The sequence below is a fragment of the Camelus ferus genome, chromosome 8, assembly GCF_009834535.1.
Source record: "Camelus ferus isolate YT-003-E chromosome 8, BCGSAC_Cfer_1.0, whole genome shotgun sequence".
NCBI lineage: Eukaryota > Metazoa > Chordata > Mammalia > Artiodactyla > Camelidae > Camelus > Camelus ferus.
In genome coordinates, this window is record NC_045703.1 from 66,791,783 (window position 1) to 66,863,871 (window position 72,089).

Sequence of the window (72,089 nt, forward strand, 5' to 3'; positions counted from 1 at the left end):
CTGGAGGATAAAGCAGCAATCCCTCAGGCTGACAGCTAAGCCCGTTCATGACGTGGTCACACGGTGCCCTTCCACCTGGCACCACACTCTGCGCCTTATCGGGCCAGTGTTCCTAAGACCTTTCTAGGGAACAGACTCATGGACAAATGAGAGTCCAAGACAGTCTTCCAGGCTCCTCTGGTCGTTGCTTTCCTCCCATCCCAGGCTCCTCCTGTAGGCTTCCTACAGGTACGCATTTTACAGACTCCCTGATAAGCGCCTTATCACAATTACCAGGTGGGGGTTACTACTCTCTTTCTCCTTAAAAGCTCATGGAACTTTTGTAGGCTTCTCCTTCAGGCACCAGGGTTTATTTTCATAACAAAAATGACACCTTTTCACTCTCAGAGTCCCTAGTAAAGTCGAGGTGCAGGAGATGCTTATTTTCTGGGTCACCCTGGTTTCTGTGGATACTTTTGACTGAGCCCTAATGTTTGTAAAGGAATTGGAGCAAAGCAACTCTGGGCTGGGCCAAGCTGGAATCACTCTGTGGGAATGAGGTGGGTATTCCTTGCTCAACATTTCTGTCACGTGGTTGAACTCAGTGCTGGGTCGTGGCACTGGCAGTGGTCGTGACAGAGGGAACTTAACGGAACAGCGAGGAAGAGACAGTCAGATGCCAAATCCAGCCCACCCCTCCTCTGACATGGTGCTCTTCTGTATGGGACGGTGCTTTTGTGCCTCTGAGCCTTCCTCCTCTTGTCCCTTTCTTGCAATGCCCTTCCCCCTCCTCTCTAAGCTTCCACCTGCCTCTCCCTGCAAGGCCCAGCTCAGACGCTGCCAGCTCCCCTACCCCAAATCCGGTTTCTCCCAACTTGGTTAACTGCCTGTAGTGGGTTGAACTGTGCCCCCCCCCACCCCAAATATGTCCAAGTCCTAGCCCCCGTTACCTGTGAAGGTGCCCTCATTTGGAAATAGTCTTTGCAAACGTATTTGACGTAAGGATTTTGAAATGAGATCACCCCAGATTGGAGGGGGAGCCTGAGTCCAGTGAAGGGTATCCTCGTCAGAGGTGTGAGCCACACAGAGACATGGAAGGGAGGCCATGTGAGGATGGAGGCAGAGGCTGAAGCGATGCCTCCACAGCCAGGAGCACCAAGGACGGCCAGGGTCATCAGCAGTCAGCAGAGCAGCTGTAACAGGCCCTCCTCTGAGCCTGTAGAGGTGAATCAACCCTGCGACCCGCAGTCCTGGACTTCTGGCCTCCAGAACGCTGATAGGATAAATGCCAGCTGTTTCAAGACACCAAGTTTGTGGCGATTTGTTACTACAGCCTCAGGGAAGCAAGATCCTGCCTTTCTCTGGACCCACCTGACATCCCAGCTGATTTCCTGAGACGCATCGATTCTGACTCCATTTTTCACTTCTCACCTCCACGTCTGCCATCTCCTACCAGATCTGGCCTCACTCCCCTCCCGGTGTCTGGGGACGCCTTCCGCAGAGCTGGCGCCGTGAGTGGGGCGGGAGCACAGAGCAGTTCACGCTCCTGAGAGCCGGGCACGACTCGGAGGAAGGCCTGGCCGCGGTGGCCGCCCTCCCCTCCATGGAGAGGACCAGCCCAGTCCCGCACAGCCCTGAGGTCTCTCTGTTGCCTCAGGACTTTGGGGGGTCCCCACCCAACCTCTCTGGTCCATGCCAGGCAGCGCTGGGGGAGGGGCTCCCTCTGTGCCCCCTCCTTTATCGCTGGCACACTTGGCCCACCGCTTCAATGATCTCTACCCAAGCTCTGTCTTCACCAGACCTGTGGCTCCTTAAGGTCAGAGGCCACACCTTATCTGCCTTTGAATTTCCTTGGCCCAGGACTGATGACATACTGATGTTCAGGGACTACCATTTAACGCCCTTGAGGACCTGCCCCCCGCTAGCTCCTCAGGACCATCTTGTCTTTTCTGTTTTCTGGCCTCCCCTCCCCCCGCCAGCTCTCCCATTCCAATCCAGTGACCAGCCTCTTGGTTACAGGTTGAATTGCTCCCCCTCCCCCACCCCCCTCAAACTTGTATGTTGGTGTCCTCATCCCCAGGACCTCAGATTGTGGCCTTTGTTGAAGACAGTATATTTACAGGGATAATCAAGTTAAAATGAGGTCATTCGGATGGACCCTAATCCAATATGCCTGGTGATCTCATAAACAAGGGGAAATCTAGACACAGAGATGTGCACAGAGGGAAGGGGCTGTGAGGACACTGGGGGAAGAGGGCCATCTACAGACCGAGGAGAGAGACCTGGAACAGCTCTTCCCTCAGTCCTCAGAAGGAACCACCTTGCCGACACCTCGATCTTGGACTTCAAGCCTCTAGATGTGCGAGAGAATAAATCTCTGTTGTTTGAACCCCCCAGACTGTGGTACTTTGTTATGCAGCCTGAGCTGATCAATATACTCTTGGAGTTCTCAGTTCACCCAGCCTTTCGCTCAAGCCTTTGCATATGCTGTTTCCTTTGGCTGGAATGTCCTTCCATTTTACTGGTGTGAAAAATCTGACTTTTGTTGAGCACCATGTGCAGCAGGCTCCATGCTAGGAGGTTTACACACATTTCTTCATTTAATTCTCGTAATGACATGGTACTCCGAAGTTCCTTTTTATGAAAAGAAGCACTGTTTATGCTGGTTGGCCCATACGGATAATGTAGATGGAATTCATCTGGGCGAATCAAAAAGAACAGAATAAGATTTTATGACATCCCAGTGAGGACACTGCAGGAACTAGTCAAGGGCACAGCCATCCACAGGCACCACAGCCTAGTCCAGTGTGACACAAGGCATCTCTTGGTCACCTGATAGTGGACAGGGTGGGGCTTCCAATATTAGTAAAAGAAACAATTTTTTGTATGACTTAGAGGAAGCTCTAAAAATCCGATTGTGACACTCAGTTCGAATGAAAGACGCTTACCTCACGTGAGACTAGGGCATCTGTGACAGAAGGGAAGTGGATGATTGATTGTGTGTGAAGCGCTTAGAGTAGCGTGGGGCACGTGGGACGCACCACGGAACTGCTGGCTGCTACTGTCAGTGTTACTCTGAGATTCCTCCCAGGGGAGTGTGTCACAAACGTTAATTTTGGCTCCTACCTTATATATGTGAGTTGATCCTATAAAGTTCAGAGGACCACAGTTGTCTACTGCAAGGATAAACTAGAAACTGATTTTCTAGAACACTGTAGCAAGCAAAGGAAGGCGACATGATACCCGCCATTCCTGCCCAGGTCCCAAGTCGGCAGCTACAAACCTGGCAGGACCCAGTTTCCTTGCAGTGATGCCCAGTGACATCTCAGCCCTTACGTGTGCCTCCAAACTCCTCAGGTGTAGACTGAACCCTCCCCTTGGCCCCTCTGCAGGCGTGTGTATCTGCTCTACACCACAAGACTGTTTTCCACACTTTGCCACGAAGTGGTCTGCCAGAACAAGCCGAAGCAAGTGGAGAGGTTGCTGGAAAGTTCCCAAAGTCACCCTGAGGGACTGAGATCAGAAACTCTGAGGGACAATTCTAATCTTGTCAGTCACCTTGGCGATGAAGCCCAGCTTTGCTGACCTGGATTCTCCCCACCAAGAAAAAAACAACTGGCAACCGGCATTTGTACCACGCACCTGCTAAGTGCTCGGAATTTCACGTAAGCTGCCTTGTTTCTCAATCCACAGGTCTATGTGTGCCAGCAACTCCTTTATCCCTCCTCAACATTTTGTGCAGCCGATACAGCCATTTCCCTGCCAGGTGAGGAAACAGAGGCAGGGAGGTGTGGGGGAACTGGCCCATGGGAAACAGACAAGGAAAGGCAGGTCTGGGTGTCTGATGTAGGTCTCCTTGGCTTCAGATTCTAGGCCATGCCCAAGTCCCCTCAGGGCTTCTCAGCGGGGAGAGCCTGAGTCAGTGTGGACCGTCGGACAGGAAGGACTAGGCTGATGACACGCACCGAGAGGGTCCCAGACACAAGTTGTCTCCCGGGGTATCTGGAATTCCTTAGTCAGAATCTCTGTTACCGGCTACGGCGTACACACAGGGTGACCCTCAGACCTCAAGTACCCGATGTGGGAGGCAATGCAGGAGCGCTGCTCACGAGGGTCTCTAAGCCACATGGCTCCTGCCGGCCGGCCCTCCGAGAGCACAGGTGAGTGCGGGTGGCGAGGGCAGGTGAAGAAGGCATCAGAGGACCTGCCAGGAAAGAGCAGGGAGATTCAGTTTGCTTCGACACACATCTTTTGAGGGCTCTTATACCCAGGCTCTGGGCCAACAGCGAGTTGCGGGTTGGAGCTAGCTGGCTCTGCATGAGGTGTGGATGGAAGGACACCCCGCACTGCGTGTGGGCTGGGTAGGTCAACGGGGCAAAGAATGTGGAAGACACAGTGGACGTGACCTTCCTGCCCACGTGGAAGGAACAAGGCGTGCCCTTTCTGAGGCTTCCGTCCCTTTGACAGAGCTCACAAGGACAACCACTCCCAAAGCAAAGAAGGAGTAAGTGTAAGTGTAAGTGCTCCAGTTGGTGTCAGCATCCCACAGCACGTTTACACAGATTAGAATCTGTGATCCGTAAAGCGCCCTCCAGGGCGCGATGCGTAACAAAGAAATCAACACCCCCATCAGCCCTGCTGTTCCCAGGAGCCTGCGCGTGCTCGGAATCCTCTCAGGAGAGCCTCGCTCCTGAGCCAGACTTCCTCAGTGATACACCAGCTCCCGGGGTTACAAGCTCACAAATGTGCTTTCAAGAAAAGAAGTAACATTGCTTGTGCAATAAACCCTTTACAGGGAAATAAAACTAGCAAACAGGTAGCCCCGGTCCTGGGATCGGTAGTGAATTACCCCAAATTCAGCTGTTTCTCTTCCTCTCTTATCTTTGTTCACAACCTACTTCTTGTATTTCTTTAAAAATAACTAATCTGGATGAAATGCGGGAAATGACTCTGAGGTAGCCTTCTGCTAGTCATAATGCAGGACCCCCCCCCTTGTTGATTCTGGGGGAGACATTTTCACATTCTGTTTGTTGTAAGAGCAGTGAGTTAATGAAAGGACCCTCCTGAGGATCTTAGTCTTGCAAACCCGCATTGGACTTGGCGGCACTCACGGAAACTCGGTGACATAAGGGTCGGAGGCCACGATGAAGAGGACGGCGCTTCCTCGACTGACGGCAAGATCACCATCCTCGTCCTTGTCCCGCGCCTCCTCGGGGTCACAGGAGACTACCCCTAAGTCAGAGACAGGCAGCTTCTGCTTGACTCTGTAGCTCTCGGAAGACCTGGATAAAAGAGAAGGAGAATTTGGTTTGACTCTCCAGCGCTACAGTGGAAATGCTCCCAGAGAAGCCAGCCACCTCGTGAGACCCCGGGCAGCCCCCACTTGGAGGCCTGGCCCCCTGCCTTCTTTTCTATCCGTAGCTGTCACTTGCTTAGCTTTCTATCCAGTGTCCAGATGGTATCCAGGAAGAAAGAATGAGCACCAGCAAACTTTTCTAGATCTGTAGGTGCGAGGCATGTGAGGAAGCAGCCATCAGTGGATCTGACTGGGTACCATCACCTGCGCCAGCACAGATGCCTTGAGATTTCCCCCAAGTCCCTGGTTCCAAGAGGGGAATGGACGTGCATCTGAGGTTTGGCACAGCACCAGGGACGCAGCGTCTTTCGTAGAGACGAGTGGGAACCACCCAGCCCCCTGCTTATGCGATGACGTTCCCAGTGGCCAAATGTTTTGATAATAAAATCAATAATAACAGGTGAGGGGTTTTGTCTCCTCCATTACTTCTTGTTGAAAGTATCCAAAGTCAGCAAAAGGACGTTTCCTCCCGCCTCATTTTAGGAGCAGCCCAGTTTTGCTGTAGGTATAAATGAAAGGCACCCTATGATAGATCAAGAAGAGAAGCGTAAGGCTGGGCAGATAGCAGGCACTTAATGATGAAAAGAATTACGGAAGAATCGGAATTTAGTGGGCACTTTGAAGGATGAATAAAGTCTCATGAGTACATACATGTGTTGAAACATTCCTTCTGGACAAGAACAAACTTGAAAGTCTCCCTTTCAATCTTAGCGGCCACCACGGTGTACCATAACTTAATTGTTGTAAGGCAGGGGACAAACAAATTCTGAACACACAGGAAACATTCACCCTAAAAGCAAGCTATTTCTAGACTTTCTTGACTCTCATCAAGCTCTTTTTTTTCTATGAAGCTCCTAACTTCAATTTACCAGGAGAATTGTGGGCAGAAAACAACCGTGGCTTTGGCAGGGAGTGATGAAGTTGAGAGCCAAGGGTAGGGGGGTGGTCCCCATTGTCCCCTGATTTAGGAGAAGGGTCACTTTATCTTGATGAGTAGATCTGAACTGAATAAGAAGAATGGAATAAACAGCGAGTGCAAAACAAGGGACCCATAAATATCATTAACCTCAGGATGTTTTCCAAACATTTCAACCATCCCTGAAGCACATGGCAGCTCTAACACATAACAGCAAACTGTGAGGATGCCAGGGCATCAGGAGGACCCCTAGTTGGTGGGGAGGGAGAGGTTGATGGCAGAAGAGGGGGAAGGGACCAATCAGTGTAATAATTCTCTCATTTTTCCAAAGATTAACAAAAGGCATTGTGCTGGCCATCTGGACAAAGTCCAGTTACTCTGCAGGGCAGGCTGACCTGCCAGTCCAAAATATGTATATTTGCAGCAACAATTTTCTGCTTGAAATAATAAACAAGAACTCTGGTTGCATTTAGTTCTCCTCTCTCACATCTTCAGCAGGGCCCCTCAGGTTATTGGGACACCGAGATTTAGGGCAGGAGGCTGGTGGTATCCTCAGTGTAGGCACCAATGAAGATGCTGCCATGCATTTTTGATACTTCTTATCATTGTGTAAATTCATTCTCCTTAAAGATGTCCCCCTCACCGTGAGTTCAAAGACTGACCTTTGGAAGTAAACAGACACCTAAGTCTTCTTCCAAAACCTCTTTTTGTGAGAACTGGAGCACATTAAGGACCAGACCTGACCTGCTATAACCACTGTCTTCAGCGCCTTCTCCCCAGCAAGTTTTTGTTGTTTTGGCCCGATCTTTGCAAGAAACACATCTCTCCCTCACTGCATGGCCGTCAAGAGCAATAAGAGACACTGCGTGTTTCTCAACGCAAACTCCAGGGACAGCCTTATCCTTTGACAATTAGAAATTTTAGAAGACAGGCTGTCAATACTCAATGGTTGCTCTCCCTTCGCCCCTCCAGCCCCTGCCGATACCAGCGCGTTTTCTCACTCCCTTCATGACCTTCTCAAGGGGGCCGCAGTCTGGGTCACTTTGCGTTATTTTGGCTTGCCTCTAGGTGGCTGTGCAAACTATAAGCCAAATAAGTGATTTCTCCCTTTTCTTCAAACTCAGGTAATAGCAGGACAAAAGGATACTTCAACCCAGCAAGATGTTATGTTTTTTGTTCAGGCAAAGGGAAAAGAAAATCAAGAAATGGTTAATGGTTTTTCTCCTGGGAGATGAGGTGGGTGTTTATCCACTTGAATCAGCTCTTGGCTTTTGTTTTGTTTTTATTTTTGCCAAGACAGAGATGAAAACATAAGCTGTGAAATGTGATTACAAAGTAGTGACGTGGGAGGGGGACGGCACAACTCAGTGGCAGGGTGCATGCCTAGCATGTATGAGGTCCTGGGTTCAATCCCCAGTACCTCCATTAAAAATAAATAAATAAATCTAATTACCACTCCCCCCCCCCAAAAAAAACCCCTGAAAAACAAAACCAAAAATAAACCAAGTAGTGACGTGGGAGCCAGAAGTGACATGGGAAACTGTCTTCTTGTTTGTAGCTACATGTCAGACGTGCTCATTCGTCCATGGAGCAAATGGGAGAAGCACGAGGGGCTAGAGCAGCGGGAGGTGCGGAGTCGGGCCTGTGACATGCGCGTGATGTGCGGTGTGGTGGAGCTCTCTGAGGTGCCCGACGTCTTGCTTCACTCCGCGAGGGTTATGAAATCACGGAGACTTGACTCAATATGATGCATCTTCAATGACAAGCAGCTCAGAGCATCAGGAGGGCTGCTTTCACAGACTCCTGGAAAGTACTGGATCGCTGTTCTTTATCCCCAGGAGTAGGGGCCTGTCCAGTGGGGGTGTCTTCTCTCTGCCAAGACAAGATGGCAGCTGGATGGCTGTGCTGTCTTGGGAAAGGTTAAGAAATTCAGAGAGGCCAAGGCTAGCAGTCCCTCAGACTAGAGAGGTATAATTTAAAAGGTGGATTATTTGGAAGCTTTCACTAGGCGAGGCTGATTTTAAATGACTCAGGGAATGCCTATGGAGCCGGCGAGGAAAATAGGTAAAAATGAACTGGATTCACCTTCCCCAGTGAATGGCTGTGACGGTGCTAGTCCACTGGCTTTCATCAAGTACTGCTGGTCCTGTCTTAGCTGGTGCTCATGGCTCAGGCATCTCACCGTTACATTTGATAACACACATCTAGAATTTTTGCTTCTTCCTGTTGTCTCAAATTTAAGGTCTTCTAGGAGCTTTTGTCTTACAAGGAAGGAATGCTTCCCCAGGGGACCCAACAGTGGTTCCATTGAATTGGCAGTTGAGGCTGCCATCTGACTAGCTGGGGCTCCATGTGCCCCAGAACCAAAAGAAAAAGAAGGGGGATTACCTGTGAAACAGTAGAAAATACACATCTTGGTCTCTGTCCCCCATTCCAGACAAAGAGCTCCTGAAATCTTTGTAATGTCCTAAGTGATAAGAGAACTTAGGAGAATATTTTATTTTAATTTTTGGTCTTTGATCCTGGCTCCTGACACAGAGTTCCTGGAATTTCCTGGGTGATAGGAGTGCCTTTTGTTCTAATGAGGCAACTCTTGGCGGACTCCTGGATAGCTTCAGGATGGAGGCTGGTCCCTGGGAAGACCAAGCCATGATTAGAAACATGGACCTTTCAGGCTCACCCCTCACCCTCTGGGATGGGGAGGGGTAGAGAGACTGAGTTAATGATTGATCATGCTATGTGATGAAGACGCCACAAAAATCTCAAAAATATGGGGTCTGGATAGTTTACAGGTTGGGGACCATACTTACAAGCTGGGAGGATGGTGCACTCCAGTTCCACAGAGACAGAGCTTCTGTGCTCAGGCCTCTCCTGGACGTCACCATATGTACCTCTTGATCTGGCTGCTCATCTGTATCCTTTCTCATTTCCTTTTCTAAGTAATAAGCTGGTGAATGTAAGTGTTTCCCTGAGTACTGTGAGCTGAAAGGGGGTTGTCGGAATCCGATTTATAGCACAGGTGACAACCTGGGCCTTGTGATTGGCATCTGAAGTGGGGGCAGCCTTGTAGGACTGAGCCCTTAATCTGTGGAGTCGGCACTAACTCCAGTTAGTGTCAGAATTGGACTGAATTGTAGGTACCCAGCCGGTGTCACAGAGTTGTCTGGTGTGTGGGAAAAATACCCACACGTCTGAAGCCAGAAGTATTGTGTGGAGCAGTGTGAGAGGAAAGGAGAGGGGTGCTTTTCCCTGCCATTCCTTCTGCCGTTGGGGGTGGATCATCCAGTCACCAGGAGGAAAGCTGGTTGTCCAACACAACGGGGGCCAGGCGGGCTACCTCTGGAACCCAGCGGATTCTCTGAGTTGTCCCTTAGTACTTCCACGTCCAGTGGAAAACTAGAGCAACTTGGAAAAAAAGGGAGGGCCACTGAAGATTCAGACCTCTTGAGAATGAAGGGTTGAGTGACTGCATCAGAAAGAGAACTTCAACAAGCTGAAACCTCGGCTGGGGACAAAGGAAGCACAGAATGAGTCTTGGAGGAAGGAAGTCACACAGATCAGCCGGTTAGAGAGCAGAGGACCGTGGAAGCTCTGTATATTTTTGCCCATACTCTGTGTGTGCGTATGAGTGTGTGCATGTGTTAACCTATTTCTTTTTCCCTTTCCTCCTCCACTTTAAGACTTTGAACAGTATTGTTGGAAATCAACTTACAATTTAGTTTTTAGGCAACATGATATTTGGGTGGACTGTGACTGGATGAGAGGAGCAATCACCTGTCTCTTGTCTGCATCTTTTAGCTTTGTTTCTTTTTCCCCTCCCTTCTGGGCTCATGTTGAATCGATCAATTTTTCTTTTACCTCCTCATTTCCTTGTCTACTTGTTTGGAAAGCATGCCCTCTGCTTTAATCATTTTAGAAGTCATCCATTAGTATTTTTGAAATTAAAGTTAACATGCATAACTTGACCTTACATTTTCCTAACAAAATCGAGAGGTGGTTTATATTACTAGTCTCTTCTTGAACAAGTTAAGAATGGTTGAACTTCTGAACTTCTCTTCCATCTTTTATGGTATTGTCAACTATTAGATCAGCTCCATCCTGATTTTAGTTCCATGTACTCGGTTAGCTATTAGCATTATCTGTACCAGTCATAACTGTTTAGACTCAGCAGCACATTTTACTGATTTCTCTGGCCACCACTGTCTTTTGGCTCTTCATCTTTCCTTTTGGATTCACTATCCTTCTTGCTGAAGTGTGCCTTTCAGTAATTTTTGTCAGCAAGACTCTGTGGGTGCTCAACTCTTAGTTGTATGTCTGAAATTGTCTTTATTTATCTTTTAATTCTGAATGATAATTTAGCTAAAATTTAGGTTTCTGTGATGACAGCTGCTTTCCCCTGAGTATTTAAAAGATACTATTCGTAGTCCCTGGCATCTATTATCAGAAGTTCATTGTCAGTTTAATTATTACTCCCTGTAGCTCATCTGTTTTGTTTTCCTTTAAGATAATGTTCAGAGTTTTCTCTTTCTCTTTACCTTTGATACTCTGTAGTTTTACTACTATGGGTCTAGTGTTTAATAACATTGCCCTAAATTCAGTCCACTTATACAATTTGAAGACTCGTGTTTTTCCTTTCTTCTGGAAAGAATCTCAGACATTATCTCTTGACCACTGCCTCTCCATCTTTCTCCTTTATCTTCCTGAGAGCCCTGATTAGATGGGTTAGGTGCTCTCCTTGTGCCCTTATGTCCCTTGCACTTCACAGTTCATCTTTCTGAACCCCGTTCTAAGGGATTTCCTTAGTCCCATATTCTAATTCACTGGTCTTCTCTTCAACTGCATGCAAATTTCTATTAAGCCCACCTTTCGAGACTACACTGCCATGCTTTTTGCTTAATCTGTATAATTTCTGTTTGAGTTTTTGGGGAGAGGTTATTCTATCTTTTCCCTCCACACTCTTCCCTTATATTTTAAATATATTTAGATGCTCTTCAGATTGTTTTATTGTCTCCAGTTCTTGACATGAAAATATTCCTATTTATATTTGCTAACTGACCCTTTTGGTAGTTTGTTCCCTAATGTGATTTGGATTCTGAATTCAGATTTAGAAAGGGTTGTTTTCCATGACATGACTTTGCTTATGGGAATACTCCTATGGAGCAGTTTGGTATTTCCCAGAAACTTCTGGTAAAGCATCTAGAGACATCTTTAACCAAATGCCTCACCTGGCGTCTCATTAACCAGAATGGAGTCACATGTCTATGTGTCTGTTCCAGGGCCAGTCAATCGCAAAAAGGAGAGAATATCTTTAGATCAATCAAGTCCACCCCAATCAAAGTGAGGGTGGTCCAGCTTCCTCTTCGAAGTGTGGGCTGAGTGGGAGGAGTAGAAACCTGGACAAAACCAGGGTTCTGGTAGAAAGAAGACATGTGATATGGACACTTAAAACCGTAACACTCTCAGAGATTTCAAATTTGCAAAGACTCACTTAAAACTTAAGAATCCAGTAGAGAAATTCCTCAAGGGTTGTGGAAGGTGAAGAGAGAATAGTTAAAAACAAAAACAAACAGGGTAAGGGCAAATTTTGGTCAGATATATTTTGGTGGAGTATCCTTTATTATCTTCTCCATAAATGCCTCACATTTTCATGAAAGGCAAATTTGGGTTTGTTGCCAGGTATGGAGTAGCTCTAACATCCCACTGCCTGCTTTTCCTTTGTCTTTTTGCCCTTCAATTTACAGGAGGAAAAATGGGAATAAAAACAATTTAACGAAGAAAATGTAAATAAAATTTCAGATGACAAAAAAATTTAGTATTAACAATAATTCTGATTAATCTGTGAGTACACTGTGATCTTTGGAAGAGTTCAAAGTCATCCGAAGAAAGGAAAAGCTGTATTCACATTATTGATGCAGGGCTCTGCTTGGCCCCTGGTCACACACACCGCAGTTAAGTAACATGATAGGGAACACAGTGTCTGGCTCCTGGTTCTAACACTCGCACCAGCCACGCAACTTCGGCATCAGCTCTTCTGTGATTTGTCAAAGACGGGACAGCAGTAACAGGAGCAACCAGGTCGGGCCAAAGCTCTGCGAAGTTTTGCTAAGGTCTACTTTCCTCTGTTCAGTCGATTTTTGATACGTGCCTGTTATGCGTCAGGAAATAGAGTAAATATTGACATGTTAGGGAATACACAAAATCTTTACCTTCATTGGAGCTTACTGGAGATAAAAACATTGTATCAGACTTTATATATTTTTAAAATCTATGAGTATTTGAATTCTTCATTATTCGTGAGATATTTGCCACTTTGTTGACAAGCAAAAGCAATACTGATCACAGTAGTAGGTGCTAAAGTTTCTGAAATTCAGCATTCCAGATACCAGGCTCTCCATCTGCTTGTGCAACTTCTTCCTGCCAAACCATCGGGTGTTCCCTGTCCCCATCTTCTGCTTGGGAAGGCTGGCTTTCTCCCTGGCCTTTCTCTTACTTGTGCCCTCTTTTGACTACTTCTCCCTCACATTCTTTCCTCCCTTTGCCCACATCTTTTCTATCTTCTTATCATTTCAGCCTTGAACTTTAAGTCTGCCTGGAATTTAGTTGTTTTCTGGCTAGAATGTTATTGTTCAAACCTTGAGATCTATGGAGTCTGTGAACATGCTTGAAATCACTGCTGGTTTTCCTGTAAACCAACTTTGAAACATGATACCATAAACTCCTAACAATCTCGTATATAAACGCTATGAAAGAATCAGCCTTTGTCCAAAGTGAGTTTGTAAGGTGGGCTTTGCACATATTATCTCATTTAATGCCAGCCCCAACCTGTCCGTCGAGGAGACATTCTCATGAAGAAACCAAGGATGCAAGGACTTTGCTAAAATCTAAGAGCTAATACATAGTTGCGCTGAGGCAGACACCCAGGACTTCTGACTCCAAATCACTCCTTTGCCTTTTGCACAGATAATACCATTGCCCTGGATAAACACCACAGTTTTAATTTTAATAACTACAGGATAGCTTACGTAAAGCTTACACTGAGTAGGACTCAGGGTCCTAGTTGATTTTTGAGACTGGAACTCTTTATTTACTTAGATCAATTACCCTTCCAGGTGCTGTGGACAGAACAGATATAACAACTCAATTTTATCTCCCATCCAGTAGAATTAGGGCCATTTCTATTTGTTCAGCTTTTGGTTCAGTTGCTTCTCTGGACTTTCTAAATCAGGAATTGACAAACTTTTTCTGTAAAGGGCCAGATAGTAAATGTTTTTGGTTTTGTGCCACTGCTCAACCCTGCCACTGTAGCATGAAAGCAGCCATAGACAAGGTCCAAATAAATGAGTGGGACTATTCCAATAAACATTTATTCCTCATAGCAGTTAGGGTTGGTTTCAACAATGAGTAACAGAGATCTCAGATAACAGTGATCAAAACAAGAAGAATGTTTCTTTCTCTTTCATAAAATGCCCAGAGAGGGTCCTTGGCTGGTATGGCAGCTCTGTTCTGGGAAGTCCTCTGGGGTCCAGAGGCCTCGAAGCTCACCACTCACCATCCCTAGGGTTTGGCCTCATTCTTAGGTCTGAGATGGCAGCAGCCACTTCCAGACAGCAAGTAGAAGACAGGGGAGATGGGAGAAGGGCACACAATGACTAACCCTTAAGGAAAGTTCCCAGAAGCTATCACATGACACTTCCTCTTTCATGCTATTGGCCAGACTTAGTCACATGGCCACTGGTTTAGCTACAAGAAAGTCTGGGGAATGAGACTTTTTTCTGGATGGTCATGTGCCTGGCTCAAAGTTTTATGACAACGGAAGAAGGGGAAAATGGGTATTAGGAAAGTTCATCCTTGCCGCATACTTTGTTTTGTAGCTGGATTTCATTTGCGTTATTACTAACGACATTGAACAGTGGTTACCCTTACCTTGTTTGACTTTAATAGGAATGCTGCTAATGTTTCACTTTCAAGTGTGATTATAGTAGATTTCTGGTAGAGATCCCTTATCAACTTAAGGGAGTTTTCTTCTATTTTTAGCTTGCTGATTTTTTTAACTTTTTTTATTGAGTTATAGTCATTTTACAATGTTGTGTCAAATTCCAGTGTAGAGCACAATTTTTCAGTTATACATGAACATACATATATTCATTGTCACATTTTTTTTCACTGTGAGCTACCACAAGATCTTGTATATATTTCCCTGTGCTATACAGTATAATCTTGTTTATCTACTCTGCATATGCCTGTCAATGTCTACAAATTTTGAAATCCCATTCTGTCCCTTCCCATGCCCCTCCCCCTTGGCAACCACAAGTTTGTATTCTATGTCTATGAGTCTGTTTCTCTTTTATATTTATGTTCTTCTTCTTCTTTTTAAGATTCCACATATGAGCGATCTCATATAGTATTTTTCTTTCTTTTTCTGGCTTACTTCACTTAGAATGATGATCTCCAAGTCCATCCATGTTGCTGCAAATGGCATTATGTTGTCGGTTTTTATGGCTGAGTAGTGTTCCATTGTATAAATATACCACATCTTCTTTATCCAGTCACCTGTTGATGGACATTTAGGCTGTTTGCATGTCTTGGCTATTGTAAATAGTGCTGCTGTGAACATTGGGGTGTCATTTTGAAGTAGGGTTCCTTCTGGATATATGCCCTGCAGCAGGATTCCTGGGTCATATGGTAAGTCTATTCCTAGTCTTTTGAGGAATCTCCATACTGTTTTCCACAGTGGCTGCACCAAACTGCATTCCCACCAGCAGTGTAGGAGGGTTCCCTTTTCTCCACAGCCTCTCCAGTATTTGTTATTTGTTATTTGTGTTATTTGTTGTTTTGAATGATGGCCATTCTGACTGGTGTGAGGTGATGCCTCATTGTAGTTTTGATTTGCATTTCTCTGATAATTACTGATTTGCTGATTATGTTTTAATCAGGATTGAATAAACCTTAGATCTTCTGATAAGACAGGCCAGGCTGTCATACCTCTTCGTAGAGTTCACAACGGTAACCTTAAGGCCATCTGAACTGTAAAGTACAGGGTTCCCTGTGTATATGAGCTGGGACTTCTTGACCCTCCAGGGAAGCTAGCCATGTGGTCATCGAGTCCACCCCAGTGATTTCCCCCAGGGGAAGCCAAAGCTGCCTCTATATGGAATCCCCTTTGTGGGTCTCTGCAGACAGAGCCCCTGCTCTGTCAGACTTGTCTGGGGCTGGGGTACGATGACAATTTCCATCCTCTGGTATGATAACCTCGAAACTATCCCACTGAGAACACTGGGTGTTCCCGCTCCCTGTCTGTACAGGCTTCTCTCAGCAGATGAGGGGATAATTTATTGCTTGTATAAGCATAAAACCTGACTTCATACTCCTTGTTGAAATCAGAGTCCCCCAGTCCCTATGCATAAGGACTCCCAAATTCCCAGTGGAGAGTCTTTTGGAAATCGCCTTTGGGAATGGCCCCTTCCTCTCTGACTTAGCCAACCTCCCTGCCTCTGGATTTGACCTGGACCCATTTCACCTGCCTTCTCCTCCCTACATTGATGACATCTGGATTCATTTATTTTCAGGGACAAAAGTACCTACTCGCCCCTTAAAAAAAAAACAAAAAAACTGCTGCCCTTGATCTTGTCTTGATGCTGGTGTCTGGCATTCCAGGCCAGCTCTGTCCTGTGGGCCGCTCACATCCAGGTGAAATATCCCCTCTGCTCCTGGGTTGCCATGAAGCACAGATTACTGTTAACTCAAGCTATGAGCCACACCACACATGCGTGCACCATGTCTCTTCACCCTTAACATAATGCACCGCAGTGTCCGTAACAGAGCCTGCCCCGTGAGCCTGTGTCCTGGGGTGAAGATCTGATGCTGAGTCGTGGCTGAGCAGCACGAGCAAGGACTCATGGTCTCAAGTCACTGAGACGTTTGAGCCATTTGTTACCCACAGCATAACCTAGCCTGCGCTGACTGATACAGAAAGTTAAACAAATTCTTTATTGCAAGACTTTCCAGGCCCTCTAAAAGACTGCTGTGCTGTGTGAGTCTCCACAATGGGAACGAGGTTACTGCTTTTCCCAGTCTTGATGCCAATGCTCTCCAACTGAAGCGTCTGCTGGGACTTGGACTGCTGTCCCCAAGAGGACAAATGGGTAAATGGTTGTTCATGTTTTCCCAATTAGATTGAAAGCCCCTCAGTGTACACCCGGGACCAGCATAGCATCTGGCACCAGGTTAAGTTTAACAAAAGCTTGTTGATAATAAAAAACAGGAATCCATTCCCACCACCTCCATGCCTGGCCACGAGAAAGATTTATGTATGTATTTGCAATAGCAGTTTCTTGTTTTGGGAACCAAGTTGAGTATTTTATGTTTCAGCTTAAGTCAAAAAAGATCCTGTCCAGCCGGTGGAACTGTCACTGACCTCTGCGGGCGCTCCTTTCTGGGGCCGCTGGGAAGGCAGAGAGCAGCGGGACGAGCTGATCTCCAAGGGAGTGGAGGAAGGAAATGAGCACGATTCTAACGCCGAAGCTGGTCGGGAATCACTGCACAGCAGAGGTGCAGTCTGAAGGCCTGTGCTAAAAGGAAACATTTCCCAGATCTATGGCTCTTAGAATGCTCTCCGAAGCTCTTCAAAGTAAGAATGATGATAGCTTCTTAAAAGATGCAGTTGTTGGGGGATATGATCCTGCCACGGGATCTTTTTCTCAAAAGCACTTGTAGACTCGATCCCTGGGTTCAGAGGAGGAGGGAGTGGGTAACGGGAACCCTCTGGGCCTCCAGTGAATGCTAATGCCAGGGCCCCAGGGGACCTGGCGGAGGTGCTGAGGCCTGCGAGGGAAGTGGCCCCTGAGCACCAGCAGCGCGGCCCACTCTGCAGCGAGTGGGAGGGCAGGAAAAGTCAAACCGCAGAGTGGGCTCCTCAGCTGCGGGCGCAGCGGCCTCTGTCCTTTCACTTCGGGGGGCTCGGGCGGCTGGGGGAGGAAGGGAAGGCTGAGTGTTAACCCGAAGGTCCTGTCATGGTTTCCGTGGTAAACCATGGGCTTTCCAGGCCTCTAGCACCCAGGGCCCACCCCGTCGTGGCCGCCCACCCTCCAACCCCCCTGACCGAACACAGGCCTCTCTAGCACTGGCCGATTTCACTGAGGAAGTGGGCACCTGGCCCCTTCCCACTGAAAAGGGAAAGCACTTCTCCAGCGGGATTTTGATTTGCGAGAGGCCAAGGGAATATAAAGAGATAAAACGAGAGCTTCACGGATGCAGACGTCTTCCACATCGTGCCTGGCACTGGGTCACCATCTTCCCGTCTGTACCTCCCCGACCTTCCCCCCAACACGATGCGGCAGCTCCGTCACTCCATGTTCCACAGAGGAGAAGATCACAGCCCCCAGGGCAGAGAAGGGGCTGAGCTCAGGCCCAGCCTCTGCCCTTGACCAGGTGCTGCCCGGGCCGCCATCGTAAAATGTTCTGGCTGAAATGGGTTTCGTGGGAACGAAATACTCCTACGGGGTCAGCATTTCTCCATTTCTCCAGGGAAGTTTTGTCAAGCTCCTGCTTTGCGGGAGTCGGGGATGATTAAGGCTCACCCTATCCAGGAGGTCCTGTGACCTATAGCAATCATAGGAGGGCAAGGGGATTCCTGGAGGAGGAGTCAGCCAGGATAAAGGCCCTGAAATGGGAGTCGCAGCGTGTCTGGAAACTGTAAGCACTCCCGGGCACACCGGGGTGGGCGATGGGCAGGAGATGTACCTCAGAGCAGAGAGCAGAGTGTTCTCAATGCCATACAAAGCTGCTGGGCTTCCTGCAGGAGGGTGTGATGTGACTGACAGTTCAACTGAGCTGATGTTTCACCCTGAGGACTGGAAGTGATGGGAGAGAGGTGAGGTGGGGTGGCTTGAGGGGGTCAGAGTCTTCAAACGAAGGGGCCAGGCAGGTAGCGAGACCAGGCAGGGGTTAGTTACATGGTTTTGATCACAATGGACCTGGAGGGGAAGGCGGGGAAGGAGGACATTCTGGCTTATGACTGAGCCACACTGTTCAGTCCCTCACCAAAGAGGACTCTGTGTCTTGAATTTATATGTACACATCCCTGAAGTGAGTTTTCAGGAGAGGCATGATCTAAATGGAGGACAAAGGGGTGTAAGTTCCTCTGTTTGTCTCGTTTGCTCATTTCTGTTATTCGTCTCTCTAGAACAAATTTGCAAGTGGGACTGGCCCTGTGAACACGGTGGTAGAGGAAGTCGAAGGCACAGGGAAGACGATGGGACTCAGCTGGCAGAGGTGGCGTCGCCTCCTTTCTGTCTTTCCCCTGTTCCCGGCCTCCCTCTGCGTCTGCCCTGGGTTACGGAGCAGAGCACTCCGGGGCTCAGAGCTGGGCAGAAAAGACTCGGCACCTAGTAAAAATAAACGGCGACCCACAACGAGGAAATGCGAACCGAGGGCAAGTCAAAGGTAAAATCTCTCCTAGGATGTTTGAATTGCCAAATATTAAATGATATAATGAGAGAACAAGTGGGCTCTGAAATGAGGAGGAGAGGGAAGGGGAATTCAAATGACCGCTCTAGTCAGGTTCCCTGGGTCAAACTGGGTTACAGCCTCCTGTAACCAATCGTTTATTTTATAATTTTCCCTTAAATTTGGTTTTGCATTTTTTCCCTTACTATAGCAACAAACTCTGGTCTAAATTAACTAATAACACACCTGGGCCCAGACCTTCAAGGCCCCCATGGAATAGTCTAAAAAAGGCTTGGATGTGGGGCAAATCCCAGTTCAAATCCTGGCTTCACTGCTTACCTGTGCTGTGAGCCCAGGCAAGGACGTGACCCAAGCATTGGTTTCCCCATCCTCAAAGTGAGAATACACACACCAGGGATGGGTTGCTGCATGGATCAAATTATGCAAATAATACAAAAACGTTGGCACAGGGCCTGGCACATAATCAAAGCAGAATAAAATGTTAGCTCTTACTGTATCATTCAATCCAAACTCATGTATCCTGGCATCTAGACACCAGTAGGCACATACATTTCATGGCCCAGCAGAGATTCATCTCCGCAAAAAGAGTTTCTCTGTTTTAGTTTTTCTCTGGAGACAGAGGTGGGCTGTGGATGTTCATTGTGTGAATGAAACAGAGACTGGACCACGGCTGATGCAGCACAGAGCTGGACACCCGGCAGGTCCATTCAGGTTATGCCTTAACAGGACACCTGAGCGACACCAAGCCTTTAAGAAACATGGGAAGACATATTCAATATCTTGTAGTAACTTAAGGTGAAAAAGAATATGAAAACGAATATATGGATGTTCCTGTATGACTGAAGAATTGTGCTGTACACCAGAAATTGACACTACATTGTAAACTTACTGTACTTCAATAAAAACATACTAAAAAAACCCTTAGTATAATCTATAGACACCCCCCCCCCAACCTCCCCTGTCTCAACTCTGGGCCTGTCCCACCCGGGGCGCCGGCAGGAGGTAGTCCCTGTGTTGACGCTGGGCTACGCGACTGGCCACATCCGCTGGGGGAAAGGTGGCCTTGGGGGCCAGGTCACGGGGGAGCCCCCCTGCACAGAGGGCTGTGGGCTCACACACTGAAAAAGGAACACTCTCTCTTCCCTTCTCTCCTTGCTCAAGAGTTAGTCTAATAATCTCCATCAAAAAAAAGACATAGTCTCAAGGGTATTGCCTTTCTTTCTTCTTTTAAACACAACCCTCAGTCCTGTCGCTGCTCCCTGGGTGCATTGCCCACAGCACCCCAGAGACTCGAGGAAGAGAGAGAGAAGGGGGGGCAGCCTCAGCGCTGACCCAGCCCCTGGCCCCTCGCCTGGTCCACGCTCTGTGATTGGGGTGTCCATCCTCTGATCAACTTTCCCTCATGTTTACATCCAGAAGTTCCTGTGAAAAACAGGCCTGGAACAAGGGAATCCATGACTTAAAAAAAAAGGAAAAAAGAACTTACAAGAATTCAGAAGTACTTAAGCCTTCCACATACTGTTCTAAAAATTCATTTCATTTGTTTAAAATCAATATTTAAGGAAAATAACGTCTGTTAGCACCAAGGACTTGACACGTTAGCATTACATCTTTAGTAAGAGTCTACCAGGGAGCTTGACTCCCTCCCCTTGCAGGTGAGGGAACACATACGTGCCCAGGAGTACAGAGCCCAGAAATGACCAGAGAGGGATTGAAACTGACCGACTCCAAAGCTCACAGTGACTTCCAAACTCCATGCTGCCCAGCACTGAACTAACAGCCTCAACCAAGGGAGACGTCCAGCACTGCTTGGTCAGCACCCATCCCCCGAGGAAAGAAGATACAGAGAATGACTCTGGGTAATGACCCCGCTGTATCCCAGCGCCAGGCCGGAAGAAGACGGGGCTCCTGTAGGTGTCAGGACAATGAAGAAAGCCACAGCAAAGTGGCAGAAAACACCCTACTTTTACTGTACTAGTTGCATGCAAAACAAAAAGGGGTTTGACATTCCAATTAACATTTAAAAACAAAATTTGTAAAGGATAGGATTTGTAATAAAACAGATTTCATTTGGATTTATTGTAACTGGCACAATTCAGCAAAAGTTTATTTTTGTGAAAATGGTAAAATTGGAATCTACTGATAGCAAATGTATGCATATCTATCTATGGCTGGCATTCTGGTCTGTGATGATGCAAAACACTGCTAGGTAACTTGTAGAAATGTAACCTTTGTGACTAGGTCTCTTGCAAATTCTCTACTGCAAATTCAGCTTGCTGAATCATACCACAATGTGGTCCACCTGTCAGCTCTGCCACAGTGCTGATGTTTCTAGGTCTGGAAATCACTTGAAGCGCCCCCAGTTCCTCTTCCACCTCTGCTTTGTTCCTGCAGTCACTGGATATGTTTATTCTAGATATGTTCTTTTCCACAATGCCACTATCCAAAGCCATCTGTTCTAATTTCAACCACTTTATATTTTGTTCTGGTAGATGGTAGAGCCTGTCTTCTCTCTTTTTCTTGACAGACTTCTCTTGGCTGTTTTTGCACATCTCAGAATTTAAGAGTCAGCTCTAGTAAAAAAATCCTCTGGGGATTTCGATTAGTGCAACAATTACACAGTAATTTAGGGGAGAAATAACTTCAAAATTGAGCCTTCCCATCAATAAATATAGTACAGCGCTCCAACATTCAAGTCTTCTTTTACTTCAAATTGCAAACAATTTGAAATGGCAGAAGAATATAAAGAAAATAAACTTTTGGATCACTAGTGGAATTTTGGAAAGATTTTGGTAGTAACATCTATTTGGGAGTATAAACTTGCCAATTTAATTAAAGCTTTCTCTATAAGGATCTTGAGCATTTTTCTTACATTTATTCTTATATTTTAATGATTTTGTTTGCTACTGCAAACTAGATATTTTCATATTTTTATATTTATATTTAAAAACTTTTGTTTATTTTATACTTAATTTTTTAAAATTTTACTACTCATTTGAATGTATTTAAATTTTGCTTTTCTAAACAGTCTCTTCAGCAAGTCGTGTTGGGAAAGCTGGACAGTCACATGTGAATCAACGAAGTTAGAACACTCCCTCACACCATACACAGAAATAAACTCAAAATGGCTTAGAGACTTAAATATAAGACATGGTACCATAAAACTCCTAGAAGAGAACATAGGCAAAATATTCTCTAACATAATTTGTAGCTATGTTTTCTTAGATTAGTCTCCCAAAGCAATAGAAATAAAAGCAAAAATAAACAAATAGGACCTAATCAAGCTTATAAGCTTTTACAAAGCAAAGGACACCATAAACAAAATGAAAAGACAACTTACAGGTTGGGAGGAAGTATTTGCAAACCATGTGACCAACCAAAGCTTAATTTCCAAAATATATAAACAGCTCATACAACTCAGTAACAAAAATCCAAACAACCCAATCAAAAAATGGACAGAGAACCTAAATAGACATTCCTCCAAAGAAGACGTACAGATGGTCAAAAAGCACAGGAACAGATGTTCAACACTGCTAATTATTAGAGAAATATAAATCACACAGGTCAGAATGGCCATCATCAAAAAGTCTACAAATAATAAATGCTGGAGAGGGTGAGGAGAAAAAGGAACCCTTTTACATTGTTGCTGGGAATGTAAATTGGTGCAGCCACTATGGAAAACAGTGTGGAGGTTCCTTAAAAAACTAAAAATAGAATTACCATATGATCCAGTAATCCCACTGGGCATATATCCAGAAAAGATAAAAGCTTTAATTTGAAAAGATACATACACCCCAATGTTCATAGCAGTGATATTTACAATAGCCAAGACAACCTAATTGTCCATCAACAGATGAACAGATTATGAAGTTGTGGTATACATATACAATGGAATATTACTCAGCAATAAAAAAGACTGAAATAATGCCATTTGCAGCAGTATGGATGGACCTAGAGATTATCATACTAAATGAAGTAAGCCAGACAGAGAAAGACAAATATCATATGATATCACTTATATGTGGAACCTAAAAATATTTTTTACAAATGAACTTATTTACGAAAGAGAAAACAGAATTACAAAGAAAACAAACTTATGGTTACCAAAGGAAGAGGGGAAGGTAGGGATAAACTGGGAGTATGGGATTAACAGATGCATACTACCACATTTAAAATGGATAAACAATAAGAATTTACTGTATAGCATGGGGAACTATATTCAGTATCTTGTAATAAACTGTAATGGAAAAGAATTTTAAAAATATAGATATATACATATATATGTACAATCAAACCATTTTTCTGTACACCTGAAACACAATATTGTAAATCAACCATACTTCAATTAAAAAATAAAGAACAAAAATATTGCTAGAGTAACTTAAAATTTTTTTGCTTTTCTATATTTTTCACCTAAATGATTGATGTATTGTGACCATTATTTTCTAATAATTGCATTTAAGATGTAAACTGTTATATAACATAGGCTAGATTTAAAATTTTATATCTAGTAGTAAAACAAGAAATCCCATTTTTAAGTAGTAAATTTACTTTAATAATATGGTTGGACGTTTTAGTATAGTTAAAAGATTTTGAAAACCAAGGTAAAATACACACATGCAATTATCTGCAGCTGAATAGAAGTTAAAGCAAAAGTTTCACAATGAACCAGGATGGTATATACCAATTGTGCAATGACATCAGTTATGAGAATCCTTTTTGTTTCTATGAAAATAGTAGTGTTACATCAGCTACGTGTTAAGTAATTACAATTTGTATCTATTTTGGGGTTAAAACAAGATCATCATTTCTCCTTTGATGGTATTTACTTTGACTCATTGTTTCATAATACGTAAGCCTACTATAATTTGATTTGGTCAGAAATAAGAAACCAATTGATAGAAGAAGAAAACTGATTGTATTTCACTGAAATTTTAAGAAATATCACCCAAATTGGAAACATTTTGCAATAACAAAATCAAAATGTTAAACATTTTAAATGTAAAAACTCTTCTCATCAATCTTTACATTTTTGTTATAAGCACTTAAGGTACAGTTATTAAACATTAAAAATAAGTTATATTGAATTTATTACGTTTTCATCCATCACATACAAAATTGGTTACAATAGTGGGAAATAATTTTTGAAGTAACTTAACTTTATTCCTGCCTTAGACATAAGAATGGGGTAGATTTTTAGGTTCTTGTCAAAATTCTCAAAATTTAAATTCAATATTTGGAAGAGGAAACTTTTGGGGAATTCCACGAATTAAAAATACATATACTTTAAAATATGTTTAAATATAATCAAAGTGTAACAGAAAAGCTTCCCATGAACCAGTTCTCAAGTGGTGGGAAGGTACTACAGTTACATTTTAGAACAATTTTTACATTTATCTACCTACCTATCTATCTATAAAGTTGTATTTTTTTTTTAACTCACTACATAACACTTGAAATGACAGAAACATATAAAGAGAATCAACTTTTGGATAACTACTGAAATTCTGAAAAGATTCTGGGAGTAACTTCCTTAGTTGAGGGTATAAACTTGCCAAATTATGATTCCACCCTTGGTTTACAGGACATGCCCTCTGCAAGCCTGTGGGTGCGTGACCGGTAGAGGTACGAGATCAGCACGGGAAGGACCCTCTTAGGCTGGTCCTGGCCTGCTCCTGCCCACTGTGACTAACCTTTAACGAGTCTTCCTGGTCCTCGGGAGCTTATGCCTGATCCCCGTTGATCTGTCCTGCATCGTAGTTTGGGTTCTGGGGCCTGTCTGCCTGAGTTTAAACGTCAGCATCTCTACTTAACACCAGCGGGACACTGAGCAAGTCTTCTGACCTCTCCTGACGTCCTCATCTCTGAGTGTAGTCACAGCACCCGTGCTGGATTTAGTCAGTGGTCCCAGTCTTCACACTCCCGTAGCAGTCTAGCACGCCCACACCCCTGTCGTGGCCTCCTGGTGGGCACAGCATCTGTCCCTGACTCTTGACTTTGGACTTGGCCATTGGGCTTGTTTGGACAGATTGTTAGTGTACATGAGGCAAGCAAAGGCCTGAAGCATGCCTGTGAGGCTGGGTGTGCCCTCTTGCACCTCTGTGTCACCAATAGAAGTACAGGCCCTGAGTGTCCCGGAAGAATAAAAGTCACCGGGGAACGCGGGAGCTCAGCCTGTGGTGGGCACCCACGCCCAGCTGAGCCCAGTACATCAGTCAGATGCGAGATTACTGACAGGTATATGAGCAAGGGGTAAATGCATGTTTTTGTAAGCTATTGTGTTTTGAGATGATGTGTCATCTCTGTGACATTAGCTGACTCACATAACACCTGGTGTATAGGGCGATTATAAAGATAAAATTACATACTGTATGTATGGGCTTCAGAGTTCATTGTGCCGTAACTGCCCAGTGAGTGTCGGGTATCTGGTCTGTTTCCATCCCTGTGTCATGCCCTGGCTCCCTCCCTGCCTCCCCGCAGTGGGCTGATTTTTCCAGCTTGGGACTCGCGAGAGGCACCCAGCTGCCCACAGTGGTCATGAACCCAGGCCATTTCCTCAGACAGAGCCCCCCAATCAGAGATGGAGACCATCTGGCAGGATTCTCTATGGATACAATCATTTCACAGTTTCTGAGCATTAAAATGAGAACACTACGCATGTCAGAAACACTTCAATTTTATAAATACTTTTCATTTCTACCATCTTTTCCCTCACCAGTGTTCACCTGAACTGTCAGGATAATCTCCTTCCTGTGGATGGAGACCCTTTTTCAATGAAGCCAAGGGCCCCAAGAAAAAAATTATTTGAGACCAAATAAGTAAAATGAAACCTAATGTCACTTTCCATTTGCTAAAACTGCCAAAAATGAGCCAGAGCTTATTTTCCAACAAGGCTACTAATTCACCTAAGTCATCTTTCACTTGACAAGTCGTCACTGTGAGGAAGTACTCTGACTCTGTGACTTGAGTGAATCGGAGGGTGCAAGGCACGGACCACACACGTTCACAGAGCTGTGGTAGGTGACTGAACATATCAAGATGGGCAAAGAGATATAAATGTTGTCTGGGCCATAGTAAGGGCCAAGGAAATGACAGGCGTTAAATTCGGCACAGGCTAAGTGGAGATGGGTGCGATGGTGGGGGTGTGGGGTTATGCCTTCAGAAGTAGCCAGCAGGGAAGGTAAGAGCAGGGGCAGCCTGGGAGCTGGGGAACAAGGCCTAACTACAGTCTTTGCACATTTTATCAACTAAAAAGCATTCTATGAATAGTTATGAATAAATGTAAATCCTGGGGTGTCTGTTTCTACTTAATACTTGGATCATGTTGATGATGCTCTTTTTGCCTGCTGGTCAAATTACTTCGTTTCAACAACAAGAAGAGCCTATCAATTCTGTAGCATTATAATAGTAACAATTGTTTTCCAGATCATTAGTTCATAAAGTGAGTTTGGATTAAGGCTGTATTTAAACTTTAGTGTAACCTGTGATTACGTCAAATCATGACTGAGAAGAGTCAAAATTTAGTGAGTTAACTGCATTTGTGATTTTTAAAATCTTACTTCAATTTGGTATGTTATTTCATGTTCTATTTATGCTAATGATGGTTAATATTTTACTTAGCTCTTTAATAATTTTGAATAGAAAAAAAATCTTTTGAATGAAAAGGATGCTGATATATCTCACAGCAAATCACTAGTCAGATGATCTCCTCAGGGTACCAACAACCTCTCCATTTCCAATCCAATTCCCAAATCTCAGTGGCCATATTACTTGACTTATGTAAGATGTCCATATAGTTCATTGTCAAACGAGGCTGCTTTTTAGAAGGGAAGGTGGGTAGTACTATTAGTAATAACATCAGGATGAAACCAGGAGTGAGCTGGGCCTGTCTTGGGAAAACAGGATAATGGTTACCCTACCCACACCTGGCAGAGCTGACTGCTCTCTTCCCTGATGCACTTTCCTCTTTTAGTTCTCCTGGTTCTCTTCGCACTTCACAAGCCGCTCATTCTTGACCTCCTTGGATGGTTCTTCAACTTCTCCCCAGTCTTTTCATGTGGATACATCCCAGGGCTCAGTCTTTGGTCCCCTTTTCTTTTTTGGTGACCTTATCCAATCTCATGGTGTTAAGTATAATTTGTCTGTCAATGTGATGGTTTTAAAAATATGACCACAAATCCTTTTGTATACCTTTCCTTAAGAGGCAGAGCTTGATTTCACTCACTTGGCATGTGACTCAAACTTCCTGATTGGCTTCTAATGAATAGATTGTGGTAGAAGGAATCCAATATCATTTCCAAGATTGGGTTACACAAAGACCATGGTTTCTGTTTTGGATAATCCTGCACTCTCTTGGACCACTTGCACTGCAGTAATGCCATGTTGTGAGGCAACCCTTTCTTCTGCCCCAGCATCCTCCCTGACCAAAGAGTATTTTCAGCAAAGCAGCCAGTGTGATCCTTTTAAAACTTAAGGGAGATATTACTGCTCTGCTACAATCCTTGCAATGGCTTCCATCTCACTCAGCAGAGAAAGAAAAGCCAGAGCCCTCCCTTCTATGAGCCCACGGGCCCCATTTGACCCAGCACTTGTTACCTGCTGGCTGCATCTCCCATCCTCCTGCCCTCACTCTCTCTGCCCCTGCCCCCGTGGCCGCCCAAGCTGTCCCTCAACAGGTCAGGCACACTCCAGCCTCCGGGCCTTTGCTCTTGCTATTTTCTGTGCCAGGAATGCTCTTCCTTCTGACATTCACTCAGTTAACACTTTCATTTCCTTCATGTTTGCTCAAAACTCCCTTTTGTAAAGAGGACTATATTGTCCATTCTATTCACTACTGCCACTGACCCGTCTTTGGCTATAAATTGCCAATTCTTTTTACCCAGTTCTACTTTTGCCCCCTGGTATGTGCCACTTTCCAACATACCAAATCATTTACTACGCTTCTCATCTATTTTCTACCTCCCCTTGCTAGAATGTAGGCTCTATAGGAGCAGGATTTTTCTGTTTGTTTTATCCCAAGTGCCTAGAATAGTGCCTGATATATAGAGAAGCTCAGCAAAAAGTGTGTTGAATAAACTGATGAATGGTTACATGACTGGCATCATCATCTGGTGGCCGACACATTGAGGCCAAGAACCCAAGACGAAATGATCATTTTTCATGGATCACACCAGACCAAATGGCAACTATCAGTCTATACATCTCCCTTTGTCTGCTTATTTGCTGAACTTGGGCTTTTGTGGTTTCCTTCAGAGCAGCAGGGTGTTGAGGAGCTCAGGTTCTGACACCTGAATGCCTGGGTCCCACGCCTGGCTCCACCACCCAGGGGCTTGGTGACCTTGGGAAACGGCACAACTTCCGTGCCTTGGTTGCTTGTCTACAGAACAGAAAAATTACCTTTAAATGCTGAAGCATCCTAAGGCTCAGTTCTGGGTCCCCTTCTCCTTTTCCTTCAAACTCACTATTTTGGGGATCTTATCCAGTCTCATAGCTTTTAATATAATCTGTATGTCGAGACGATGGTTTTAAAAATATGTTCACAAATCCTTTGGTATATCTTCCCCAAAAAGAAGGAATTAACTCTTCCCCTTTCGAGTGCAGGCTGGACTTACTGATTTGTCTCTAAGAACAGATGATGGCACAAGTGACAGAATGTCATTTCCGACATGATAGGAATTTTTCGAGAAAAAAGTGAATTACTGGATGTGACATATTCAGCACAGTGGCCGCCACAGAGCAGGGACAGACCATCACGTCTGCAACATTCCGCAGGTCTGCTCTCTGGAACAGCCCTGAAATTTCTCTTTCCAAATGAGATGCTTTGGAAATGTTCCCAAGGTGTGGAAAATAAATAGGTATCTGCAATTTTAGTTGACAGGAACAAATAATCTAAATTCTTCCAAAACCTATTGTTTGATAGTGTGGCCTTTGTAAAATGAGCCAGGACAGGCTATGTCGTCTTGTGAATGAGATCACGTGGTGAAATCTATACTGAATTCACATTTCAGCGTAAAACAATTTAAGCTATTTATTGAAATTCACAGGAAATGTGAGAAATACACTTACATAACTTTCACTTAAAAAAATATAATGTTAAGGCTGTGTCTATTATATTCTAAAACGTGATTTTTGGAAAAGAAATAAGACCTTTCGCTGAGCAAAATGAATGTTGTTAAATACTGGTTAATGTTGGTAAACATGACAAGTGAAGGCCTTAAGCTTGGAAGTTCCTTAAATACGTTAAAACATTAACGGTAATGTTACAATACATTAAATCCGTAAGAGGGGGCAACCAGAGCCAGCCTCACTGACATGTGACCTGTGCAGTCACATACATCCCCACGCTCAGAAGGCCCTTGTGCTGGGTTTCGTTTTCTGCTCTTTGAACAAGGCACCCCATATTTTCATTTCACCCGGCGCTCTGCAAATCATGCAGCCAGTCCTGGGGGTGGTAACTGTCAGTAGGGAACTGCTATTGCTCCAAGGGTAAAAGGACATTTCAAAACCATCTGGGCATGTTAGGAAATACACTTAACTTCTTTGTGTCTCATACTATTTATAGTAAAATGCAACCGAAAACATTTCCCTTTGGCTGTGGAGGCAAAAGGCGTGTTCTTGTCAATAAGTCACTGAGGCTATCACAGATTTTCACTCACTGATGCTATTCACACAGATCTGAAAATAACCAGGTGGCTCATGGTTCCACAATGCTTTCAAAATCAGATAGCAAATCCTGTAAAAATATAGCAGAACTTCTTTAAAATACCTCATTATGCAGAGCTGGATGTGGTACCAAGTACACCCTAAAAACATATAGCAGAAGATTCTACTATAAACTACATTAGACACATTGGATACACTTCCCAAACGCAGAGCAGTTTTGCTCTTTGAATTAAAAATAAAAAAACCCAAACTAAATTGATCTGAAGAGTTGGCCATCACTCCTTCCCTTTTGCCCATGAAAGCTGATGGATTTTAACCTTTAATTATAAGCAACCTGAGAGCAACCACAGCAGAATGCCTCAGGCAGGGCAGATCCTCGGTGATGCCAGCAGCCATTAGCTAATGAATTATTAGCGATTAACTTTCAGGCTAGTGAGGGAGATTGAGATTTCTTCTCTTCTCTTTTTGGGCCAAGGACAGGGCCTCAGAATCCTTCCTGGAAAGCACTTGAGAAAGTGATTCCTCTTCATAGGAAATGCTTAACCTGTGTCCCAGGCCCACTAAGCTCTGTACATGTAGCCATCCTTTGCATTCTCACCCCAAACCGTCCTACAGGTAGGTACTTTTTTTTATCCTCATTTTACAGATGAGGAAACTGAGGCATAAAAGCAGTGCAGTTCCAGAGTGTGTGCTTTGATTGTGCACGGAGCTGGGTACCCAAGTGTGAGTTAGGGCTGGCCACAGGAATAGGGGTATAGCCTCCCAGGTGGCAGGAGCAGCAGGGACAGAAGCACAGAGGCAAGAAGGAGCAAGGTCCGTTAGAGAGGAGGAAGGTGGTCACAGGGCTGAGCCATGGGCGTGTGAGGACATCTAATACATTTCTTAGAAAGTGCTGTCACTCTGACTCTTCCTGGGGAAGAGGAACAGGATTCCTGCACTGTTACCCTTTCTAAGCAGTGGTGTGAAGGCTCAGCTCTGGGCTCCGCTGCAGCCCGGCAGCGGGAGGCGGGGAAGCCGCATGGTCAGGTCTGGTGAGGTCCCTGGGATGCCGTCCCGGGTGCCTGCAGCTGACCCACAGCGCCTCCTCCGTGCGCAGCAGAGCCCTCGTGGCTGACTGTCCCTTCCAACCGATGCCCCAAAACCCCGTGCTGATCTTGGGGTTTCATCCCTGACCACGGGTGAGAATAAGCCTTTTGAGGAAGGAGTCAGGGGGTTTGTCTGAATGAACGCGAGATGTGATTCAGCACCGCCTGCAGAGCGCTCTGTGCAGACCGGGCAGGAAGGGGCCTGTTCACTTTCTCGGGATGTGCTGGGCAGGATTTCCCCAGCTGCTGTTTGTGTCTCGGGGGATTTCTCAGGGCTCTGAAAACAACACTTCCCTGGTTGGGAGGAATATGGGGGGGAGGATGCCAGATGTATTTTGAATTCTTTGAAATCTCAAAGCATCTAAAAAAATTAATCATGGTGGGTAGGTGTGAGAAGTTCTTTAAAACAGGGTACATTTTCCCCCAAAGCTTAAAATAGAACTTTTCAAGGGAAATTAAATGAAAGTATAAAAATTTTATAAATGTTCTTCTTCCTACAAAACAGAAGCACAATTCCCCCACCCCCCTAATTGTCATCCATGCAAAAGCGGGCCTTTTCCTCTGCTGGTGTAGCGACTACCTTATGTCTTTTCTTAAATCTTCTCCATGGCTCTGGCCCGCACTTTGTATGAAGGCCCTGCTGTTAACTGTGGATAGCAGAGCTTCCCCCCGGGGGTCCCACTGTTTCCCATAAACCTCCAGTGTCTCTGTTGACCACCCCCACCCCTACTGCTCTTTGCCAGTGTGGGACTTGTGAAAGGCTGTCACACATGCCCTGTGCCTGTTTCTTTCTGGGGAAATACACGGAATCCTATCTGAGGTGCGCACGTCCCTGGGGAGTGGGGCCCAGGTCAGAGAGCGCCCCTCCAGGCTGGGCAGGGGGCACGCCCAGGGGAGAGCGCTGCACTTGAAGAAACAGGCTGCGAGTGGAAGGCCTGCTTCTGCCATTTCCTCTTGGAGGACTTGAGGCAGGCACTCAACCTCTCTGGGCTTTACCTTCCTCATCTGTGAAATGAGTTGTGAGGATTAAGCAAGATGACGTGTGCGACGTGCCCGGCCGGTGCTCAGTTCTGAGAGCGCCCAGACTGGGGTGGGTGTTCCCCTGGCGCCCGGGCTTGGTGATACGCTCTAGTCTAGTGCTCTCTGAACGTTGCTGTGGCAAGAAAGGACTCAGAAGCTGGCAGGCACAGCTCAGTTCCAGCAGATAAACCTTGACCGGCCCCCGAGGTGACTTTCTCCCATGGGTCACTGTCCTGGCATTCTAACTGAAGTTCAAGATTTTTTGTGGTCAGGGGGTCACACCCCTGGTGCCCTGTGTCCGGTCCTCAGGGCCACTGTGTCCCTCACTCAGAATCACATATTCTCTTGCACCCAAAGTCAGCTGGTGGCCTGGCCAGGAGGCTCCTGCCACTGCCCCTGGTTTGACCTGTTACCTTGGAAACTGCACGAGGTCAGAGGCCCCCCAAACCAAGGGAGAGGAGTGGGGGCAGGGAGGTGATGAGGAGTGAGGCGCCACCCAGTGGGTGGCCCACGGGTCATCTTTCCCACTCTGCTGAGGGGATCCTTAGCACACTGTCAGCCTCTTGGGCACCCACTCCGCCTTCTCTGAGAGGAAGGGAGTTACCCTTGCTCCCATTTCTCACTTGGGCAGAGCTAACACATAAAGTATTGTAAGAGGGGTGGGGTGGAGGAAGAGGGCACATGCTGGGAGTAGGACAGAGGTGACCTGGACTTTCTCCTTCCCTCTCTGCACACGAAAGGTCCAGGCAGAGGTGCACACACGCACGTGGATGCTCCGGGGAACGGGAAAGACATTGACACATTGCAAGTAGGCAGCTGTTCTACAAGCCAGAGAGTTAATATTGCACCTCTGTTGTCATAGCCTCCCCTAATCTAATGCAAATGTTGAAGTATAACTGCGTATTTTCCCAAAGAGAAAAATGATTATCATGATAATTGACATTTACTCAATTACTGAGTTTCTAGATTACTGATTTCAAATTTGTTTCTGTGAATACATTATACACTTTTTAGCAACCCAAGAGGTCAAGTTCAAGTTGGAGTTCTTTTTAGAGGATAAATTTTCTGTACTCCTATTGTCCTAGTTTTCCACCCACTACATGTGTAATGTTATGCCAGGGACGCAACATCTCTGAGTCTGACTTGTCAAATAAAGGGGAGTCCCTGCAGTGCTCTCAGGAGGTGGGGAACTGTAAACAAATTGTCTTTTAACAGAGAGGAAGACAGTGACGGTCTTACCTCCGCTTGGCAATGGCCAGCCAGTCCCTGAAGAGAAGGCGGTGCCGCTCCTTGGTCTCGGGGCCCTGGGTCAGCACCGCGGGGCTATGGAGAACAGGCTCACCCTGCTGGTTGGGCAGGTCCAGCTGCAGATCCAGCTGTTGGGGGGATGCTGCCCGCCCCAGGCTTTTCCTGTAGGGGAAGAGCGGGAATCAGTCTCCAGGGAAGAGTGATGACAGGTGGATAGCACATGAGGAGACACGGCTCAAAACAGCAAATCACTTTTTGGCTTAACTAGGGTGGAAATTAGGAGGGGAAACAGTGAAGAGGCTCATTGCAGACTGTTATTCTAAAGGCTGAACTTTAAACACAGATTTACAATGAAGCACAGTAAATCAAGTGTTGTTGGTCCTCCTTCAGTGAATAGCTCATAAATGCTTAGAGTGTAACCATTAAGGATTTCGGTGAGAATTTTAACCTAAGGCAGTGCTTCCCAAACTTTTTCGTGTCACAGCACACACAGTAAATGCCAGTATTTATATCCCACCCGGGGGTTAACAGAGGCTGCAAAGGGTTACTGGCCCCCCCGCCCCAGGCCTCTCAAAGCCACCTCCAGAGCCGAGGTGGACAGCGTGGTGGCATTCCTGTCACTCATTTGTGGCACACGGGTGGGACGCTCTGACTTAGTTAATGAGGAAATGTTTTCCCTGAAGGTTGAAATGGTCAGGTTTAGCCCGCTGTGAAATCTAAACGAACAGTTCTCCTCCACAGCGTGACTTAGCAGTGGTGCGGAGCGAACACCATTGCGCGGAGCAGGGCGTCAAGTTGATGACTGGACTCCAGGACCTTCTCCCTGCGATTCCTTCAGGGCTGGGACTCCCACTTCCTGTTTCTCGTTCACAGCCTGTTCACTTCCTGGTCATCACCCAGTTTCTGGCAGAGATGGGGGACCGCGCGTGAGTGCGTGCGTGCGTTCATGCGTGCGTGCGTTCATACGTGCGTGCGTTCATACGTGCGTGGCACGCGTGCGCCGAAGGAGGGCTGGAGAGCCGGGCGACCCTTCTCTGCAGCTTTGAAATTAGGCGGCAAAGATGGCTCCCTGCTTGGCCTGTTTTGTGGTTGCTTTAAGTTTTGCTCACACCCACCTCCTTCCATCCTAAAGACAGCACTGCTGACTCTTGGAGGCAGATCTTTTATACAGGGAATCTTGTGTTTAATTCAGATATGGTGTTTGAATAAAGCTGTGTTGAGGCTTAGGGACACATTTCTGTTATTTTAACCCAAACACGCACATTTTCAATACCCACCATTTTCCAGAAATCAATGACGTGGCACGAGTCTTTGAGCTCCCTGATCAATAGTTCCCACTCGTTAGTACCACTCTGACTTCTGACCTTTCCACCCACCACACACCTCCCACTGCCTTCGCTTAGCTTCTCTCAACACGAGCTGGTGTCCAGAAATGCTAAGCCCCAAGTAAAGTCTGGGGGGTTATGAAGTAGAGCATTTTCAACTCGTGCTGATGGCTAATTAACTATTTAGGGAGGGAAACAGGGTAGAGAAATTGGGACTCACTACAGGAACTGGAAACTAGAACTCTCTACTTTGTTGATAAATGTCTTTTGGTTTTCTTTGAGTTTATTTGGGAAAATGCCTGATAATTTCCATGCATCTGAGGGATAATAACTCACTAGTATAAAGCAGACTTTATTTCTCTGGTTACACCCAGGAGAGCCTGCTTCCACTGCCTGACCCAGAGGTTGCACCCTCAAATGCCCGAGGGGCCAGGCAGGAAAAGCGAATGGTTGAGGGGAGTGATAAGGAGCAGTGGGGACTGTGGAAAATGGCAGAAGTCATGCTGTATCCAAAGGAGCACCAAATAGAAATATGGGTCCATGTTACTGCTAATTATTTAAAAAGCCAGTAAGCCCAAATTTGATTAAATGTTAACTAATTCTAAGCATTTGTTTAAACACAATAGGGGGCAATGCTGTGACCTCTGGCAGAATTCACCGTAGTCACCTGCAGATTTAGAGCACATGAAAACATTCAGATGTGTAGAGCCTCTGATGATTTGAGCTAAATATTTGAATATTTAAAATCTGATGTTATAAACCACATTGAGAGTAAAAGGTCTAAGTCTCTCAGATAATTATTCATTTGAGCTTTAAGAACTGTGGACACATAGATAATCCATGACCAGTAAAAGGAAGTAGGTAATGTTTCTTTTTTCAATTCACTGCTCTGCCAAGTGCTTTTCCACAATTCAATCTTGGTTTAGACACTTTTCTTTTTTTATCTCTCCTTTCACTGCTCTTCCTCTTAACCGCCCCCTTCCTCTTTTTTTTTTTTTTTTTTTTTTTACATTCTTTGAGATCCCAGAGGACTGTACACTCACTGGGGCTTTAGTTTTCCTACAGACAGAGACCAAGTCTGAGTGACGTCATGAAAAAAAAAAGCACCTCATGTTAACCATATTTCACAACAAAGGCGCCTCAGTGCTCTCACCCGAGGGGAAATTTTCAAGACATACTGAAATAGGAAACCAGTGATGTAGCAAATATACGGTGAATGGAAATAACGTTGCCTTTGCCTTTCCACGTAGTGATGTTTCCAGTGGAGAGTGGGGCCGGATGGTGGCTTCTCACAGTGAAAGTGCTGGCTGCCTGCGCTTGCTGAGACCTGACCTGCCGCCCCAGAACCTGACCCAGATTATGATCGAGTATATTGGGGCCCCGCTGCGTTCAGAGTCAGTTCCTGGCCCGGGCAAGCTTTGGGAGCATGCTGGAAGATGGGGGAGAAAGAGCCGTGGGTGTATCGAGGAAGCGGAGTGAGGGTGCTCAGAAAAGTGCCATTCACTGGAAGGTGCAGGCACCGTGTTACTCTAGTCCTGCCCTCTGCTGTGAACTGCCTCCATCTGTCTCCAGGTTTGATGTAAGGAATGGAGAGCGATGAAGCCTTCGGCAGTTCTCTGAGTGACTGGTGACTTTGCAAGAGGAACAAAGTGCTGTTCAGTTGATCTCAGCAGTAGGAAGCCTGAGCTTGAGACCATACTTTCCAGGGGCTGGGGCTTAGCAGCAGCTTAGATGTAGGTCCTCTGTTCCACACAAGCGGGGGTTGCCTGCATTTGTAGTCGCTCTGAGTGAAGTCACGTGCACATCTCTCCCTCCAGCCACGTTATTTCAATGTGGCTTCTCCTGAAGTCTAGTTGTAAGTCTTGTCCGGCACTAGGGTTCCATGGTCTCTGCTCCTTCCCTATTTTCTTGCTATTTATTTTCAAACTTGACTCCTACCTATGGCATGGGTTAGACTTTCTTTCAATGGGGCTAACATTTATTCAACACCTGCTATGTGCCAGGTTAACCTCTTTACGCTCATTCTTTTCCAATCCTCACATTTCTCTGTAATTAGACCCATTTTACAGACATGGAAACTGAGGCTCAGTGGTGTCATCTGCAGATCGCAGAGCTACCAAGTGTCAAAGCTGTGAGCTGGAGTCAGGACTTTTTCTTCTCCATTGTCCAGTTGCACCTCCAAAGTATTTCTCATTCACCCCTTTCCTTTTCATCTTAGTTGCCATTGCTGAAGTTCCAAGCCCTGGTGGCACATTGCCTGCATGACTTCAATAGTTTCTCACAGTTTCCTTGCCTCAAATCTTAATTCTGCTGAATCTCTGAACTCCTCTATCCTCTGCATTACTATCTGGAGAATTTTTTTTTAATGTATAAGCTTGAACCACTCCCAGACTTAAAATCTTGCTCTTTCTGAGGTCCTCTGGGCTCTGTGTGGTTGGCCTTGGCCCTTCTGATGTTTGCCAAGATGCCTCCTCCACATTTCAACCTAGGGACCACGTGTCTGGACTGGGTGACTTCTGCAAGCCTCTGTCATCTAGTTCCCTGTGTCTGTCTTCTCTGTTGTCACACAGATTCATTTCTATACCTCCAGTACAGTGCTTGAATGCAAAAATGCACGATGAGCGAATGAATGAATGAAGCAAAGATGTGACCACATGTGAAATTTTATGTGCCTAGCTTAGTTTGCTTTCCACTGAGGTTATCTGGAATTATCTTGTCCTTTACCAACTTATCACCCATAACCAGTTTGTAGCCCATGGGTCAAATTGTGGAGTGATGGGAAAAGGCAGCAGGTGGTGGAACCACAGGGAAGCATCAGTCTATTGGGGGCTCTTCCCGCAAGCAGACACAGATGTGTGAAGACAGACACCAATAAGCATGGTTACAGAGTGGCCTGGGCAGACTCATCGCACACAGCCTCTCCATCCTCCCAGAGACTCTCCAAGGCCAGCACGCTCTTTAATAATGAAAGCAAACCTTTGCTTAGCACTTACATGTACCAGCCAGTGTTCTAAGGCTGATTCAACCAAGTGAAAATTTCTTGACTCTCACCTGGAATTATATCGAGGGTCTTTTCCTTTCCTTTTCCTTTCTAAAACTGTATAATAAACAAAAGTCAGTGTATTTATTGATGCCCTACAACAAATGGCAGCTACTATTTATTCTCTCTCTACTGGGTGCCTGGCTTTTTTTTTTTTAATGTTGAAATATTGTTTGGGGGTAATAGTAAAATGACCTTTCCCATGATGTTATCATTAGTTCTCCAATATCTTTTCTAAAATTAATAAATGGCTTTCAGAGAGTTTAGAGTTCAGGGTTCTTTCACCTGCATTATCTCACTTGATTTTAATTCTCATCTACCTTGTGAATCGGGGTGGGAGGTGGAGGAGAAATCCTCGGGCCCTATTTACAGATGGGCAACCTGAGGCTCAGAGACATGAAGGACAGAAGAGATCAACATCAAGGGAGGAGGAGGTAAATCCAGGCCTCCATTCTCTAAATCCTATGTGAGCTTCGCCCTTTCAGTTACGTTTATTTTGTTGATGTCTTCATAGATTATTATCTAGAAAGCCTCCCGCTTGTGTGAAGACCGTGGATGGAATGTGAGCTGAGGGGCTGGCTGTGGGCTCAGGGCAAACACCCGCGGAGCGCAGCCTGGTGGACCGCGACAGGTGCGCACCCGGGGGCAGGAAGCCGGGCTGCGCGCCTGCGCGTTAGCTGGCCCTGGACCTGCCTGCGGCTGGCTGCGCAGCATCACTGTCAACGTGGCGCTGCCAAGTCTCACCATCCCAGCACTTCTCTTGGTGTGTGTTAAGAGACTTGGGTAATCTCGAAGAGGCAGAAGCGGGGCGTCTAGACCAGTAGTTGTAGGTCAGCGTACTCTCAGCTAGCTTTGAAGAGCTTTATATCCTACACGAGGATTTCCTAAAGAGGAATCCGAGGGTGACTTCACGGGGAGAGGGGATATCATTTAAAAAAATAAAATCAGATTCTCAGAGGGCTTCACGTCCCCTAATTGCTTAAGATTCACTATTCCATAGGAATTTCATGAATATATAAATAATGTACTACATCCAAAGTGGAGTGATATGCCAGGTGTGGTGATAATAGATAATCTATTGTGTTCACGAAGTCAGATGGTATCTCCTGCTGCCCTTCAGACGAGCCATCCTGTACTTGCAGAGGCCCTGGCCAGCCTGGCCAGCTCCCATTTGTCTATCAGTATCCAATTCATTCCACCTCCACCCCCCAGCGGCTCCAGCTCCCTAGGGCACACTTGGACACTTTCTGGGAGCCTCCCGGAACCTTGCTCCGGCTCTGACACTTAGCTCGCTGTCCTGTGGTTACTTGTTCCCATGTTACTACCTAGGGGATACATCAAGAGCAGAGCCTTTGTTGTATCCATCTTTGCATCCCTGGTGTCCAAATGTGTGTCAGGTAGACAGAAGGTGCTTAGTAAATTCGTGTTTGATTGACAGCCTGGAAGTTAGGCTATGAAGAGCAGACATGAAATCAACTGTGCGCTAAATCAGGTCAAAAGATGTGATTAGCCTGATTCACACAGGACTCATTAAATGTCATATGAAAATTGTCACTTGCATTTGAATGGTGTGGTCATCCTGACAAATAGGGCAGAAATTCCAGTCACTTACTGAGCACCTACTGTATGCAAAGCACTCTACTGGATTCTCTTCTAAGAGGATGTGTAAAATCTGTTTGATTCCGCCCAGCTCATATAAAGTTTGAGGTCTGGAGCCTGGTCCCACAGCCAGACCCCCCAGTGTGCTTGCACCTAGAGACTCTCCCAGGTAGACTGCATTTCCGAAGACTACACATCTGGTAACAAGGATCAATTGGCAAGATAACCGGGTTTCTTTTATACATCACTGGAAGGAGAACAATTGGATTGAATGAGTCAGATCGTTTGTTGATCATGGACAGTAGCATTGAAAGCACTGGGTAAACCAGACGCTAACGTGCAGGCAAAGGTATGAAATCTGCCTGCGTTAGTGGAAGACACACACTTTACTTTCATTTGCTGCCTGGAATACCGTGAACCATACAGCAGTTTTACTCAAGACCGACCATCATCTGACACTTCTATAAACCAGATTTTCATCCCTGATTTTTCTCATCCTTCCCTGCTGTGGATGTTAGCTTATGACAGATCATTAGTGTCCTCATAGACTTTGAAATCTATATTTGAAGTTTAAACCGCTAAAGGTGATTGTCAAAATCACAGTCTGTGGGTTCAGGGATTTACTCCCTGCTAGCAACTTTAAACCATCCCTAACCACACCCTCAAGGGCTTCTGCTGACCTACAGCCGCCCTGTGATGTGTGGGCATCTTTTTCTGAGTGGGGGGTGGTGAGGAGTGGCCTTACCAGGCAACAAATACTGTTGGGACGCTGTGGTCCCTACCAGGCATCTTGCCCTCCAGCACGCCAAGTGTGTTACGTGGGCTTTCAGTCAACTTTCCCTTGTGTTTGGAGAACTTCAGAAAGTGGTCTTCATCTGCCTGATGAAGAAAATTAGTTTCCATAACTTTCCCAGAGAATTTGCCATCACCTTTCACATCTTCACTTAACTCCCCATTCTATGTGCCCACATGTTTGTGACTGAGGGTCACTGAGCACAAGGTCCCAGCTCAATGACCCTCAAGCAAGCCCCCTAAATGGACAATGCTCTGCTCTGCTCCCAGCCCCTTCTTGGCACCCTCCGCCCCACCCCTCCGCTCCTAGGATACTGATCATCACACCTGGCTCCATTGCCAGTGAACCCTTCTGAGGTTCAGCAGCTTCTCTAGGTGAGGCTGACTCAGTGGAGTTGGAAGCTGAGTCTGTAATGTCCCTTCAGGCCTTCTCTGCCCTCCTATCTCCCCCATCCTTTCACAAAAGTCAAGACATTAAACCTATGACTCAAAGGCACCCTTCAGGATGACAGCTGTGACCTTCATTCTTAAATGACAGGAGATAGTGAGGGAAAATGCTATCTGCCACCAAGAGCTGTGGCTTCCTTCAGAGTGCTTCTAGCAGAAACTGCCTGTCTACAGTAGCTGAATTTTCACATTCAGAAAGGTGGTATGCTGGCTCTGAGGGAGAGAGGGAACACTCTACAGGGAGTCTCTGGGCTCTGCACACAGCAGCCAGACCTCCAGCAGGAGTTGGGGACCCTCTTCATGTGACTGAATAGACATGAGTTCCAGGTGTTCATGGCAGCCTGGAATGGGGGCTCTGTGCCAAGTGTGGGGTCTGGGGGATCAGAGAGAGACCACCATATGATCACAGGGGTGGCCTCCTTTCCTGGAGGGCACTCTGGCTTTGCCATTTGCTGTCCACCACCTGGAGTGGCCTATGTTTGGTCATTCCCCCAGGGTCCTTGGCCATGCTAACCCCACTTTGCGCAAAAAGTTTTAGGTAAGCCTAGAGACTTTGGCATCACCCAGATCTGAACTGGGATTCCAGTCTTTGTCATCTGTGTGGCAAGTTACCCAATCTCCCCCAGTCTTGTTGGAACAGTAATTGGATCCACTTCCCAAGGCGAGTTGAGGGGCGATGGGAGCGGCATCGTGTGGGAAATGCCCGAGAACCGGCAGCCACTCCACGCTTGCATTCTGCCCAAGTTACCTCGTGGGGTGAGTGAGGTCCTAGGGAGCGACATCGATATATCCAATTTGGGCCAATTCAGCCAAGAAAAGATTCAGTTTAAACATCAGTCTTAGATCTTTTTTTTCACTTTTGTGACCTGTTTCTTCCCTACTCTGGGGTTCTTTTCGGAGCGCACCCTCATGACGCCGAAGCAGCCGGGCGAGTCAGGGAGCAGCCCGACGCGTGGCCCCGGCGTTGCCCTGCGCCCGGGAAGCAGCTGCGGCTCCGTCTGCGCGGTTCACCTTCGCAGCACGACTGCCCTGCTGCGCGAGGGAAGGTGCCCTGGAGAGACAGGCCCCCGACGAGCGGTGCGCGGTGAACGGAGAGACCCAGGCCTCTCACTGGCTCCGCGGGTCCCCTGGCGGCGGGTTCCCTGCGGAGGGTCGTCTCCTACCTGGCGGGTGGCCACGCCTTGCTTAAAATCCTGCGCAGTCGGGCCGCGGGCGCTCGAGGGCGGTGCTGAGTCAGGCTCCGGAGCTGCGGAGACAGAGCAGAGCGGGGCTGACGAGGTCTGTCTCTGCGGGGAAAGCCGTGTTCCCAGGAAACACCAAGTTCCTGCGGAGAACGGGAGCATCCCGGAGGCGCGCACCTCCACGCACGGACCGCCCGGTGGAGCTGGCCTTAGCGCCCTGTCCCGTGGCAGAGCAAGGAAAGGGGGCTTCTCACCCGGCCCCCGCCACCTCGCTCGGTGCAGCTGGCTCAGGTCCCTGGGTCCCGGCCTAGGCTCAGTCCACGAGTCCCTCTCTAGCCCTCTCCTGGCCCATTCCGGGTAGTCAGGGGCCTTGATTTCTGCGCCCAGTTTAGCGACGCCTCTTAACACTGAACTGAGGCTGTATTTGCAGCCCCTTTCGTGAGTGGCAGTTTGACAACCATAAGCAGCACTTTGGCTTGGTTTCTGCAAAATACAGGTCACCAGTGTTTTCTCCACTGCGTGCAGCTGTGTGTACCTTAATGAGTCTTTTTTGGCGTTTTATTGAGAAAGGCCACAGACCCCTGCCGTATGTTCTGCTTTAATGGGGGGGGGGGGGCGTGTCTTCTCTTCCACTGTGCTTGCACCCTTGATTTACTCCCCCCAGTTTGCAGGCAACAAGGACTCCCTGGCAGGGAATGGGGGAAGCACCTGTTCCCAGACTGGAGGCGGCTAGTGCAGGAACAGAGGGGACTGCGCGTCTTCCTGGCACCCAGTGAACCAGGCCTTCCCAGTCTGGGCTCCTGGTGATTCAGTGATCTGCTTCTTCCTAGGTGTGGCGTTAGATCTCACTGTAAATAGAAATCCCTAAATATCGGACCCTCTGATAATCAAATGCAAAAACTCATTCCAAGATCAGACAGAAATAAAGCTCATTGTCAACCATCATGTTGACCCTGCAAGATAAAGCATGTTGAAGGAGGGGTATGGTTTCCAGCCTCAGGCGAATTTACAGGGAAAATGAGGAGTCAGGGTATCTATGAACCAAAGAAGGCAGAAGGCAAAATTAGGGTGAGTGTTCCCTAGGGAGGATGTATGCTGGGCTGGGCCACCTGTCCCTAGGAGCACCATGTGTCAGGTACATGAAGAACGCATGTGACTGAACTGCAAAAAGGACAAAGGAAGTGGCTTCTAAGAGTGTTGGGAGTGAAGAATGAGAGTTTGGGGAAGATTCACCAAAATCTCATCATTCTTTCCCTGCTGCCCTTTCCAAAGAGGCAAAGCAGTAGCGGAGGGAAACACAGCTTTGTTAGGGAAGTGGTGAGCATGAGAATGAAGCTGGCGCAGGGCCTGCCAGGATCTAGAGGCGAGTGGGCAGCACCGCGCTGTCTCAGGGGTACACACGTCTTGTCTGTGCCAGCCATTGCCCTCTGTGGGCAGGGCGGACTTCTGAGTCATCAGCCAGATAGAGATCACATTCTTTGTTTCACTCAGCTCCCCTGAAGCACGGGCTGAGTTTCCTGGCTCCAGACATGTTGGTGTGGCTTCCAGCTGTGTCTGCAGGAGTGCAGATTGGCCCCGGGTGCCTGCCTGGAGGCGGCATCATGCCAGTTTTCCACCTCAACCTTTCTCGACCTGGCTTCATGACAGTGAATCCTGCTGGGATCCCACAGGGCATCAGAGGGTCTGAAATACCCTGTAACTCGTGCCCTGGGCTGGCAGGCAGAGTGAAATGGAGAGCAGGAGAGAGGGATGCCTGAGAACCAGGAGGTCTGCGCTGGGCTGTGGCCACCTGCCCTGACTCACCCTGGGAGCCCAGCCCAACCACTGAACCTTCCATTTGGGGCCTCAATCTCCTCATCTGTAAAATGGGCACACCCCAGGTTTTCTCCTGCTCTTCCTTGTTCCCATCAGGAATAGGATATTCATTTAAGTCCATTTTCTAAGTCTTATTTCTTGTGAAATGAAATACTTAATTTTCTTCTAAAGGAAAATGAAAATATCAGAGGCCAGGTGGGAGATTTTTGGGGGTGGGAGTGAAGGGTTACTGTGCTGATCTTGGCCCTCAAAATAGTCCTACTGCTTTGCTCTTTAAAATGTTAAGTATTCTTAAGAACAGTATTTGAGTAAGTCTATTGTCTAAGACTTTCATCAGATTCTCTGAGAAGCTGATGACCTGACTGCCTTGAAAGTGGCTTAGCTGTATTCCCCACCTGATAATATGTCCCCAAGGCAGGGACCATGTCCTCTTAATCCATTTTCTCTCCCCAGAGCCTCCCAGCCTGGGGCCAAGCGTCTGTAAATACAAGAAGTCTCTGAGGGAGCAGATAAGCTTTAAGTCCTGAGGGCAGGGGCACGCCTGCTCCCCCTCACTGTCTTCCCAGCACATGGATGGCCAGCAGTTTAACTTCCAATGAGTTCACTCACCAAGTAGTAAACATGTAAATCCAACCACAAGTACAAAACAGAAATACACACTGCTGGAGAGAGTGGAGGGGACCCGGGTCCCAGATAATGTCCGATGTCTGTGTAAGACATAACTGTAATGGCTTTCATGTGCCCTATTTTCATTATAGCATTGGAGGAAAAAAATAGGAGTTTTTATGTTTATGATGGAGATTAATGTGCCATCCACTAATTCTCGCACACCTGTGAAACACTTGCCCTCTGCCAGTCATTCTTTAGTCAATACTTGCGGCATCCGCCATGTAGCATCCTGCCCAGACGACTGGCAGGGGACAAATGAAGCGCTGTCCTCAGGGAGCTACATAAAAAGGAAAATACCTGACCCACAGCACTGGGAAAAGTGCCCAACTATGAAAAGGCCAACGGGAAATGCTCAGGGAAGGAGTTTGTTGAACTAGAGTGGTCAGGGCAGGCTTCCTGGAGGAAGTGGCTTATGAGCTGGACTAGAAATATTAGCAGGATTGGGCAGCCAGGCCACAGCTCGACTTGGGAATGGGTGGGCATTCTCAGGTCCAGGTAATATATTATCAGTCTGGCTGGAGGAGGAAACAAGAGTTAAAAGCTGATAGGAAGGCAATTTCACACAGACCATATCTGACGTTAAGGAGGTGACCACACGGGCTAGGTGGGTGGACACATTTTAGCTCATTCTGGAAGAGATCATGATATCAATCAATATATCTGTCATCAGCTTCAGACCCCGCTTCCTGCCTCGCGTGTCCCCGGGCCAGCCCTCCTGCTCGCTCACCCACACCTCAGCATCACTGCCCTTTCTAAACAGGTGTTGGGCAGAGGAGGAGGCGCAGTGGGACTTGCCAAATGACCTTTAAAACCCAAGGTTTTCTTGCTGTTTATAAACACAACTCTGCCCCTACTCCTACACTGAATTCTCTATTCTGTGCTCCCTCTAGAAGCTAAATCGTCACAGCCCTGGAGGCTGTGCGCCTCCTTCTGGTTAGAGTTGGTAACTACAGCACCCAAAAGGCCATTTTTCTGTACCTCTCTAGGAAAAGAGCCAGATCAAAATGCCCTGTGAGTAACAGTTAGTATTTACTGAAGGCTTCCTGCATGCCAGGTACCTTCCTAAGGGATTATATAGACCGTCTCATTTTCTCCTCATAGCAACCCTCCGAGGCCGGTACTGTCATTATCCCCATTTTATTCACGAGGACACCGAAACACCAAGAATTCAGAATATGCCCAAGTTTGCATAACCAGGAATCAACCAAGGTGTGCCTGCTGACACAGAGCTGACTCTTAACAATAGGGTGCAGGACTTACAGTTCTTATTGGTACAAGTTTGTACCATGGCGATGCTAGTTATTGAAGAAAATAATGTGACAACCCAATTGTTTTGAAGGGTGCAAATTGTTTAACTCACAAATGTTAAATCTACTATCTGCAAGCCCCTGGTGATACTACACAATGAAAGATAGTGTTATAATAACAAAGTTACAGTAACTCACAGTGTGGCATCAGTAATAGGACGTGTATTCAAATAATCATAATACAGAGAGAATGTTCTAGAAGGATGCTATGGCTGCCATGGGAACACGGGGAGGAAACGTGATTTCTGGCATGGAGTTGGGACTGGTGGAAGCAGATCTGATAGAACTTCCTGGTAGAGTGACCTCTAAGCTGGGCCGATGATGGAGAAGATGATGAGGATGGTGACAGGAGGGGGTGAGAGGCACGTGGTGGTGGAGTGGGTAGTTCCAGCAGAGGCAATGGGGCAGAAAAGCAGAGGGTGCTCAGGAACCCAGCTGATGAGTGAGGCTGCTTGGAGCTCAAGGCAGAGAAAGTAGGTAAGAATGGAAAGTAAGGATGGGCCAGATCAGGAAGCAATCAAAAATTTCCAATTATATTATAAACAGGGAGAGCTCTGGGTCAGGAGAATGATGGAAGCAATGCATATGTTAGGTGGTGCAACAAAACTGTGAGCTGGACCAGCTTTAGGGAGAGGCAGAATGTATCTAAATAGGGGTAAAGATACATGCACCCCAGTGTTCACAGCAGTACTATTTACAACAGCCAAGACATGGAAGCAACCTAAATGTCTGTGACAGATGACTGAATAAGAAGATGTGGTACATATACAATGGAATTCTATTCAGCCATGAAAAGGATGAAGTAATGTCATTTGCAGCAACGTGGATGGACCTAGAGATTATTATACTAAGTGAACTAACTCAGACAGAGAAAGACAAATATCATATGATATCACTTATATGGGGAATCTTAAAAATGAGCTGTTTTTCCTCTGCTAAGTCACAAAGTAATTTACAATAGACAATTCTCTTGTTATTTATCATTAAAAGAGGACCAAGATAGCAGAGAATAGCCTGTGCCTTGAGAGGTTTGTATCCAGCTATGCACAGACTAACCATGACCTTGGGCAAGTTCCTTCACCTCCATGCCTCCGTCTCTTATAGGTAAAAGGGCAATAATGATATAGTACTTTCCCCACTGAGTGATTATGAGAATCAGACGAGTGCTGTAACCAGAGTGCTTAGACTGGCGACTGGCACTTGGAGAGGGCTGTATATGTACTTGAGATTTTTATAAAGACTCTGAACAGTAGGTTTATCTTTTTGAAAAGCTTATGGTGAAAAGAATTCCATTCTCTGTTTTCTTTCCCATTGCTTCCCATTTCACATTGCCCCATATTTGTCTCTCTGTCGGGGAGACCCTGAGCAAATTTGTTACAAGTAACAAAAGGAATGTTGTACTTTGAATTATATCTTAGTTCTGTGCCCCACAGGAAATAAAGTTTCCAAATGAGCAAATATTTTGTCATTTTAAATGTTTTAAGGAAATCAGTTGTATGGGCGGAGGGTACAGAGCTGTGATCTCACTGAGCAAGACTGTTGTTCTCACACAAATCCTTCTATGAAGTTAAAGTTTGAGAACCAGATTGACCCTTAGATTTGACCAGACGATGCAGAATCAATGAATACAGACCAACTTCCTACAGAGGAGGCGGAGGTATGTGTGATTTCAGCCTGCGGCTCAGCGAGTCCTCAGGCCCGGGTGTGTTTCCAACTTTGTAGGACTGTAAGAGCATGTCCCACAATTCGTGAGTGCCCTGCCACTTGGAGTCCACGCCAACAGGAATTTCAGAGCTCCGTACGCCTGGAAAATTGACAGGGAGATGGGAGCAGAGATGTTCCTGGACGTCACCCAGCAACACTTCCCTGGTGGCACCTAGCATCACTATGAAATCAGTTGGAATCACAAGTTAGAAAGCCTTTGACAAAATATGGCCTCCTTTCTAAGACAGCCTGAGGGATCTTCCCCTTTTGGGTGTGCATGCGGAGTGATCCATCTAAAGCAGCAGAGCCTTCTTCTGAATTTCAATCAGCGATCCTTGGATTTCAGACAAGTGGTCATCGTGATGTCAGGCCTTTACTCATATGGAAGTGGTATTTCAGCGGCTGCGACGTGTGCTAACAAGGAGTCAGGTCCCAACAGGACTACCACCCCAGATCTGTAGGCGGCCCTCCCTGACACATGGAATCAGGCTCACTGGGCTGACAGTGTGCCCCCAAATGTCAGGGGTGATGATGACAGACACTTAGATTGGGGTGTCACTGTGGACTGACTCTTCATTCCAAATAACTGTACACTTGAGGTCACAGCTAGCAAATTCCTGGAGTCAAGCCAGCTGGGTGGCTATAAAAAGTAGAACAGTCTGGCCGACATCAGGCCCTCATTGGTAGAACAGTGGCTGATGAAGCCGGAAACCAGATCAAGGACCACGTGCAACCTCAGACCTGGCTTGGGGATGGTGGTCTGGCTCGTTGTAAAGACTAATAATGGATGTGTCACGGTCTGACCCAAGTGACTGCCTACAACCAGGGTGGGGGAGGGGCCCAGGCCATGCTGTGAGGGCACCTCACTCTCCCCAGGGACTCTCCCTGCCAGCTCTGTGTGCATGTCCTCCGCTCCACCCCTCAGCATCCCATGTCTCAGACGACTACCAGCCCACACAAACTCGCTTTTCTCCCACTGATTGTCTCTTTGGCTTCCTGAGGGAGCTCCCAAAGGGCTAATTCCTTAAATCCCTATTGCTGGGATAGACACCGTGTCCCCACTCCCACCTCAGCTGGCTCTGCTTCCCCTTGTGGGATGGAGCCGGTGCTCCAGCCTCTGGGGTCCGACACACAGAGCCCCTCTTCTCTGTCAGAGTCTGGGGGATGGGGCACTAGCTCCGGGCGTTGCTGCGTGGCTGCCGGGACATCCTCAGGTGGCATTTGTCCTGGTCATCACCCCTTAGGAATTTCTTCTTTGCCTCGTGCAAAGGGCTTTGCTCTCCTCCTGGTCTCTGGTTCTTACCTAGTGCTGTCACCACCTCCCATGAACCAACCCCGGAGACAGTCGGAGCTGTGGATCCTGGTCCACCAGCCCCCGGGGAGTGAGGCTTTCTGCAGCATAATAACGATGCTTCCTCCGATGTTCGGAGACCGCCGTGGACTCAGAAGACCGGGTGCTCCAGCATCCTGACTGAGCCGTCAGTATGTAAATCAGAGGGTTGCTGTTATGAGTCGTGGGCCCAGGGTTTGGCCCAGGGCTGGGCACACTGCACGTGCTCAGTGAAATCGAGACCTTACAGTTTTTATTCTCAGCATTATCCCTGGATGGTTCTCATGTGAACAATGGCAAAAGACCAGGCAGTCATGACAAGGTGACCACAGGATGGGGGTGGGACACCGTGCAGGCGGGTTGTGTGGCCCATGGGTACCAAGACAGACGCAAGGGCAGCTGGCTTCTCAGCCATAGGTCACAAGAGGTTGTGGGCTCCGTGAAGGCCTTCCTTGCCCCGGCGGTGGATGGACAGGCAGCCCAGCATTCAGCTCCTCGCCTCTTCCAAGGCCAGGCCAGTGCCCGTGGGTCCCCCAAGAGCCCACACTTGCTCTGCTGTGGGTTCAGCCTTAAGAGCAAACTCTGCGGTCACGTCCTCCGGAGGGCGCTACACCCACTTCTCTGGAGGTCTCCTTGGGGCACAGACTGCACAGAAGGTCTAGAACAATCCCATTCCTGATCTTCCAGGCCCTCCAGGCTCTGGATCCTGCCCACAGGACCCGTGAACACGACACCCTGGGGGCATCCTTGGAAACCGTCAGACTCCTTCCTGCCGGGCCTTACCTCTGCAGAACACCATGTGCCTTCACCAGCATCAGAGAGAAGACAACTCATGACAGAAGAGTTCTGCGTTTTGTCCAGAGAGGAGACCGAATCGATGTACTGCAGCCCCCTCCCCATTCTGCACCACGCCCTGGTCCTTCCTCTCCATCCGAAGAGCCCTGAAGGGGCCCCAGCATGGGCGGTAATTAGAGCCTCAGGCCTTTTCCTTGGTGGCCTCCAGCAGCTTCCCCTCTAGCCTTTGTTTTTATAATTATTCCAGGCTGCCGCACAGTGGAAAGAAATGTAACTACTAAAGGGAAAAGCAGGAGATAAGAGTTCATAATCACAGAGAAACAGCGAGAAGGAGCAAGGCTCTCCCCCAACCCTCCCCCCTGTGGGGCAGAGGGGGCGCGGGAGGGGCTGCATGTGTGGAGCCATCGCTGCAGGCCAGTGAGCCGAATCACCTCTTTCTTTCAAACCAAACGGGTTTCCATGTGTCCTCTGCATCCACCTATCGGTTCTTCCAGAATCTGATACTGTCCAAATTTTGAGGTCATTATCCTCAGCATGGGAATTGTTTAAGAGACTAAAGCAAAAATTTGGGCCACTTTTGCTTCCACTCAAACATTGGGAACACAGTGTCTAGAAGATTCTTAAAAGAGGCTTATCTGAACTGAATGCTGCTGAAATGATAGGCCATAGACGACTCTTGCTTTTATAAGATGATTTAAAAAGTTGAACTCTCAGGCGGAGGGTATAGCTCTGTGGGAGAGCGCGTGTTTAGCATGCACAAGGTCCTTAAAAAAATAAGATGAACATTAACAAGTGTTTTTCTCTTTTTGCAAATGAGTAGCTAGTTATTAGCTAGTAATCACTTTACCTACCTTTTCCCCCAAAAAAGGTTTGTGCATGTGCAGCGGCCCATGTCGCCCACCCCCTCTCCCTAACCTGACAGCCAGCCTTGTTGATTTCTGCCTCCAGAATAGCTCACAAGGCTCCCCATCCTCTCAGCCCCAATCTGGGCCCGTGTCTTTCCTGCTCCTCTTACTGCAGGAACAGCGAGACCCATGGGTGTTCCTGCCTCTGCTCTCTACTCCCTCCAGCTCGCACCCTCAATTGTTGCCAGATCATCATTTAAAACACAGATCTGACCCTTTCATTCTCCTGCGGGAGAGCGGTTTCTCATCACCAGGAGCGCAGGCCTTTCATTCCAACAGCACATCCTGGGCACATCTTCCTTTCACGACCCAGGCTGGTGGCAGGATGCTCCCCTGCCTGCAGGTCCTTCTCTGCCTGGCAAATTCCGATGCATCCTATAAGACTCGGCCCATGTCATCTCTTCTAGAAGCTTCCCTGATTCCCCAGGTGGGAAGCCTCCTCTATGTGCTCCCCTTACACCCATGCACCCTGCAGGTGGGTGCTGATTTCACTGAACCTGCGAGGATCCTGCGCTGGGCTCCTCCACCTGCCATGGGCTCCTCTGTTTGGCCCACCCAGGGTCCTACCTTTGCATACATTTGATCTATGCTTGTCACCTGAACAAGTGTCTGAATGGACAGGGCAGCTGCTAAATGTGATTACAAAGGAAAAACAGCCCCTATAACTTCTATTGCCAAGAACACAGGCCAGCTGAGATCGAAGATTCCCAGTGGGTCTACTTCAGTCAGTGTTGGGCTCTGGTTGTCCCCAGTGTCTACACAAACCCTTTGCCTTGTCTCTTGCAGGGCAGTTGAGTTCTCTCTGACAACTTCTGCCCTGAATCTGGGCCAAGAACAAACGCTCCTGCGGCCCCTTTAAATATGGCTGAGGTGATCTAAATTTAAACCTCTCATCCCTTCTTCCCTTTGCTCCAAGATATATCATTTCATGTAAAACATTACGGGGTTGTCTTTAAGAAAGAAATCCACTCCTTAAATGAATTGAAGTTTCATTTCCTTTAAGAAGTGTTAAATTAATTTAACATCAGCAAGCACTTGTTGATTTCAATTTAACATCATTTGTAAATGACTGAACAAATCACGATCATTTAACACCGTAAGTCTGGCCTGGGTCTCTGTATGCGGAACTATGATCATTCTTGATTGTAAGCTAAATTCAGAGATTTCTGTTCCCGAAAATAGGAAGACTTATTTTTTTTCTCAACTAAATGTTTCTTTTTAATTGAACTTTAAAAATCACTTAGAGAACTTTGTCACAATATCCAATATGATTTACCCCTGGTACTTAGAGGAAGATCTAAAAACAATAAACTAGGAAAGGACGGAGGACTTTCCTCCAACTTTGGAGGAGAGGTTTAGATTTTTGGTTAGAATAGGATATACTAACTCTTAGGGTTAACAAATGTTCTTACCCATGTGGCTTCAGTTTGAGATTTCTAAATAAATATTTCTTTAAAAACTTAAAAAAAAAAAAGAAATATATGCTCATTGTAGAAAAATATAAAATATGGATAAAAATAGGGAAAATACAGAATCTATAAAAATTCCTATACCTCCGCTAATCATGGTTAACATTCCAGTACAGATTTTCCCAGACCTTCCCACGAACATATTCTTTTAGACGTCGACATAAACCAAAGTTGGGTCCATCGGTATACAACAGTCTAAATTATGGTCTTTGAGTTGGAGACTATTTTTAGCCCCCGTTGGGGTGGCGACTTGCCATACTCGATCCCCTTAGTATGTGGGTTCCCAGGAAGCTTCAGACTGAAGTCTCCTACTTACCGTGTTCTGCGGAGCGGGGACACCGTCGCAGCTTTCCCCAGGGGGTGCTCTCGGAGACCGGGGACCAGGCATGGTGGTGGACAGCAAGGACAGCAAGGAGCTCCAGGAGAACAGGGAGCTGAGAGTCTCATGATCAAACTGGACCCACCGTGCACCAGGCGGAGGTGCTGCGAGGAGGCCCAGCTCCAGGCAAAAGTCTCGAGCACTACGCGCATGCGCCTGCGCTCCCTCTCGCTCGTGCGCTCTCTCTGCCAACTGGCTAGAAAGTAGGAAGTTCTCACTCCTTTCTCTCCCTTGTTCTTTTTCACCCTAAACTTGAATTGCCCGGCCAAGTTCTAAAGACCTTCATGCCACAAGGGTCTGTTTTCGGCAAATGTGACTTACAGGGGCATCCTTGCGATCAGTCCAGGACCTCTCATTGCAGAAGCTTCACTCCACTGTTGGGCACTGTCACCCACAGGAACAGCGTGGGACAGTGATTGAAAACCTGTGCACGGCTCCCCTTAACGTGAATGGAAAGTGGCTCCCTGAGCGATTGCTTTTTATAGCGCGCACAGGTGGCTGGACCACAAGCCCCTCTCGTGAAGGCGGAGGGCTCGCGTCTTGGCTCTGTTAGGAGAAGCCTTTTCAGAGAGAAGACAAGCTCTAATAAATGACCTGCTCTCTTCGGGGAACTTGAGAGCATTAATGTTCTCATTTTTTTCCCCTGGTGAATAGCAGCTTTTTACGTGAGTCAGGTCTAACTGGTAATAAGCAGAAAACATATTTCTCAAGAAATTTCCATCAGTAACTGTTAGAGTCATTCAGAAGCTCCTTCAGGATTTTAGATTTAGCTGCAACTTGAAAGATAATCTGGCCCCAACTCCCCATGGTCTAAATAAAGGAACGAAGATTCAAAATCAATAATTTCTTCGAGATCTCCAAGCAGCCCGGTTGTGTGTTTCCATCATTTGCCAGCAAATGACTGCACAGCCTCTGCCGCTGGATCGATCATTTGCTCTTGGTAGGAAGACAGCCTTCCGTACCAGGGTGCGCGCTCTGCATGCCTTTAGTTGGCGAGCCTAAGCACAGACATGGGGCAAGAGTAGAAACCACCATGTTGATCTTTGTATACTCATTACAGTAATTTCCAAATACAGAAAATCTGCTAAATATTTAAAAAGGAAGCTCCTGTCTTAAGGTTACATACTGAGAAAATCGTGCCTCATTAATCTCCAACTTTCTTTAAATAATGTGGAAGGAAAGGAGCAATTTCACTGCAGGAAAAGAGAAGCTGAAGTGAACTGGGACAAACTGGGACAGGTTCTCAGTTCTGATTGTTAAACAGCTTCTACTCCAGACTTTTTCTGCACCACAGTGTTTAGGGTTTATCAGTTTAAAGGTGAGGTCATGTGAAATGAATGTAGCCTCTGGCCAATTAGTCTGTGTAGGAGTCTATTCTGTTATAGCGTTTCCACTCCTTTCTTGGGGCCTGTCCTCAAGGTTGGGGGGAGCAGCTGTGCTACGGTCTGACTGCCACTACAGCTGCTTGGGTCTGGCTGGGCCAACAGTTTTCCACCCTGTTCCTGGCCACGGTCAATCCTTGCTCCAGGAATAACCACCAGACCCAAAATAGGACAGAGTTGTTTCCCAGGAATTTTACAAGTGGCATGAGGAGAAGAAACCATCTCTTGGGGATAGGGATTGTGAGAGGAAAAGTTGGGAATGCCTCCAGGGGACCACTTCCCCTCTGTGTTCTGGGGAGGAGGAAACAGCTAGTCTGCAAAGGGGAAAGCAGAGTGAAGCTGACTTGGAGAGCGCAGTGAGGCGTGGAGGGACCCTCATGTCGGCCGCTGGGTCCTGGGGGGCCATGTGCTTTCTGATTTTGAGTTTTGAGAGTCTCTCCAGAATCCTCCCAGCAAATTTACACCTCTAAGTCCTAAAAATCAGTTCATTGTAAGTGAAACAGTTAGGGATGATTTCTCTAAAATTACCCAACATGTTCTAAATTCAACTAGTCTGTATAAGTAATTTTCTGCTGAAGGAGGTCTGGAAGACAAAACAAATCAAAAACTTTTCTTTGTAAGTTGAAACGACAAATGGCATAACCTACAGATGGTATTTACTCAGACAGTGGCTCATCACTTTTTATAACTTTTTTTAAGTGTGTGCTGTTTGGCAGACAGCAATTGAATCCTATTTTTTTTTTAACTTGAAGTGTACTCAGTTACAATGTGTCAGTTTCTGGTGTACAGCATAATGTTTCAGTCATACATATACATACCTATGTTTGTTTTCATATTCTTTTTCATTATAGATTACTCCAAGACATTGATTATAGTTTCTGTGCTATACAGAAAAACTTGTGTTTTTTTTTAAATCTATTTTTATATATAGTAGTTAATATATGTAGTTTGAGTAGTAAATTTGAACTCCCAGTTTATCCCTTCCCATCCTCTTCCCTCCCAGTAACCATAAGATTGTTTACATGTCTGTGAATCTGTTTCTGTTTTGTAGAGAAGTTTACTACTGTCTTCTTTCTTCTTCTTTTTTTTTTTTTAATTCCACATATGAGGGATATCATATGGCATTTTTCTTTCTTTTTCTGGCTTACTTCACTTAGAATAATGATCTCCAGGTCCATCCATGTTGCTGCAAATGGTACTATTTTATTCTTTTTTATGGTTGAATAATATTCCATTAGGCAGCAGTTAAATCTTCTCTTTTCAGCTTGGTCTTCAATAAGTAGAACACACACAATTATGTCTAAATTGTGTTATCTGAAGTGACATCAGGACCTTTGAAATTACCCAATCATAGAACAAAGAAAAAAGAATGACAAAGAGCGAAGAAAACCTACATGAACTGCATGAACTGTGGGGTATTAACAAGAAAAGCAATCTGAGAATTACTGGAGTCCCAGAAGGAGAAGAGAGGAAGGAAGAGGAAGCTCAGTGAAAGAAATAATGGCTGAGAATTTCCCTAATCTGGAGAGAGATTTGGCCATCCAAGTATGTAGAATTCAAAGGTCCCCAAACAAATTCAACTCAAAAAGATCTTCTCTAAGGCACGTTACAGTAAAACTGTCAAAAATCAAAGACAAAGAGAGACTCTTAAAGGTAACAAGAGCAAAAAAGGCTATCACTTATAAGGGACCCTCCCTCAAGACAGGTATCAGGGGATTTCTCAGCAGAAACCTCACAGGTGAGAAGAGAGTGGGTTGATATATTGAAAATGCTGAAAGGAAAAATAAAGAAAAAGAAAAAACTGCCAACCAAGAATATTGATCCAGAGAGGTTGTCTTTCAGAAATGAAGAAGAATGAAAGATTTTCTTAAACAAAAGCTGAGGAAATTCATCACCACCAGTCCTGCTTAATAAGAAATGTTGAAAGGAGTTTGTCAAGCTAAAATGCAAGAATGCTAATTAATAACATGACATCATATGAAAATGTACATCACGCTGGTAGACGGAGGTATCTACAGACATATCTTGCTTTCTTGCACTTCACAGATATTGTACTATTTTTCCTTCTGCAAACTGAAAGTCTGTGGCAACCCTGCATCGACCAAGTCTATTGGCACCATTTTCCATTTTTCCAACAGCATTTGCTCACCTAATGTCTCTGTGTCATACTGTGGTAATTCTTGCAATAATTTCAAATTTTTCATTATTACCATATTTGTTATGGTGATATGTGATCAGTGATCTTTGCCCTTACTACTATGACTCGCTGAAGGCTCAGATGATGGTTAGCACTTTTTAGCAATTAAGTATTTTATAATTAAGGTGTGCACATTGTTTTTTAGATGTAATGCTATCACATACTTAATAAACTAGACTATAGTGTAAACATAACTTTTATATGCGCTGGGAAACCAAAAAATTTGTGTGCCTTACTTTACGGTGGCATTTGCTTTATTGCTGTGGTCTGGAATTGAACCTGCAGCATCTCTGAGGTCTGCCTGTGGTAATTCTTTTGATACCTTTTGGTAAAAAACACAATACACTTTGAGCACAAAAGATTAATTCTTCATTATGTACCAAAAGTTATAAATCAGGAATGATAATTCAAGTACATCTAGCTGTTTCAGTGTTAAAAAAGCACACAGTTAACAAAAACTCTATGAATTAAAACAGCCTTTATGCTTTGTATTTTCTTAATGATAATAACAGCAGCTGCATTCATTTAAAAGGTACAGGATGATCTGAAAAGGGGATTATTTACTTAGTCTGGACAATGAGTCTGGAATTCCTGGCCACAGTGGGTGCCCTGCTGGGGTCCAAGGTCACAGGTTGGATTGCTCTCCGGTCTTTTCCAATTATTGAGTGAATTCCTGATGAGTGGCATCTTGCTCTCCCACGGGAGGTACGTGTTAACTAGGAAAAAGAGCTTGTCATGGTTGGGATCTGTTAGGGGCTGAACTGTTGTCCCCTCTCAAATTCATATGTTGAAGTCTTAAGCCCCAGGACCTCAGAATGTGACTGTGTTTAGAGACAGCGCCTTTCAACAGGTGATTAAGTTAAAATGGGGCCATTGAGCTGGGCCCTAATCCAACATGACTGGTGTCCTTATAAGAGGAGATCAGGGCACAGACACCCACAGAGGGAAGACCACGTGAAGACACTTTATCACAGGGAAAAGACGGCCACCTACACCAAGAGAAAGGTCGTCATGAGAAACTGAGAAGTGGACATGTTGCTCTCGGATTTAGAGCCTCTGGAATTACGAGAAAACAAGTGTCTGCTGTTTAAGCCACCCAGCCTGGGGCACTCTGTTGTGGCAGCGGAGCAGACTAACACCACCCAGGCGGCCCCGGGGCCATCCTGCTGCAGAGGAACCGTGCTGTCGGCTTTTCTGGTTTCTGTGTGCACTTTGATTGCAAATTTATAAGCCCTGCCTTCTTGAGTATTTATATCACCTACTCCTCAGCATCATTTGCTGTTTTGGATAAGCATGACTTTTCCTCCTTCCGCTAAATGCTAAATAAAGAACTGGGAGGTTTGACAAGTAGCCCCCGGCACCCCTTCCTCTTGGTCCCAGCTCAGCATCCTCAGGATCCATCCCGTTATTCATGGCTCACTTGTGTGTGGTCCTTTAGCCTCTGTTCATCTTTGAACGTTTCTTACCTGAGCCCACAGGGTTGTGTCTCCATCTCTAGTGGTCCCTACCTGTCTTTAATCTTGTCGTATAAAATAAAAACAGCCAGTACTGTGAAAACCAAGCATCAAGAGTCTCTAATTGTGATTTATGTTATACACGTACACACGTGCGTGTGCGTGCGTTAGAAGCCTTTGATTGAATTATGATATGTGGGGGTACCTGCCTCCTCCACACGCTGTGTTTTCCAGGATGGGGACCACATTGTATTTCTCTCTGTAGCTCTGGGATTACCAGGATGCCTGGTATTTTGTAGATCACAATCTTTTTTTGTTTGTTTGTTTGTTTTTAAAAAAGGCTAGATATACACTCATGAAGGAATGGAAATTCCAAGTTTGTAGAAGCAAAACCATAATTTCTGACAATTTAAACATTATCAAATTTTCCCACCCAAAGGGCAGGATTTATCTCTTGATGCAAAACTCTGTGATATACTAGATCATTGGAAGTCATTCTTGGAGCAGGCTTCTCAGCACGGATCTGGATTCTTCACCCTTGTCTCTCTGCTTGCCTCCCTTCAAAGGGCACATGCTCCTGTCAAGGTCAGATTCACTTACAGAGCCCAGGATTGGCCGTTTCCCCCAGGCTCACACAGAAGACCAAGATAGTTTGTGATCCCTCGTGTGCTAACAGGGGGTGAAGTTTTATTTTGTGGCTGATGACAAGAGAGAAGTTTTGGACAAAGTCTTGGTGGAGAGGGGATGCAGGCAGCAGCAGGATGGCTCTGGGGACCTTTCTTGAGAGAGATGCTGCAGGCAGATGCAGGTAGGTCAGAGAAGCTGCTTCGTGAGAAATGTGGTCCCGGGGATGCGGCTTTGGGGGCACAGAAGCACAGTCCCCCAAAGGACTAGGAGGAGGCCATTCTCTTCCTTTCCTGCCTGGTGCCCGGCTGAGCAGCAGGAAGCACCGGGCATGGGGTGTGGGATGTGGCCGTGGGGGTGATGCCATCACGTACTTGTGGGCAGGACCAGCTGGGGCGGGGGTCCTGAAGTCTGGGTCCTGATGCCCCCAGTGTCCCTCTTCACTTCAGCCCAGTGAGGCCTTGGGACACGTCCCTTCCACAGAGGATACGATTTTTTTTGTTTTTGTTTTTCAGGGGCGTCAGGTAGTCACAGAGATAGATCTGATAAGGCCACATCACACCATCATGACGTGAGCACATTTCAGGTGTGACTTCCCCAGTTTCTCCTTTCCTCCCATGCCTTCTCCAGGGCCCCTTCTCTCGTCATGATCAATGGTGCCCTTCCGCCCAACTCTTATTTTCCCACCACTCAGTTTAGTGCTTAGTTCTCTCGTGTCTTGCATATTAGTCTTGTCTTCTCATTTAGGTTATAGGGAGTTCTTTGAGAATCAGGACCTGGTCTCACATTTTTTTTCCAATCCCCCAAACATCTACCACATTCTGAGTACACAGCAGATAGTCAAGAATTGTCTGTTACTGGAATGAATGGCCTGGAAAGCAGAGTGATTTTCTACACACATGAGCTCTGGAGGCAGGAAAGCAGGGCGTTTTCTTCTGCCCGAGTACAGCCACCCCTGGTACCCACACCTCTCTGCTACTTTCAAACGATGCATCCTTTTCTCCTGCTGTCCACCCCGATGCTCTGTGAAGACCCTGACTTTTGGAGAGAGAATCTCTGAGAACTGTCAATTCCACTTAGGTTAAAAGTGTATCTATAATTCCTTCTTCTTCCACGTCTTTTTCTTGCACATAGTAGGCATTCATGGAAAGTTTGTTCAATAGATACAAATAAAGAGAAACTAATAAGAGAAAACTCTTATTTGAGTGAAATAATGAATTCATACTATTTGCACACCGATCATGCTTAGCTGGGTTGAACTACTTTATCTTTAGGACCCATGGGAAGAGAACAAGGAGCAGTGGTCTCCAAGCTCTCTGCCCTGGCACGTGAAGGAGGAGGTGGCGCCAAGTCTACCTCATCTTATCGTGAAGGATCTCTATTTCCCTCTGGTGGCCGACCTGTGCACTGCAACGGATGTTTCTCAGGCTCCATGCAGGTTAGTTTTAAACAGAATGGACTTAAAGCTTGATGGGTTTTTAGAGGTTGTCAATTCCAGTATTTCTCCAGTTGTGACAGATTCTGGAAAGCCTCTGAGTTTTCTACAAAGTTAAAACTTTGGATTTCAGTGATAATCTAAAATAGAAGCTTATCTGGGTTACGTGGATGGCCCCTGTCTAACCACCCGCTGCCCTGCTATTCTGTTTTCTCACTTGTGTCTGTGCTCATGGTCAGGCTGGCGCCACGTATCACTATTTAATTTGCTGAGGGAGGCCCAGTGGGGCTCGGGCCCCCTGCACCAGTACAGGTTTTGCATGCAGCCGTGACAGTAGAAACAAGCCCCGTGTAAAAGGCTCACATCAGTAACACAGCACTTGGAGGTGAGCGGGGAGGTGAGAGGCAGTGTTGTTCAGAAACATGACATTCTCTCTCATGTCAGTTTGTCAACTGAGTTCTACTAACTTGTGGTGGTGTTATTATTAATTTTTAAAATGTTTTCTTAAATGTGCTTTGGTGATACCTAAGAGCTACAAGCCTAAATGGTTTATACCTTATTTTATAATTGCATATATTTATGTGTTATGACAGAAAATGAAGTGATCCAACTGTGTGTGGGGGGGGTTTGCAAATTTTCCCTTGAAAAGTGGTCCAAATATTATGCACGTGGAGATGATGCAGTTGAAGCCCAGGTGAGTGACCTCATGCTCCCAGCATCACATAGTTTCTTGGGGGCAGAACCAGAAATGCCCAGAAGGGACAAGGCTTCCAAATTGGCTGTTCTGTGTTCTTGTTCTCACCACTGATAACCTGAATTATCTGGATTTTAAACAACTACTTTGATACAGTAAACTCTGCTCTTTGCTTCACTTTGTCAGTGGAGACCTGATCTTTAATCATTTGAAAATAATAGACATTGGGGTGTGTTCCTCCTTTTCATGTTGATTCAAGTCAAAATGTATTTCACTTTGTTCACAGCACTTTTCTTAGCACCTTAACTTAAAAAAAAATCTACCTACCCTTTAAAGTCATCTTAACCATTTTTAAAACATTTAAAAACATTAATTTAATGGAGGTGCTGGGAATTGAACCTGGGACCTCATGCATGCCAAGCAGACACTCTACCACTGAGCTATCCCCACTTCACCCTGCCACCTTTTCTTAGCACCTTAAAAAGTATATGTCATTCTTGAGCAAGAACAGTTTATAATTAAATTCGGGGGAAAGATATACGTGGAATTTTAAAATAATTAATGACAGCGCAGCAAGTTAAGACAGCAAAGGAGCGGTACACGCTTCTCTTGGTCCCATCTGCCAGGTGGCCCTTGACACTGCTTTCCTTCTTTGCATCCCAGCAGCAACCTTTCTGTAAAGACTCCTGGGAAGTGGAGAAGGACCCCCCACCCCCACCCCCACCCCGTATCTCTGCTCATCCAGGGGTGGCCGGGAGTGCTCCTGGCCCCACCTGAGGGAAGACGGCCGGCTGGCCTCCAGGGGGAGCTCAGCCTGGATAAATCCACCGCTCACCACGTCTGATCGCGGGCGAGGCGCCTCGGGAAGAATCGAGGTCCCTGTGTTCGGCGTCTTGTATCTGCAGAGTTTCTGCCATTGCAGAGCCCAGTTTGCTCAGCGAAGAGAGCAGCAGGCTCCCGCCCAGGCTGGCCAGCAGCCCTTGTCACCGGCGCGCGCGGGCACGAGGGTGCAGGTGCAGGTGTGCCTGTGTGCACACGCGCACCTGCAGGCAGGGCTCCTGGGAGGCGTGGCCGGCTTCCGACCCCCGCAGGGAGTAGGGCCTCTCTGGGGAGAGCTTGGGATTTCCAGGCAATGAGAGAGGCTCCATCCTGGACCCCGAGTCCTGCCTGGGGTATTCCTGACTCCAGAGATTATGTGACTCCAACCCAAATCCCAAACTCCTAATTTAGCTTCCCGCCAGTTTCCTTATTCTTAAAGCTTCTGTTTGAGAGAGGCAGAGAGAGGAGAGAGGGAGGCAGAGAGAGCAGATCTGCAAGACACCTACTCAACTAAGAGCGCAAAGACTCTAGTACAAGGCTGCTCGCTGCAGCGCTGTCCATTGTAGTGAGATGTTAGGAACAACTTTTTTTTTTTTTAAATGGAAATATGGGGGTTTGAACTCAGAATCTCCCGCATGCTAAGCACACCCTCTACCACTGAGCTGCACCCCTACCCCCTGGAAACAGCGTATGTATTCAGCCATAAGGCAATAGTTTAAAATTCCCCTAGAGCGTCACCGCTCCTTCCCTGCCCCCAGAATTTCGCACTCCGTGGGTGCTGGGTGAGGCCTGAGAACTTGCATTTCTAACAAGCTCCCAGATGGGCTAACCGCCCTTACACCTAAACAAGGGAAAAGGTGCTTCAAAGTTACAAGTAATGGTCTCCTCTCCAACTTTTCCAAATTTCCGAGGATAAGTGCTCCTTTCAAATAGCATATACAAAATATTGTAAAAGAATCCTGGAATTTTTATGAGACCAGTTTTTTTCTTAAACTACGTAACGTATCTGCATAAATAAATATTCTTGACATACTACCCCCGAATACCTGTAAACTGAATTTCAGGTAAAATCCATTCTCCACTGGGTGTCCTGGTTCACGCCAGCTGACGTTTGTGTGTATTTGCATTGTGTGATATTTTGCAGTTCTACTTGAAACATTCTTGGCCTGAAGCCCTTGGTCAAAAAGGCACAGTCCTGCCAACGTTAAATGTGAAAGAATCTCAGTGAACCAGAGGGGTACACGCCCTTCCTTGAAGTGTTTTTAAACATTTTCTTCCCTTCGCTCTGTTTGTCTTACATGCGCAGCCCCTGAATCGCGGCGTGTCTGGGCGGCAGTCCTTGCTTTCAGAAGTTCATGCCCCACCTGTCAGGTCCGTGGGGGACGCTGTGCTGGTCAGTGCCCAGGCTCTGTTCAGATGCTCTTGGACCCTTTCCCACCGTGTCTGTGGGCTCCCTGACCCATGCCCTCGGCCATGGGAGCAGCTTAGCCCCAACACCCAGAGGCCCAGCTCCCTGTCCCCCTATGGGGACAACCCTGAGGTATAATTCATCCTCCAAGGTTCCTTTGTGGGATTAGGCTGCAGAACTTCTGCGGGGTGTTGGCTTGAGTCTGAACCTTTGCAGACTGCCCCCCATCTTGCCTTCCTCACTTCCCAGTCGGGCCTCACAATCGACACATCTCCTGCACCTGAATCTTCATCCTGGGGCCATGTCTTAGGAATTCTGACTGAAGTCATAGGTCCTGTGTATGGCGAAAACCTTCAGACATACCTAAATATATGTAATCGACACAGGAGCATTATCAACAATAAAAATGCGTCGGTTGGTTCTTTGCTGACCAGTCAGGATGCAGAGAGTTATAAGCACATGTGATGGCCTGGAGGGACTCAGACTTGTTTAGGAGATGCCAAACATGTAGAAGAAGTTCAGTAATACATGGGGGCAGGATATTATTTGAGACATAGTCACCTATGTTTTTGTCTTTGGGTCATTCTTTGCCATCCCCCCTGCACCCCCCATGAAATTACCAGGTGACACCTTCCCAAAGTCTCTGCCCCCTCTGAGCTTTCTAACCCTAGACACAGCTCCAGGGAAAGAGGGGAGACCCTGAGTTGACTGAGATTACGTTTCTCTTCACCTTGACGGTATGAGGAATCAAAATAGAAATCCCTTTGACATACAGAAGACTGAGATCCATTCCCGCGACAAACACGGGGGCAAGCCCGGAGTTGGTGGTGCCGAAGGCTTCCTGTGCCTTGAACAGATGAAACTTTTACAGGTTCAGGGAGGCCCGGAGATGCATATGTCTTCTTGTATAAAGTCTCTCTAGCTGAGAACTTCAGGGAAGTCGAAGAGTTGGTTAAACCAATAAAGGAGAAAAATCCTGTGCAAAAATCATACCCTCATGTTATGCTTTGCTTTGACTTGCTTCATTTTAACTTGCCCAAGGCCAAGTAATCCCCAGTTTAAGCTTGGTTAGAACTAATCAGGAGAGTTTTGTTTAACAAAGCAGAGGGAGGTCAGCAAAATTGTCAAAGGATTTCATTTTTATGCACATGAATGCATCATATTTACTGAGTCCCTAAGCTGGCCCAGAGCTGAGGCAGCCCCTTGGCCTCTTCAACAAGGGTGGGGGACCTGTTTGCCTGGCCAGCTACTCTTCCTTCTTTCCTTCCTGGTAACTCTGGGAATGAAAGATGGGTGTGTCCCTTGCTCCTGAAGGGACTTCTGTTATCAATTTCTTTTCCTATTTGCAGTATTAGGAGAATGTTATTTGCCTTTTAATTATTAAGAATAGAGAATAGATGAATCCTTTGGAAGACTGGCTTGTACAGCGTATGATCTGAGAAAACAAGTGCTTTTATGCTGCATCATGTTAATGATCATACTGACAATGAGGTGTTGACAAGCCCCTTGCAGCAGTCAGGGCTTGATCAGAGGGGCAGAGCCACTAGAGGAGGTAGCGGTGTCTCCCTGTCTGTCTCTCATCTATCTATTTATGTCACCTGTTTATAGATACAGAAGTACACATGCATACAGATAGAGTTATAGATATAACTATATAAATCAAGGGCTCAGTCACAGAGATTTGACTGTGGCAGTTCTGGGAGCTGTTGCAATGATCTCTCTGTGAGCTGTTGCTTTTTTTGTGATGCTGGAGCTTGAAGTCTGAAAGGCAGGCAGTGGGAAGCAAAGATGGATGTCAAGTCTTGGGAGCCAAGAGCAAGCCGGAAGCCAAGAGCACGACACCGGGGCCTGTATTCATTCTCATTGCCTCTGACCTCGGTGGTGCGGGGCCCTCGGGAGCTGGGGCCCTTGTCACTCACCTAGTCACTCTGGCCCAGGGGTCAGAGGCGCTGGAGGGGATCCGGGGAAAGAGGAGCCTTTGCAAGCCAGGCTGCTGCCTCACCCCAGTGCGGGGAGCCTGCGTTTAAGGGACAGTGTGTGAACTGCACACCAGCCGCTCCCTCCAAATCTCACACAACCTAACCAGAAACTCCCAGGCAGGTCCTGCCATGGTGACACCTCACCAAGTCACCATGCCTCTGAATAACCCTTGTCTCAGGACTTCAGAGTCCTTAAGTCACTTTCAAGATCTTTCAAAATTAACTTTGGTTTTATTGCAGTAGCTTGTCTGTGGCTGTTTGTCGGCAAATGCAGTTTGTAGTTGCAGAACGTAATGAGTGGTGATGTTTTAGCACGTACACTTCCATTTGTCTTTGTGTGTATTTTAAGATAGATGCAATCATTCTGCATATACAATGTCATATGCTGAGATACCATTTTATATCCTTATTTTGAGTATCTTTTTATCTTCTAAAAATTATTTGTAAACTGAATTTTAATAACTAAATGTTTCATTATATTCATGTACCAAATTATATACTATCATCTTCCTATTATTTGATTTTTAGGTAGTTTTCTAATTTTCTACTATTGCAAATGACATAAATAATGATGGAATGGACATCTTTTTGCATAAATCTGATTATTTCCTAGAATAGATTCATAAAAAGTGAAAAACAGTAAACATTTAAAGTCTCTTGTTATCTGTTAATAATATATAGAAATATGTGTAGAATATTTAGACAGGTTTCAACAATTTATATTCACATGAAAGCCATACATTAATTTGGGAAGAATCAATTTCTTTACTGTAGTCAATCTTCACATCTTAGAACACAATTCACTGATGCTAAAAACCCTGTTTCCCTATTGTAACATCTCTGAAATTAGGATTTATTTTCAACAGATAGTGTTTCATTGCCAGTGTTTTGTTTTGTTTTGTTTTTTTCCTTTCTTAGTGTTACATACAATAATGGTACCTCTGACACTTCATAGCAATTTGTGTCTGATGAATAAAAGTATCTGCATCAGTCGAGACTTTATAAAAAATTCTAAATAAAGATTTGTAGTTTTCTGTATTTGGCCTTATAAATGTTATTCTTCAGTAATTTATGATTTGTTTGCTTTTTATAAATGGAATCTTTTATATTTTGATTTGTAATAGATTATTGCTCATATATATGATAAAACTATTAATTTTTTATTTGTTTACCTTATATTCTTTTATTATAACTTTACCTGCTTTTTTAGTTTGTTAGGCTTCTGTTCCTTTATTTTCTTTCTTTTGGTTTTTCTCTTTAATCATGAAAGGATAGAAGGCTTTGGCTGTATTGCTCAGTGCAGAGTTGGCTGCATCTCATATATTTGGAGATTTGGTTTACATCAAAACATTTTATCAAATGCCTACAAATTGTGGGAAAACTCTTTTACAGGCTGCAGATTCAAAGATGAAGAAAATGCTCTTCTTGTCCACAGGAATTCATACAGGATGGTAGACTAAAAGACTGGATAATTTTTATTTAACTGAAATCAAAGTGTCCACTGTGTGTATTTGGAAGGATACCCCGAGCAACCTTTGCAGCTGTGATCGGCAGCTTCATTGCTTTAAAGGTGAGTTTTGAAGCAGATCAGAATGGCCTTTGGGGCATCTGACCATCCTGCTAATTACAGCACCTTTGCTTCTCTTTACATTTGGAATATTTCCCCTAAATTGAATTTTCTCTCTTTCAAGGAACAAGGCAGACTGAGGGCACCATGATGAATGTTAATTGATTGTGTTGGTTATCTGGTGTCCCAGAAGTGCCTTCGCATCTCTAGTGAAGTTTTGATTAATTGTGACTATAAATTTTAAACCACATGAAATCTGATTGTCATGAAGTTTCCTCTCCTCTGGCTGCAAGTATTTAATTCATTTTGGCAAGAAAATGGATTTTAAAAATTCTCCTCTTGCCATTATTTGTGTCGCCTGACTGCAAGTGCTGGTACTACCTGCCAGTTGAAGAAGCAGGAATGGCCCACAAATGTCACAGCAGCACAAGTGCCCCAGCTTAGTTCTCTGGGTTTGGGTAAATGACAGAGCCTCTTGCCTTGATTTCCCATGCACATAAGTGATTACAATTTCAGAAGCATCAAATAGCTAACCCTCACTAGTTACATTGTTACAACATTCTTTTCAACTTTTAGAAATAAAAGCATACATGTATTCTGAAATATCTGAGAAAATTGTTTTGCAAGAACATGAGGCTCTTATGAGTAGAAAGTCTTCCTGAGGTTTCCATGATGGATTCTAATGGTTAAAATTCCCACAGGAGTCCACATAGAATTATGTATTTCTTACCATTTAAGAAACAGAGGAGGAGTTTGGGATTAGCAGATACAAATTACCTATCATAAAATACATAAACAAGGTCCTACTGTATCACACAGGGAACTACATTCAATATCTTATAATAACCTATAATGAAGAAGAATATGAAAAAGAGTATATATGTATATAACTGAATCACTGTGCTGTACACCAGAAACTCATAACATCATAAATCAACTATACTTCAATAATAATAATAAAAAAGAACCAGAACTCCCTGTGTTAGTCAAAGTGGATTGCACACTAGCTGCTTTAGGAACCAACCCCAGTATTTGAATGATTTACTGTAATACTCTGTATTTCATGTTCACATCAGAGTTCACACCAGGCCGCGGGAGGGCTGTTCTGGAACCAAGGATCCTTCCAGCAGTTGACTCAGCCACCCCAAGGGCCTTGGGACCCTCTGCTGGAGTCTTTCCCCCTGCAGCTGAGAGCATGGCGGGTCCTGGGGGGCAGAATTCATGCAGGCCACTTTCACCTGCTCTTAAAGGCAGAGCTTTGTCACATGGCCCCACTTTAACTGCGGGGGGTCCAAGAAATACAAGATCACACAGATCTACCTGGGTGAGTTTCCTATGCTGCTGTTACCAGTGACCATAATTTTATGGCTGAAAACAAAACTATCATGCTGTCTTACAAGTCTAGAGGTCAAAAGTCCAAAATGGGCGTCACGGGGTAATTCAGGGTATTGGCGGGGGTCCGTTCCTTCAGGAGGCTCCAGGGGACCATCTTCCTGGCCTTTTTCGGCTTCTAGAGACTGTGCACGCTCCCTGTCTTGTGGTCCCACCACTCTGACCTCTGCTTCTGTTGTCACATGTCATTCTCCACCTCTTCTGTCTCCTTTTTCCATCTTTTAAGGAACTTTTGATGACATGGAATCAAATTAGCTAATCCAGAATAATTTCACCACCGCAGGATCTTTAATTAACCATATCCACAGGATCTCTTTTGCCATGGCAAGGTGACACATGCCCAGATCCCGGCGATGAGGACATCTCTGAGGTTGTTATTCTGCTAAGGCAGGGAGTGCATTCTAGCTGTCTCTGCCGCACTCCTGAGAACTCTGAAATGGCCTGTGCTTAACTCTGGATGTCCCTGGAGTTTACCTAGCTCTAAATGCTAGTAAGTACTTACTGAGTGACATGGGTATAAAGCATGAATTAAGCACTAGATCTCTAGGAACTATGGGACTTACAGAAGAGAATCTCATAGGCTGTCCACAATCCCATCCACAGTCTAAAATCATGTAGTTGTAACTATAATTACTCAATGTATTTTTTATTCTTATTTTTATTGAAGTGTAGTCAGTTTACAATGTTAGTTTCAGGTGTACAGCAAAGCAATTCAGTTATACATACACATACGTGTATTTTCAGTTTCTTTTCTATTATAAGAGTTTGAATATAGTTCCCTGGGCTAGACAGTAGGTCCTTGTTGTTTATCTGTTTTATATATAGTAAGATGCATCTGTTAATTCCAAACTCCTAATCCATCCCTTCCCCCTTCCCCTCCTTGTAACCGCAGTTTGTTTTCTATGCCTGTGAGTCTATTTCTGGTTTGTAAATAAAATTTGTAAATTTTTTTTTTTTAGATTCCACATATAAGCGACTCAATGTATTTTCAAGTTTTCTTTAAATTATAGAAACTACCCATGAAGATATGCTTGTTGTGAAAAATTCAAAATGAAAAATACAGAGCTGTAAAGAAAAAAAGACAAAAGCCGGCTTTCAGCCTCCCCCTCCACAGGTAACCACTGCGACCTTTTGGAATGTGTATTGGTCAGATTCCATTTGCCCTTCTGATCTTCCCCACCCTTCTCCATTATGCGAACCCTGCCCCTGGGAGGCTGACCATATGGGAGTGTGTCAGTGAGACAGACCCAGCCTCTCTCCGGTCTCTGATGGCACTTGGCCAATGGGAGGCACGAGGAGGAGATTGGGGGGCATGGGAGGGGAGTGATGGCAGGGTTTTCACTCCCCTCGTTCCCTCCCTGTTGGGTCACCGTGAGTTGGCTGCAGCTACGTAAAAGCCAAAAGTGACCCTTTCCATAAAGCCACCTTCTCCAGGTTCCCTCAGGCTTGGTGGTTGTAATGGTTCCCTGCTCTTGTTGGTTCTGGGAATTGCACTAAACCTTATTCTTCCCCAAAATCCTTCCCACACTTTTGTAAGTAGTCTATCCAATTCTCTTCCAGTTGTCCAGAGTTAATGCCAGGACTCTGAAGGAAACAGAGCATGTCTTTCCACATTTTTTCTGTGACTTTACACACACATACATAAGGAATAAAATGGTAAGTGGAATGCTTTGATTAGGGGTGTGTGAGACAGAGAGACAGAGAGAGACTTGAGATGTACCACCACGCATATATTTTAAAGTAGGTGGTGGAGACTCACTTGAATGTGTGTTGAATGACTCACTTCCATGAAAGTAGGATAGGTTTAGGTTGCTGCAGACTAGACAGTATTTGTCAGGAGGATTACTTTGAAAAGATACATGTGTAACTTCTGTAGCTCTGAGCACCAGCCTTATCTCCTGGGGGCTGGAGCAAAGGAGTGACTCTCCCTTTATCTCAGGTCAACAGGAACTTTAGTGGGGCTGCTTCAAATGGTGGCAGGGCTTGTATCTGACACACAGCTCAGAAGGTAAAGAGGCTTCTCCCCTCAGCCTGAGGCAGCTGGGCGGAGTGAACCTGGATGCCTTGGATGCAGAGATGGCGATGGGGAGGGTGGGAGGTGGGCCTGGGTGTTTCTCATAGACTGGATGTGGACAAGGGAGGGAGAACTGGCCTTTTAATTCCTATCCAAGAGGACTGCCTAGAGGGGCGATGGCTTTCAACCAAGACAATTCGTGTGGATCTGACTCATGCAGAACTGGCACGAGGAGATGAGACATCATGGAAAGCGCTGTTGAATGTTTCCCGGGGGAGCCTCTGAAGCGCCCACAGAGATGGAGAGAGTGTTGCCAGCCTTCAAGACCCTCAGCTGGGCAAGAACTCTCCTGCTCCCCTTCTTTTCCTCGCCCCCTTCCTGTAGGACCCAGAGGGCTCAGAATCTGCCAGCAAGCTGAGGGCTTTAAAAACCTCAGGAGAGCAAACACAGCAGCTTCAATGTCTGCAGGAGTCCAGGTGTGGCTGGCTCCAGGCGAGGGTCGGGAGGAAATCTAATGCAAGTCAAGTTTGGAATTCTTACTCTTATACAGGCTTAGACATTTTTAGTGATGGAATTGACGTGGGTTTCTGACTTCAGGCAACCATGGGATTTGTTTTCTACCTATGAGTTCACAGGAGTCACGACACCAGCTGAGTTTTCTCCCTGAGGCGGGAGGAACCGTTCCCAACCATAGATGTTTTAAAGGAACAGTGGAAGACAAAAATACAGTTGTTTTCTTATTACATCTTATGAGGCTTTCTCATTCCTTCAAAATCTTTAAAATCTTTAATGACCATTATTATACTTTACACACTCTTGGGAAACTTCCTCTGTTCACTTACTAACATGCAGGGGACATTTTCCTGTGTTAGCAGAGTTTCATTCCATTGATTTTCCTGGCTGCCTAGAAGCCTAGGGTCTGGAGGTACAATACTTTAACTGCTCCTTTATTGTTGGGCATTCCTATTATTTTTATTATTTACCATTGAGAATAATATTGCCAAGACATTGGGATTTTTTGGGGGGGAGGGGGAAGAAGTAATTTGGTTTATTTATTTATATACATGTATTTTTTTTTTTTAATGGACGTACTGAGGATTGAATCCAGGACCTCATGCAGTCTAAGTACGCACTCTACCACTGAGCTATACCCTCCCTCTGCCAAAACATTGCTTACTACCTATGTGACTAGATGAATAGATTCTTTGGATGGATCGCATATGTGGAATTGCTGTTGCAAAGAGCAGATTGACCATGACTGTTTTTCTACCCTCCCTTCTCCTTCTTTCTGATAATGGTACCCCCGTTTTCTTTTGAGGAAATGGAGATGTAATAAGAAAACATCACAAATTTTTGTCTTCTGCTGTTACTTAAAAGCAGATATGGCGAGGGCAATGCTTGCCCTGCCTGGGAAGGAATCTCGGCATCCTGTCCTCCTGTGGGGAAGTGGAGTCACGTGACCCAGCTAAGCCAATCAGATGCTCCCTCTTGGGAACACAGAAAACAGAAACCATTTGGGGATAATCTGTCCCCAAAAGGGTACCTTAAAGAAGCTGGACAAACGTTTCTCTCCTAGAGCTCTACTGAGTCCTATTTTTCCTGAGACCTTGTTTTTCATCTTTATTCTTCTAATGCTGTGTTTTTTTTGTTTGTTTGTTTTTTATTTTGTTTTCAAATCTAGCCTGGGCATGCCTCTACTGTTTGTCAATGATATAAAGAAAATATGCACTTCATATTTTGACAAATACCTCTAGCTGCCCTCCAATCTGAGGTAGCAGCTTAAACTTCCACCAACAGTGGGAAACTTCTGGGCTTCATTTCATCCTAATTTGCTTAAAACATTTATGTCACGTTATGCACAGAAAGGATTCTTTTATTCAATTTTTCTAATACAATTCACTTTGACTTCTTGATAGAGTGATTCTATCTATTTCTAAATAAGCGAAATGTCATTTTCTTCAGTGGGTTGGCCAATAAATAACTTACCTATTATTCTTAGAATGCAACAGACTTGTATTATCTTGCCAGAAGTTTAGTTGATGAAATGGCCCAGAGTCAAATTAACATTGTTTATAAGTGGAGTGATTCACAAGGATATGAGCCACAAACTTGGACTCGACATATTCCAAAATTGAGTATTCTCTCACGGTCACCTTGGCAACTGTAAATAATGATGTAATTGTTAAATAGCCACAAAAAAAAATGGTCATGTATTGTGCAAAAAGTTCCTTTAATTAACATCGTGTTTGCCAATTACTTTATTCTTCTTTTAAGTGTATATTAGAAAAACCAGCTGTAGAAGTAGAACAATTTGAATTGAAGGCATAGGAAAAAAAAAATCAGATCCTCCAACTGGGCAAATACATGTAGGACTCACTGCCCTGTGTGAGGAAAAACGTCCAGATGACTTATGGACAACGGGAACCATAAATAAAAGTGAATAATAGTGAGCACTCCCTCACCAAGAACTGTATGTACCGGAGAGAGTATGGAGAAATGAAGTCATGCTCACCGCCAACTTCTTGAAACATTTCCTGCAGCAGGAATAAGGCGGAGAAACTGTACACATCGGACGTACATCTCCCCTCACTCCACCTACTTTTGTTGACATTTAGAGGAGAAAGGGAAATGTCCAGAGGAGAGAGAATTGTAACGCTGGAACGGGCTTTGCAAGGTTTTGCATAAGAGCTGGGGATGCTAGTCAAAATCTCCGGTAGCCAGTGTGGTAATGTAAATTAATATATAAGAAAAAATTAAGTCAATTACTATCGTGCGTTTCATGGGCTCTTAGAAAGGAAGGTCACTTGAGTAAATAAAGTCATGTTGTTTTGTTACTAAGGTACATGGGAAAGATTGCCTTTCACATGCCAAGCAGTGCAACTGGCAGCCGCGGACACTGCCCAGTGCCTGAAATAGATAAAGGCTAGCTGCCAAGGCCTCCAGCGCAGCAGGCTGATGGAGGGGACACCTCGTGCTTCTCTTATTTCACAATTAAGAAAGGTGTTTGCTGTATGGGTGTCCTCTTTTTTTTTTTAAATCAAGAGAAAATTAAACAAAAGCTTAATAGCATGTATACATGTGAGAAACCCAAGAAAATGGAATAACACCTGGAGGTTCTTCATAGATACTGTTTATCACTTTATGAAGTCTGTGCTTTGAGTTTCTTAAGAATTTTTTTGAACATGAAGGGATGTTAAATGTTATCTAATACTTTTTTCTGAGTCAAATGAGAAGACCATTTGGTTTTTGTCCTCTCATCTATTAATGTGGTAAATTGCATTTATTCTAATGTTAAACCTCCCCTGAAATCCCAGGATAGAGCAAATGTGGACAAGATATATTTTTGTTTTTGTACTTGACTGGCTTTGGTTTGCTAATGTTGTTTAGGATTTTGGTATCGATGTTTACCAGTTAGAGTTTCTGGAATTTTCTCTCATCACATCATCTTTGTCTAGTTTTGGCATCAAGGTGGTATTAACCTCAGGGAATGCTCCCCGGGGAGTACTGCCTCATTTTCTGCCTTCCAGAACACTGGAACAAGTTTTCTTTGAAAGTTATGTAGAATTTGCTCATAGAATTGGCTAGGTTCACTATTGCCTTTATAGGAAGATTTTAAACTACTGGCTAAATTTTCCT

General features: G+C 45.7%; 1 protein-coding gene across 1 annotated transcript; it reads right to left on the bottom strand.

Moving 5' to 3' along the window:
• Positions 1 to 2,032: 2,032 nt before the first annotated feature.
• Positions 2,033 to 51,628, bottom strand: LOC106728937. Its single transcript, XM_032485275.1, has 5 exons — positions 51,426 to 51,628; positions 41,098 to 41,180; positions 32,723 to 32,893; positions 5,091 to 5,261; positions 2,033 to 4,183 (listed from the first exon to the last, which is right to left on the bottom strand). Exons 1-5 carry the CDS (start codon positions 51,495 to 51,497, stop codon positions 4,015 to 4,017), a joined length of 666 nt encoding a protein of 221 aa, XP_032341166.1. The 5' UTR covers positions 51,498 to 51,628; the 3' UTR covers positions 2,033 to 4,014.
• Positions 51,629 to 72,089: the final 20,461 nt, after the last annotated feature.

Bases quoted from the DNA above. Each gene is read 5' to 3' on its own strand.
- LOC106728937 (XM_032485275.1), bottom strand. From the start codon at position 51,497: ATGCCTGGTCCCCGGTCTCCGAGAGCACCCCCTGGGGAAAGCTGCGAC. The intron at 32,894-41,097 runs GTAGGAGACGAC...CTTCCCCTACAG, and splicing joins AAGGCGTGGCCACCCGCCAG to GAAAAGCCTGGGGCGGGCAG. The intron at 5,262-32,722 runs GTAAGACCGTCA...TCTTTTATCCAG, and splicing joins CTGGCCATTGCCAAGCGGAG to GTCTTCCGAGAGCTACAGAG.